This window comes from Pempheris klunzingeri, chromosome 23 (assembly GCF_042242105.1).
Source record: "Pempheris klunzingeri isolate RE-2024b chromosome 23, fPemKlu1.hap1, whole genome shotgun sequence".
In the NCBI taxonomy this organism is placed as follows: Eukaryota; Metazoa; Chordata; class Actinopteri; order Acropomatiformes; family Pempheridae; genus Pempheris; species Pempheris klunzingeri.
Genome location: NC_092034.1, coordinates 5,073,095 through 5,143,920, shown reverse-complemented (window position 1 = coordinate 5,143,920; position 70,826 = coordinate 5,073,095). Strand labels below are relative to the sequence as shown.

General features: G+C 42.4%; 4 protein-coding genes across 6 annotated transcripts in view; 3 read left to right on the top strand and 1 right to left on the bottom strand.

Moving 5' to 3' along the window:
• Nucleotides 1–5,517, bottom strand: part of LOC139222812 (uncharacterized) — a 5,605-nt gene extending 88 nt beyond the window's left edge. Inside the window, exons 1-7 of the mRNA XM_070854681.1 lie at nt 5,323–5,517; nt 4,286–4,387; nt 3,347–3,436; nt 3,019–3,093; nt 1,604–1,674; nt 1,344–1,515; nt 1–484 (exon numbers count right to left, since the gene is read on the bottom strand). The exon at nt 1–484 is cut by the window's left edge and continues 88 nt beyond it. Of these exons, the coding sequence (XP_070710782.1) occupies nt 272–484; nt 1,344–1,515; nt 1,604–1,674; nt 3,019–3,093; nt 3,347–3,436; nt 4,286–4,354 (690 nt within the window). The 5' untranslated portion in view covers nt 4,355–4,387; nt 5,323–5,517 and the 3' untranslated portion in view covers nt 1–271. The remainder of the gene's footprint in view (nt 485–1,343; nt 1,516–1,603; nt 1,675–3,018; nt 3,094–3,346; nt 3,437–4,285; nt 4,388–5,322) is intronic.
• LOC139222810 (FH1/FH2 domain-containing protein 1) lies at nt 1,442–12,379 on the top strand. The gene is made up of 10 exons (XM_070854680.1): nt 1,442–1,542; nt 8,464–9,608; nt 9,748–9,888; nt 10,110–10,292; nt 10,620–10,739; nt 10,829–10,990; nt 11,247–11,500; nt 11,674–11,896; nt 11,984–12,092; nt 12,215–12,379. Exons 2-10 carry the CDS (start codon nt 9,090–9,092, stop codon nt 12,241–12,243), a joined length of 1,740 nt encoding a protein of 579 aa, XP_070710781.1. The 5' UTR covers nt 1,442–1,542; nt 8,464–9,089; the 3' UTR covers nt 12,244–12,379.
• Nucleotides 12,380–13,091: 712 nt separating this feature from the next.
• On the top strand, nt 13,092–23,386 carry LOC139222929 (heterogeneous nuclear ribonucleoprotein C). Of its 3 annotated transcripts, XM_070854837.1 has the most exons (10): nt 13,092–13,182; nt 15,019–15,052; nt 18,358–18,407; nt 19,037–19,308; nt 20,205–20,277; nt 20,431–20,478; nt 20,992–21,152; nt 21,255–21,368; nt 21,980–22,131; nt 22,352–23,386. In XM_070854837.1, exons 3-10 carry the CDS (start codon nt 18,403–18,405, stop codon nt 22,451–22,453), a joined length of 927 nt encoding a protein of 308 aa, XP_070710938.1. In that variant the 5' UTR covers nt 13,092–13,182; nt 15,019–15,052; nt 18,358–18,402; the 3' UTR covers nt 22,454–23,386. The 3 variants fall into 3 exon arrangements, with proteins under 3 accessions (XP_070710938.1, XP_070710937.1, XP_070710939.1); XM_070854836.1 differs by lacking the exon at nt 15,019–15,052; XM_070854838.1 differs by lacking the exons at nt 13,092–13,182; nt 15,019–15,052 and having other exon boundaries at nt 18,292–18,407.
• A 16,802-nt stretch (nt 23,387–40,188) lies between these two features.
• Nucleotides 40,189–70,071, top strand: ndrg2 (NDRG family member 2). The gene is made up of 16 exons (XM_070854478.1): nt 40,189–40,232; nt 59,704–59,786; nt 62,119–62,160; nt 62,822–62,927; nt 63,046–63,166; nt 64,050–64,112; nt 64,475–64,535; nt 64,835–64,921; nt 65,172–65,228; nt 65,318–65,421; nt 65,515–65,553; nt 65,658–65,709; nt 66,037–66,084; nt 66,176–66,211; nt 66,636–66,687; nt 66,883–70,071. Exons 2-16 carry the CDS (start codon nt 59,715–59,717, stop codon nt 67,044–67,046), a joined length of 1,104 nt encoding a protein of 367 aa, XP_070710579.1. The 5' UTR covers nt 40,189–40,232; nt 59,704–59,714; the 3' UTR covers nt 67,047–70,071.
• The last annotated feature ends 755 nt before the right edge of the window (nt 70,072–70,826 follow it).

Below are 70,826 nucleotides of genomic sequence, written 5' to 3'. Positions count from 1 at the left end.
AGGATGTGAACGAAAGACTTAAATATTTGAACCTATGCCGCTCTGGTTTTATGGAAGCCAAAAGGCAGACGGTCCCAAGATGTTTTATGTAGCGTCACATCTATTCAAACACCTTAAAGTTAGTTGTGTAAAGCACCATATTTTTGTTTCGATTCTGTGCTATCTACTACATTGTAGGAGTTGGTCTGATTGTTCTATTTTTATTTATCTTTTTTTTTTTTTTTTTTTTTTTTTTGGAATGAAGCCATTCTCTTAAAACACAAATGTCGGGTCAAGCGCTGGCCCACGGTAGAATGAAAGACACGATAACGATGACGAGGGAGAGGGAGAGGGGCAGGGAGAGGAGGAGGATGAGAGGGAAAGAGAGGGAAGATGGCCACAGTGACATCAGACGTCTGGAGCCTCGGGGAAGTTCGACTGGACTCTTTTGCCCCTCGACGTTCGGCCGGCAGATGACCAGAGGCCTGACCTGTGATATACTCTCCTGGAGGACAAAGAAGATGCAGATGAGACAATTGAGTAAGGACAAAATGTTCAAGTGCACATTTTTAAGTGTAGACTGATAACAACTTACTGAAAAAGCTAAACTACTTTTGCCCCAGTGGTACTTCTTTCCTTAGAAGATGGTGATATGGTAAACTATGGTAAACAGGAACATATGAAACTAAAACCTTTTTTTTTCCTTTTTTGATAACAACAAACGCTAAATTTGAGTGTTGCTGTAAAACCCCCAGGGGCAGAACATTTAATTGCAATTTACTCAGCAGCAAATGACTTATGAAGAGCAGTAAATTATTAAAACACAGTCACACTCCGATATATCGAAGTCGCCTTTTTTGTTTTCACCCACTAGTTTAGTTCTGAGTGAGAATATATCCAACTTCTCTTTTCCAGTAATCCTATTAATAACAGTATCAGACCAATCTCTCTTTGGGTTTCACTGCATTCCCACTTTAGCACAACAGGCACAGTTCCAGTAACAACACTGACGTTGCTACTGCACATTTCCACAGAACAGATGAAGATGAAGATGAAGACGCAATGGAGATAAGTAAATTAACATAATTATAGCATGTGTTTTTTTGTGTTTTACAGTAAAAATCAAAAGAACAGTATTGAATGCGATAATTATCAACTCCTCCTTTATTCTAAAGGATACTAAAAGGACAAGAGGAGATGTATCCAACATGGCTGAATCCATATTGCGCTGCCAAATTAACGTTTTTCTGTTTCATGACTATGTGAAGTTTATTTTAACCAAAAAGGAAACTCTATGGGATCACAATTAACAAGCTAGTACAGCTAGACTAATTAGATTAATTTGACTTTGCTGTTTTTTCTACCTCTAGTATGGTCCTGCTGTGTGCTCTGTCAGGACTGAGCCTGAGGTTCCAGCGGTGTGATCGGTGGCTCCGCCCACCGTCGTCCTCACTCTCTGTGGTGTCTTGCCGCGCTACCCGTGGACGCTTACGCCGCCGTGAGCTGATTCGCTGGAGAGAACCCGGCTCGTGGAGTCTGAACCAATGGGATTAAAGGCACAAGGTCAGAGAACTATAAAGGAAGGACTACAAGCGAGGAGTGAATGTGTTTGTGCACATCAAACCTGCAGTCTGTATCCTCTATATCTGCATCTGCATCACTCTCCCCCTGAGGGTCAGACAATACACACTCCTCCTGCAATACAAAGAATAATCCATTACAAAAATGTCAATCTGCATGAAGACGATGAGAAAAAAGACAAGAAACAAAAAACACATAATGAAATTAAAAAATAAGACAAATATTTCTGTTTGCCATATATAAACGCTACGTCCACATTTACTGCATGGGGGCTTTTATTTTGTAGTTGTTGGATGAAACACCAGCGATCCCCAGTGACTCATCGCCGACTGCCACTATTTGTAAACCAAAAACGACAACACATGACGGCGTTTGTCTGTGTGAACGTTCTCACGCGTCACTTTTTATTTCCATCATTGTTCTTTTGCGTGAATCAGCCAACACCTCGGCACGTGACTAATAAGTAACTCTTCACTCATTCACTGTTCTGGACACTATTGAATCATTATAGCTGTGCATCAGCGACAGGTACGGCTGGACATCAAACCTTAATACTTTTGGGGCACCGACCAAAATACGTTTGTAGATCTAAATATCTAACAGTTGTCAAGTATCGAAAGTTTGCATCAATCATCTTTAAATTTGATTTAAATCACCTGTATTTTGCCAATATACCATATTTTATGTAAGGTTATTTTAGGTCTACTGCTCAAGTCTCAATTAGTTAGTTTGTTTGTATGATTGTGTGACTTTGACGTTTTAAAGGTTTAGTTAAGATCCAACACTGTGCAACACACAATAACGCAAACAAATAAACCAACAGTGGTAGCAGCAGACCAGCCACTCCCATGTTCTGCCAGGTAAAATGACTGTTTTTATCAATGGAGTCTGGTGGGTTTGAAAAACAGCTGGTTCTGCTTAAACAAAAAGGGGATCATTTCCGGATCAATCTGAGCCTGTCAGTGGCAAAAACAAGCACTTGACCAAGCATTTGCTCCGAAGGATCACATTGCATCCATTACAGCCCGTTTTTGGCTGCCAGCTCAGGCAATGTACAAGTTTTCACTCAAAATATGCAAAAAATAGAGCCCATGTTTAAAAACACTGAAGTAGTCCTTCAAGTGTCAAAACAGCTACGTCTCCTGTTATGTTTTTTTGGTGTAATTATTCAGATTTTTTAAGCTACCGAAAATCCACGTGAGACACATCAGCTATCAGCGGCCAGCATCAGTGTCAAAACAGTCGGTTTTGGCCTACATGTAATGAAGCCTGGTATTAGTCATGCACACCTCATATGCTGGTACAAAGGAACAGGCTTACAAAACCACAGCCGCCTGCCAAAATAACGGCAACGCGAATGTCAAACGTTCAGACACCTGCAGGCGACACTCTACAAGTGTCTCTCCGAGAAACACACACACACACACACACACACACAGACTGGATGTCACACATTACCTCTGTGCCGTATCCCTCGGAGTACCTGGTTATCATTACTCTGTTTTTCCCACAGTGTTCACACAACAGCGTGTCCTGAGAACAGAAAGTACAGGGGGAGGGGGGAAGCGTAGACTTGATTAATTTATTAACAACGTGATTGATTTTGAGAAATATGACAGCTGACTGCACCATGTACAGCTCCTTTGAAACATCCAGTGAAAGAGACAGCAGCAGAGAGATGGAGAGGTCGGCAGGAAGTTAAAGGCATGTACTTAGAGCACGATTAGAGATGAAGGAAGAGTGAGCGACGGCCACAGACACTTAAGTGGGAAGCCTGAGCACTCACCGGCGTAGGTGTGTGCGCTTCTGAATAAAGTGTACAGGGGCCGGCCTCGCACAGACACACTACATCTACCTCTCCACAACTCGCCCCCATCTGAGACAGCGAGACAAAAACAGAGAGGATAAACAACTGTGATCTGTTGACTTGTGCGAAGCTTCTCGGCACGTTTATCTTTAGCCAGCAGAATATTAACAAAGGAAGTTAAAGGGAAGGAGAGAAGCTTTGATTGGATGCAGACTTACATAATCCACAGCGGCATCATGTAGAATGAACATGGAGGTATTTATTTGTCACAAAACTTTCATCTCATGCTTCCCTGTCAGCGGCTGAATGAGATTTCTGGCTTTTAACCTTCTCCACCTACTGGTATTTTAAAGTGGAGGATGGTGAACTAGCACTGCCAGACGTTTGAGCCGTGAGAGCTGATAAATCCACGTGATTCAGTCAAAGAAGTAAACCACATCAGAGCTATTATTAAAGACGTGGAGGTGCACTGTATTACCCATTAGCCGCATGTTTCAGCCACGGCTGCAACTGCTGATTATTTGCATCGTCAATCAGTCTGGCGATCATTTTCTCAGCTAATCACTTCGCTTTTTGGTCTATAAAATGCCAGAAAACGGTGAAATGTGTCGATTAATGTCCAATATGACCAAGTATGTCCAAGTTTACTGCCATAGAGGAGTAAAGAAACCAGAAAATATTCACATTCAAGCAGCTGGAATCAGAGAATTTTGTCTTAAAACAAATCCTCATACAGATTAATCAATTATCAAAATAGCTGGCAATTAATTAAAAGGTTGACAACTAATTGATTGATCAATTAATCGCTGCAGCTGTAGTTGCAGTTGGGTACAACATTAGATCACTGTCTCACTGCTCTAACATCACGTGCAGATGCACGAGGTTTTGCAGGTAACAGGTATAAATAAGTGACCTCACCTCGCAGTCATTCTCAGACGTCTCTCTGGAGGAAAAGAGGCCGTGGGAGTCAGATTCCCTCCGCAGCATGACCTCTGACCTGGCTCACACACTCACATAGACCTGCCGGGGCACACACACACACACACACACACACACACACACACACACAGCAGCGGAGGGAGCTCAGGAGCGTTTTTGTGGATGTGAATTCTTCCCTGACATTGAAAATTTTAAGTTTAAGAATGTTTTAGTAAAAACTGTGCAGCGCTATAAAATCATACCAGTTATGAAATACTTTAATCCAGTCAATTGTAATTCATTCTAACATGAACCACTTTATTAAATGGACACTGATCGACAGCAGTGCCATACATTTTCATTAATACTGTGATATTGACCTTTACCATATTGCCTGGCCCTGTTCAGTCCATTCTAGTGAGTCCAAACCATACGCTGAATTAGTCAGTTAATATCATCACTGATTTAAAACTAACTTTTAATTTTTTTATGTGATGTTATGGAATAATAAAAAAAACAAAAAACTAAATATGAGTAAAAATCTTTGGATTATTCTGGTGTCAGTGATACTCAATAAATGAAGTCACATATATAAATGCTTATTCATACAATTCCCATATGACTGAATTTTATTTTTTAATTTGTAGTAATGACCGTGTTTTTTTTTTTTATTATTTTGGTTTAACTTGGTGCCACAGTGGAGTGCAGATGATGCTGTCTTTACGCAAGCAGCGGGGTCGTGCTATGAGAGATTTGTCACCACAGCACCTCACTGTAACATCTGCTCAGCAGTGTCCGCACTCCCATTACGTAATAACCCACGACAGTCAATGTTAGAGCCGGACAACTTTTCGGATAAAGATGCGTGGGGGGTGGGAGTGTGGGGGGGGTGGAGGTGCTGTCATCACTGAGGGGTCATGTTCTCAAACGACAAGCCAAACACTTCAAATTAATTCCGCACAGACATGAACGGGGAAAAAAACGCATTTCATTCTTAATTCTAAGCGATAATAAAAGAGAAGACTAACCCATCTTACCTCACACGCATCCCGTCCAGCAGCGTGAAAAACCCATAAAAAGTGAATGGAGTTCTGCGCTTAAAGGATGAGCAGGAGAAGGCGGCGATGCTCCTCATCGTGGCGCGGGGAAGCCATGAGCTCCAGCCTGTGAGTGTTTGACATTGTAGCTGATCCTCTGTGTGATGTCAGCCCGCGCGATGACAGGCGGCTACAGTCCGGGATGCGCGCGCTCCTCGGGATACCGAATGTTCCCAAAACAACGCGGGAGCGCGGAGAGCTGAGGGAGGAACTTCCGTTTGGGGCTTTCAGAATAAAAGGCAGTGTTAAAGAAATTCAAACGGTGAGTAAAGGCCTGAGTATACTGCATACTGTCATTGTATAGGCCCATGCATGCCTATATTCAGGCATGTTTTCTTTGGATTCATAACAAGCCAAAGCAACAAACTTAAAGATGAGCTGAATTTATATTGAGTTGAATCGCTATTTCTTCTGCTTTCTTTCATATTTTGACAAAAAATGCATTAGACTCTTTTTGGAGTCACGGACAGCTTTGAAACAGCAATGGATCGCCCTCTGACCTGGGATTTTGACCATTCCTGGAGGTCATTCCTAAAACCAGCTGCCTCAACACCACTTCTCGGACCTCTGGGATGAGGAAGGAAGCGCAGAGGACAAGGAAACCGATTCCACCCATGAATCATCAGCTCCAAGTCCCTCCAGCACCACCACCTCCTCTTCCTCCCCCTCCTCTGCTTGCTCCACCGGTGCCCTCGGCCTCCCATAAAGGTGTAACCGTCAAAATGTTGCACCTTGAAGGTCCACTGGAGGGACCTGCAGAGTTTAGCTCCCCTTCCCAGGATGACCCGCTTTGGCACTCAGACAACTGGTCCAGCACTTCAGCAAAAAAAACTGCATTAGACACAATGACACAATGTTCTTTCAGTCAGGGGCGGTAATATTTGGAACAGCATACCCCTTCCCATAAGAGAATGCCCCACATACAACACTTTCAAGACTGAACTTAAAAACTGGCTGAAATCGCATCAGCACTGTCCACACTAGAGCCCTGCAGGTCGTCTCTCATGTCTTCTTCTGTTTTCATGTCTCCTCATTTTGTCGTTTTTTTGTCGTTTTGTTAATATTTTAAAGGTTAATTGTGTCTACTATGTATATGAATGTGAACTGCTGGCATTTTACACCTTGCCCAGGGACAACAGTTGAAAAATAGCTTCCTTATGCTAATACTGGCACATTTACAGAAATGTTCATTAATGTGTACCGTCCCTGTTAAATAAATAAATAAATAAAATGAATATGAGATCACAGCATAGTCATATCCATATATGGCTATGAAGCCAGGGCGATAGCAAAAATGTGCCTTGGGTAAATGACTTGCAGTTGGATATTAACTACAGGTCACACATATTTACCCTTGGCAAACAGCAGCAAAAACGGGAGAATCATACAATTATAGCTGAATTAATCTGTTCAGAGGAGAAACATTCTGAGCTGCTGGGCCTGTATAACCTGCAGTATTTACAGTTTAAAAATCCTAGAGCTCTACCTGGCTCCAGATTAGATTACGACACACGGAGCCGCTTCAGAACAGAGCCTCAGTATCAAGACCTTTATCATGTAACTATTTCAATAACAACTGGTAATCCAGTCTTGCATAACCCACTCTCGGAGAGGCTTAACTTGTTTTTGATATTCTTCAAACTCTGGCTGGGTTCTCACCCCTGGATTGTGATGTGAAAGTGGTTTTGTGAACCATCCGTCATCAGGTCCAAAGGAGGCAGCCTACATACCTCCACTGGTCGCAACCACCACTGCATTGTTGTTGAATGTGTGGTACATAGCAGTGTGGTACACCGATATGTAATTGTCATTCAGGAAGATTAGATGGTGAGTTGCTTAGAGAAAAGTGGTGCACATTCAAAGGTGTGTACTGAGTGGTTTGAAGTGAATTTAAGATCATGGCCAAAGCTTCTCTTTTGCAGTAAAATCAAGAACTTGTTGGGTCGCATGCAGAACTAATGTATCATAATAATGTCCCAGTTAAAAATGACCTTCATATGACAACTTATATCCACAAACACACACAAGGATCATCAAAAGAAATAACCCGGAAATGTCTTTCTGTCTCAGTGACTGCGCTTCATCATCATCAAAATACTGTGCAGCTTGGACAGCTGACATTGTGTGTGGTGAGTGGATGCTGGTCAATTCAGTCTTCATTTTCATTTATTTGAACATATTGATTATCATTAGTCAACACTTCACACTCAAAGAAGCAGAAGCCTGTGGTTGTGTGACCGCTCCCAGGTGTGCCTATTAAGAAATGAGAAGCTGAAAAGGGGCATTTACTTTCCAAATCCTCTTTTGCAGCAGCCTTAAAAAGTCTGTTGATAAATACACGTTTAAAAGAGCTCAAGCTTTCCAAATGGAGCTCATTTTGGCCAAAAACGTCCCAAGGGCCTTACTGCTGCCTGCAGACAGCAGGGCAATTGAACGAGATAAAGTGTAATTACGGGGAGGCCTAATGGCCGAGGGAGGGATCCTCATTACAGCCGCATGTCAACCGTGCAAATGACCCCTGTGAACATAACTGTGCGCTGGATGTTTCAACTGATTCACACTTTGACGCACTTACAATGTGATGTTTTTGCCATTGCTGAACGTCCTTACACTCAATCATCCTCTCTGCTGAGAAAATTAGCTTTTTTAAGGACAAAGTTTCTTCTTAAAATTTGCTAAGTTTTATAAAGTTTTGCATTTACATTGGTGTTAGCATACACATTAAAACTTGGCTCATCGTGACACCTTGACCAGTGTGGTTACGGTGCGCGGATGCGTCATCTACAAGGTCACATTTAATAAGAAAAAAAAAAGGATGCAGGGCAAATTTTTGGTTGCTTTTATGCCCTCAGGGGGGAGAGAGGGGGAGGCAGGGGAGGAAGAAAGTAACAGATCTTCAGTGGCAGATAGAGAGGTTTATGTATACACAAGTGGCAATACAAACAGGAGATGGAGGCTTGATAAGGAAATTAAGGGAAAGGGTGCAACTCAAATAAACCAAGACTACCACACCAACCGACCAGTGCGCCTCTCTCTCTCCTTCTCTCTCTCTCTCTCTGTTTCATTTGCTGTCACTTACAGAAAGAGAAACAGAGAGAGGGAGATGAAAGTCAAGGGAGAGCTACAGAAGCACGTCATTTGGATATTCTGGAGGCGCAGCAGAAAGGCGTTCCTTGGATTTTCTCATCAGAACTGGGCGCAGGATTAAACGCAACCCATCAAAAATCACAAGAATTCTTTCTCCTTGACTGAGGTCACAGGTTTCTGAAGCAAATGAAAGAAAACCAGGAGCATTTGGATCAAAGCACATCAGTCTCTGCTCGTTTTTTTTTTTCAGATTTGAGATACAAATGCTGCACCCAAGGCAATTGCAGGGTGCGAGGCTGCGAGAACACCCAGAGGTGGTTCAAAGATTGTGATTTGGTTGTGTGAGTTATGTGCTCCTGTGGTCGACAAGTGAGGCTGAGCACCCGCACACATTCAGATGCATATACACCGTGTCTGAGGGTTCAGCTGAGAAGTGAGAAGAGGAGACAAGGAAGGGATCAAGTTTAGTTGTTGTGTGAAACATAAGGATGAACGCAAATATGCACCTGATCTGATCCACAAAGGGCTTTTTTTAAATCTAAAATGAGGAGGGAGCAGGCTTTGTGGAGTCACTTTTTCTCAACAACACAACAGAAGTCTTAACCAGGTTTGACAAAGTAATGCTACTGAACATCAACAGAACTTTTTTTGGAGTCACGGACAGCTTTGAAAGAGCAATGAAGGAGTCGGACCAAACCATGGATTGCCCCCTGACCTGGGACTTTGACCAATCCTGGAGTTCATTCCTAAAACCAGCTGCACGTCTCTGCCTCAACACCTTGGACTTCTCAGATCTCTGGGATGAGGAAGGCAGCGCAGAGGACGAGGAAACCGATTCCACCCATGAATCATCAGCGTGTCTCCAAGCCCCTCCAGCACCACCTCCTCTTCCTCCCCCTCCTCCTCTTGCCCCACCGTTGCCCTCGGCCTCCCAGAAAGGTGCAACCGTCAAATGTCGCACTTTGAAGCTCCACTGGAGGGAACTGCAGAGTTTAGCTCCCCTTCCCAGGATGACCCGCTTCGGAACTCAGACTATTTGGGCCGGACTTGAGCCAGTCCATTTGGACACGAACCGACTGGAGTACCTGTTTGAATCGAAGAACAACAGCACCAGTTTTAATGTGGCTTCTGGGAGGCAGGTGAGACCAATGAGACAGGATGATGCCCTGGGAGTATTATAAGATTGTGCTGACAAATGTCTTCTGCAGAAATCTGATTTTCGAATATTTCCTCAGTGGACTAAACATAGCCCTAATCCCTCTCTATATTCCGATACAGAAGCAGCCATCAGTCTCAGTGCTGGGGATGAAGCGGAGTAACATCATAACCATCGCCCTGAGCAGCCTTCCCCCGCCCCGCCTCCTCCCCCCTGCTATCTACAGCATGGACAGCAGCGTGCTGGACAGGGAGGACGTCCAGGTACAGTAAGGTCATGGCCTCCAGAATTTGAGCTTCAGCATTTGCTTAACCTCTAAAGTTTGCATTTGTTGGATAGGCAATTTGTTGCCCTTACAATATGTTTATTATGACAAAAATGAAACCTGAGCACAGTGCAGATACAGATAGACACAGCAAAAAAGTCCCATTAGGATACCTGAATGGGTTAGTTCATCTTTTTTCAACATTCCCCTCTAAAACAGCGACTTCAAGCACTAATCCCAACAGAGGAAGAAGTTTGTCTGATCGAGGAGGCCAAGGCCCAGAACCCCCACTCTTCTCTGGCTCCAGCCGAGCTCTGCCTGCTCACCTTGGGAGAAATCCCACACCTGAGCTCCAGGCTCCAGCTGTGGGCCTTTGCTCTGGACTACGACTCTTTAGAACGGGTAAGTGACGGTGGGATGAACACGCGACGGAATGAGATGGAAAGCGGTTTTGGCATTCAAAATGTATTATTGATCAACAGCATTACGTAAAGATAGGTGGTATGTGACCACCATGGTGCCACCTACACAAGCAACATCCCCCAAAAAATCCACTTTCACAGTATTGTTTGATTGACAAGTGATCCCCATAGGAATGCTGCACATCACCGTGATGAATTCCTATTGCCAAAAAACTCCACCTGACTAAAAATAATCCATGGATTTGATGGCTCACCAGTCTGTATGCATCACTACATTGTCCCCTGAATGTGTCCGTCCTCTTGACAGGAAATTGCTGAGCCTCTATTCCACCTGAAGTTGGCCATGGAACAGCTCGCAGCCAGTGAGACGTTCAGGTGTATTCTAGCAACAGTGTTAGCGATCGGTAACTTTCTCAATGGATGTAAAGTGAGTTGATTTGTGATCCCAATATTTTGTCCATCTTTAATGCCCCTTTGAGTGTTAGTGAGCCTCGCAGTGTATTTTGCTATGCCAAGGCTCGTGGTTTTGAGCTGAGTTACCTGGGGAAGCTGTCCCAGGTGAGGGATACGCACACTCGCCAGCCCCTGCTGCACCACGTCTGTGTGCTTCTGATGCAGCTCTACCCACAGTCGTCTGACCTCTACTCCGACATCACTGCTGTTACTAAAGCTGGCAAGGTGCGTTGTTGCGCCTCTATGTGTGTTTGTCCCGTGGGGGTGTTTGCTATGCTGGATCTGAGTCTGACGGAGGCTGAGTATGATTGATTCAACACATTTTCATAATCAGGTGTAAAGGGAGTCCAAACCAGGTCAAACCTGGGCCTAAAACAAATGTCTTCCTATTTCAAATGGACAACAAACCATGTTAATTCATCTAAAGTTAACCTAAATAACAAAAATGCACCAATTTCCCATTTCTCTCTCGTCTTTACAGTGCGACTACTCCCTAGTCCAGTCCGACCTTACCCAGTTTGAGGCCCTGTGCAAAGCATCGTGGGAGCAGCTAAAGATTTTGGACAAGGCAGGGGACAAGAGGAAAGGAGGGAAGGGGGAGAAGAGGAAAGGAAGAGGAGAAGATGAGGCCTTGGCCCCGGATGGCTCACTCCGTCACAGATTGCCAAAGATTTTGAAAGAGTGCGAGGAGCGGCTGAAGGTCCTGAGAGCCGTCCATCGCCGGGTTATCAACAGGTGCGCTGCAAGTACAATGTTTATCTCATGTTGCTGACAATTTTGGTACCGAGTACTCCTTGATGTGGTGTTTTAAGTAGACATTTGAGTCATACATCATGTGTTGTCTTTGTCTGTCAAAGTTTTAGTTATGGAGTAAAAGTCTGTTTTTCTCTTAATTTCCATCTCTCCAGGTTCCACTCTTTCCTCTTATTTCTAGGCTACTCCAAAGCCATGGTGAGAGACACCACAGCAGAGGACTTCTGTAAAACAATCAGTAACTTTTCTCTGGAGTACAGGACCACACGGCAGGCTATCCTCCTGCAGAGAGAGAGGGAACGACAGAAAAGTGGAGCAGAAAGCCCAGGTCCTAACACTCCGGCAGCCAGGAGAAAACGCCAACAACCTCCAACACAGGTTTTTATTTTACATGCTTTTAAAATAAAGCATCATTCTGGAAAAATGTTTAGAAAGATTGACGGGTTTTGTTTATTGATCCACCAGGAAAATGAGGATCAATGTAAGCTGGAGGAGGTGCTGAGAACCCCTGAGTCCAGCTCAAGACTGGATGTCACTATGCCTCGAAATCGCAGGAGGATGACTGACATTCAAGGTACTTACACATGCTTGAACCAAAACTCCCCCTCCTCCTATTGACCTCTTTTTCCACCTCTCTTTATCCATGAAATGTAACATACTGAACCCATGTTTTATTTTTATTTTTTTACTTCTCAGGTCCATTCTCTCGGAAAATGAAGTGGTGAATTTTGCGCATGAACTTCCAAAAGCCATTTAGTCACTGGTGTGTTAGAGCAAAATTGTTTGTTATTGTTATTTATAACGTTGTTGTTAAATGTCACATATTTGCAACACAGTGTTCTTTATCAGTATGAAAATTGACAAGTGCAAGTTTTAATCATGTTTGAGTTTTAGAGTAAAGATGCATTAAAATCTGTTTTGATGAAAATATATCAAGCATTTATATGTGTATGTGTGTGTGTGTGTGCTTTAGATGAAACACCATGAAACGAACAACAAAAATGGAAAAACTAAATGTGCAAAATCTAAATTAGAATATCAACATATACATATTATAATTAGAATTATAAATTGTAACTTTGTATCATTATTTTTACAGAACATTCTGTCCACTACATTCTATTACATGTTACATTGCATTCTAGAATGCTAACTGCAACCTGGACTTCGTGACATCACAAACTTCACGTGGACATCTCGACATCTCTGCCAGAGGAAACAGCTGCTCACTACAATTGTGTGTCTCTACTTATGTCAAGAGAACAATAAATCTAAAATATCAACTTTCAAAAGCAATAGAAAGAAATAAAAGTAAATAAACGAGTCTGGCTCCCAAAGTGTTGTCACTCTTTAAGTTAACCTATCGATAATAGTTATTGAAATGAAATCGGTTATAGTACACGGATGTCGTCATTCGCGAGCCGGACTGGCAAGCGCATCTGCCAATCCCTGACGAGTATATCCGCAAAGGGAGGCTCGATCATCCAATCAGAAGCTGGGTTGCAGCAGTGGGCGTGACCCTTCTGTAGTGTGTGTGAGTCGACGCCATTTCGTGTCCACTGGTTTCAAGGTGATACAATCAGCCTGCAGAGCCGTAAGCGGATATTTACCCTCTCAAGTAAAAACAGCGTTGAATTTTACTCATTTTTAGTATTAAGCTCCTGGTGAGTATTTTTAACCGAGAGATTTTTCCATATTTTTTTAATTTTTTTTCCTGACTTTGAACCGTCTTTTGGACTTTTTGTTTTTATTTTTAATGCATTTTTCCTGGCTGGTGTTCCTCAGACTGTGTTGGCTTTAGTGGCGTACATTTTGTGATGGCAGTGTGAGCTGCGCAGAAACTAGTTTTAAGTAGCTTTCCACAACAAGATTTTTGCTTTTACTTTTCGAATAAGACATTTGAAAACCTCAATTTTTCAGGGCTGCTGTGTTACCGTATTGTTTATCTGGTTGTGGTCATATTTTCGAGGGAAGAAATATGGAAGATTGTTCCAGTCTTTTCTGGACAGTGTTCAAAACGAGTCGCCCTTTTTCTGGAAATATGTTTTTAAAAGGTTTTTTACTCTCCTCCTGTGTTTTGCCCCCACCTGTAACTTGATTTGCAGTCGTTGGCATTGACTCTTAAGACGTGTTTTTCCCCACTTTCCTTGTGATTTTGGCAGTGCTGAGACAGTATATTTTCTGCATCAAATCTCTCAGGAATGATGTAATTTTTCAGGCAAGATGTTTTTTCCCCCTCAATGACAAGTGGGTGCGTTTTTTAAGGAACATTAACACAATGTGTGTTTTGATGTATTGAGCAGTCGTGGACCTGGGATTTCTTTAGCATCAGTGTGACTTAATTTGTGCATTTGGGGATCCTGATGTAATCATACTTTAAGTTATTCGCAGCCTGAGAAACCAGTCCATTCAGTGACTTAGCAGTTTTTATTCTGAGCTGTGGAGCTGCTTAGACACAGGAGGGAGGCCTTCAGAGGGGCCTGCAATGAGCTGTAATCAGGCCTACACCTCTAAATTGTTCTCTCCCTTTCTCGAATCTATGATCTTCTAGCTTTATGGCCGATCAGTTGCATACATATCTGTGAAAAGGTCTGATCTGATTTGCATTAAAAGCCTTACAGTGCGGGGTAGACTTGCAGTAGACAATGGCCTCCAACGCTGCAAGATCCCTGTTATAACCCCCTACTGTACCCACTACTGTACCCCTTACTGTACCTCTTACTGTACCCAACCCCTCCCCTTCGGCCCCAAGTGTGTCCTCTGGAAGTGTCCTTGAGCAGGGTTCCCTCCAGGCTCCAGGGGCGCTGTTCTGCAGCGGACCCTTTGCCCTGGCCTCCACAAGGAGGGCAGGCACGAGCCAAAAGTGGGGAGCCACCAATTCCCCAAGACTGGTGATGCTCTGATGAGCCTTTCTGCAAAATCTCTGGCTGATAGCTTTTGTCAACACTTTTTTTCCTGCATTTTATTGTTTTAGGATCTGTGATTCACTTGATAATCCTTTTGGATTAAGAATTGAACGAGAAAATTCTACCTAAAATAAAATCTACACATTCCAGGAAACGCTTATCCCAACATTTACATTTCTTTTTTTTAATTTGTTTTAAGTTTGAAATAATTGGGCCAATTTCATTTTTTAAAAGATTCAGTTGTGTTATTAAGTACATTTTTAACATATTTCTTCTGATAAATGTTCATTTTCAGACCATAGCTGAGGATGGAGGTTTAACTGTGTGGATTGTGGTTTTAAAATGAGTGAACATTTAAGTAAATGACAGAGAAACAGAATTAATGTATTTTATCTGAGTTTTAGCAGTGATTTCTGAGAGTTTACACAAATTAAAAATATGCCAGTGGCAATAAGGGCAATATCATTTGGCAAATCTCTCTTTTTTTTAACTTAATTTCCATACTTTGCCCTCCCTTCTAGTGGTAATAATAGGACTAGTTCATTTTTAAAAGGTCCTCATTTCTAATATTACGTTTTTGTTTCCCCTGTTTAGTTTTTGAAGCCACTTTTTTGAACAGCGGCAAATCGTAAGTTGGTCTCAACCTTTTTTTTTGTTTTATTTTTCACCTCAACTTTTGCATCACTTTTTTTTTTTTTTATATTCCACTTTTATTTTCACCCCCTTGTTGATTCAGCCCGTATCTCCCCCTTTTGGGTTTCCTAGAGCAAGTAGCATGTAGTGGATTTTTTTTTTTTTGTGCTGTGAAAGTAGAAATTAAATTTTCAACATGTTTGACGCTAGCGGACTCTGACATGAGCTTCCCACATTTCCCATACCCTCATTTTATGATAATCATATGCATAATGTTCTGTGTTGATTACAACAGGCCCAGTTTGAAGCTAATTGCCAAATAACAGCCCTTTGACTCCCTCCTGCATCCAGTTCTTAAACTGGAACTGACAAAGGCAAAATAAGTCCTGATTTTTACTGCCTTTGCTTTGAAATGTGACTTTTTTTTTCTTTTCTTATTGAGTGTGCATGTCATTTGATGGATTCAAATGTAGTTCCTTACCCACACAAACACAAATACATGCTCTCTAAAGTTACCTTTATCACCCCCAATAGTAAGTTTGTACCCATTAAAATAAGCATGCTCTCTGAATACCATGAATTACTAACTTCTTCTGTAATCACTATTACTAATTGATCAAAAATGGTGATGTTTGTACCCTCTCATCAAATGATTTTAGTAGAAACAGCCTACCGTCCTGAGGCAGTTGTGAGGTTGCTTTTCTCACATCCGTCCTCAGTCACACTGAGCTTTTAAAACCTCATTAAACTCAAAATGTAAAGATCCGTATTCTGATTTGCACATTTCCCTCCCAACTTTCACTGCCTAGATCGATCAAGGACACGCACACAAGCTACATCCAGCTCCATGCGCACCCCTGCAAACTGCAAAGCCGCTCTGTGTGTCATTTTGTGCTGTTTGTCTCCAAGCATGAGTCCTGAGAGCTGCAGTTGCGGTGTCTTTCACAGTTGAAGCACAAACATTAAACCAACACTCACTCACATTACTGATCAGCTGTAATTGGCCCAGTAGACAGACAAAATTAAACTAAAGATCTCCAGTAATCGCCACTGTGACGCCATTACATTACTATTAATAACGCCCAGATGAGGCAGAGGACAGGAAAAAGTTAACACTGCAAATGAATGGGAACTTTAAATATGAAGGGCCTCGGTAAACATTCAGCCTTTAATTGAAGCATTGATAAGTGGCAAGATGGTGAATTTGGAATGATCACACAAAGGGGACCTTACAATATAATGCAATCCAATATAATACCCCTGCACTAAACACCAGCTCTGTCATGCTCATATTTTTCAGTTTAATCAAATATTGATTCAAACAGATGGACTGTTTGGCCTCGCTTCACTTCCAGAAAGTTGACAGAACACTCAGTAGCAAACATGGTGAATGTCAAAGATAAAGCTGATGCCTACTGATAAGTGGTATTGTGCTCGTTGTGCTTTTGATTTACAGGCAGCCGATACAGATGCTGCCATGTTATATTATCTCAAATGGAGAAAAGTCCCAAAAAGTGGACGTCATGTTCAAAACACAGGAAGATAACATGGGCCTGATGGGACTAGTGTTTACAGATAGACACACAACAGGACATGTACTGAACAAATACTGAAGAAGAAGTAACACCTCTAACAGTCTAAACCAAAGCCAAATTCTCAGAGCTTTTACATGTAAGATGCTCCCGTTATTTTGTCCACCCCCGGTGTATAAATATTAGTAAAAGCCAAATTCTCTCACTGCCTGACAATGTGGCCTGATTGGCTGTGTTCAGCATCAATCCCTGTCAGGAAAATCACATGGAGTGCTTGTGCATAAACCCCGGATATTCCCACTTGAACCCCAACATGCCACAAAGAATTAGAAACAGTTGCTAAGCGGGCCGTGATAGTCCGCTTCCCGCTGTCCACCCCTCTCCTGAACACACCCGGTGTTGTCGACACCCTGTCAGCTTGCCAAGCAAAGGAAACATCCCAGCCAAATCATGTAGAGGAGAGCGTTAAGCTTTGGCCAGACAGCCTGCTGCAAACCGTGTAATCCCCTGCTGGTAGCTACTGGGCAGAGAGGGAGAGGCTGCTGCTGGGGGGTTACAGTTTAGCCCAGCTGGCAGCAGTGATGTGTTTTGGCAGGTGAGATGTGGCTTTGTAATGGCTGAAGTGGTTGATAGCAAGATGCTCGCCAGATTGAGGGGGAATTAGCCAAAAAAAAAGAAAGAAATGCACAGAAAAGGCCAACAAGTTAAGCTGCAGTTCACTTGGTGGGTTACCTGCTGAAAGAAAATCCCCCAAAGTTTTGCGAACTAAAAAACAACTGAGGAATATGTTCTTCTACAAGTGGTGGACAAAATAACAGAAACACCTGACAGTAAGACCCAGGAGCAAGTACTGTATTTCTGAGTGGTGAGAGTCTACTAGCTTCCCTCTTTTTGGCGCATACATTCATGAGTCTCTTAGATCCCCCACCCCCCTGCGATGTTACATAACTTTGCAGTATTCAGAACTAAAGCTTCAGCAGCGACAATCCAGCCTCTTAGTACTAACGATAAAGCTGACACACTTAGCGCTGCTGATTGTACAACGCGCTAACGTGACTCGCTGCCTTGTAATTGTGGTTTACAATCGCAAAGGCAGCCTGAGATGCTGGTGCATCACTTGCAAACACCGTGAATGTATGCAGAGCAGCAGAGAGAAGTCTCAGAAACGACAATGATATTTGACAGCAAGCTGTTGTGGTACAAAAGGATTGAGACCAGAGGGGAGGTTTCTGTGTCTTAGTACCTCCTCTTTTTCTTCTTCCAGTAGACTTTCACTAGCACTGATGGGGGATCACCATAACACACACACCCACACACTTTTTTTAACCAACTTAACACATAAGCCTCTGCAAAAATGATAACTGAGTTAAAAGCTGATGAGCATGAGCTTTCGTCAAGTGGTGTTTACTGCAGGGATCCTCAAGTGTTTCTTACATCTGTACGTGGAAGTCATCAGTTCAACCAATACAAATTTAGAAAGTAAAGAAGTCTGTTAAAGGCAGCTTCAATGCAATATCATGTTTTGTCATAACAAACAACCGTTTATCCCACAGGTTTTTTTTTTTATGGCCGCCTTCATTTTTTAAACATTTTATCTGCCGCCTCCTGACCAGCCCCTCTTCCCTTTTTGAGCATTTCTTGGGTTTGCCAAAAATTCAAGAAACAAAAAAAAAAAAAAAGCAAACTTTTTGGAGGTGTAGTAGACGTCTCCCCACAGTCACTGAGTCCATCTCTCATAGTCCCTCGACGACCCTCTTCTCTCCAACAGACTCAGACAGGCAGGCAGACCTCCACCGAGCCGAGTACAGACACAATGGCGTGAGTGCTGGCTGCTTCATGACCTGATCACACTGTCTATTCTGCTGTCTGATTGTGTCCTCTTACAGGCTCCTGTCTCCCTTTTCAAAGTGCAAACACACAGTTAGTGTGTGTGAAATCCACCCGTGTTACAGGAGGTAGAAAGTAGTTTCCATGAGCTTCCATGTTTATATTAATGAGCTTTCGATGCCATTTTGTGTTGATATAAGGATGAGTTAATGTGGTCGGCACGTGTTGATATTAGTAAATGAGCATATAATGATTTTGAAACTGATTATCTGACTGTTGGTCGCATTAAACAAGAAATTTGGCTTTGGCTCTACAAAATTGTGAGGATTTTCTGATATATCGTAGACCAGTGAGTTGAAAAATAATCAACAGTTGCAGCCCTCTGCACATTTTGACCCACTTTAAGTCCACTTTGCTGTTACATTCGTTACATGCTCAGATCTTAGTGTTAAAGCCCCAGTCAAAGAGCTTGAACACTCACAGGGTGAAAGCTCACATTGTCCTTGGTGCAGAGATCATTTTCAAATTATAGTGCAACACCAAAGATTCCTTTTTCTCCCCCTTTTTTTCTCCCTCTCCCTACCCCTCTCCCATGTCCGCCTCCCTTCCCTCCCGTCTAGTTGGTCCTCGTCCTCCTCCTCCAGCCTGATGGCCAGCAGCAACGTGACCAACAAGACAGACCCCCGCTCCCTCAACTCCCGCGTCTTCATTGGCAACCTCAACACCCTGCTGGTCACCAAGGCCGACGTGGAGGCCATCTTCTCCAAGTACGGCAAGATCGTCGGCTGCTCCGTCCACAAGGGCTACGCCTTTGTCCAGTTCTCCAATGAGAGGAACGCCCGGTCGGCCGTGGCCGGCGAGGACGGCCGCATGATAGTGGGACAGGTGCTAGGTGAGGCGGAGGAGGGGGGTTGGAGTTGGGGAGTCCAGTACTCAGTCAGTCTTTGATACTGGGCTAACCAAGAAAGTGTGGTGAATGATTCCTCTGGATATACACACAGGCACATTTCAACAAAAGAAGATTCATAGATTGAATAGTGATTGTGTCATGATGCATGAAGCACTGTGGGTGAGATTTGTCAGGTCCCTCCACAGGCTGCAATTACAGGAAATGTGTTGTTTTGCTTGTTTTTTTTCCAAATTATTTTTCAAACAAAGCTAAACTCAGCTGTTTGAACACTTGTAAAACATGCAGACGATTCAAAGCCCATGCTGCTAAAACTTTCCTCCTATGTCCTGTACCTGCTTGTTTCAGTTCAAGGTCACAGCACTGCACTGCTGGAGCCCATCCCAGCATGCATTGGGCAAAGGACAAGAAAACACCATGAACAGGCCATGAATGTGTCGCTAAGGACGCAAACAGATAAACATGTATTCACTCTCACAGTCACGTCTGTCACGATTTAGTCATCAATTCACCTTCAATCCCGGGAGTCTTTTTCTGTTTTAACTATTCCAACAGCTGAGCCGCTGTGCTGCCCTCTAGTGCCTAAAACCAGGAAGGATTAGTGAGGATTGTTTTGCATTAGTGACACTTAAACACATAAACATAGAGTAAAGGCAGAGAAACAGCTATTTTTGACCTGATTTCTCTGGCGTGTCTGCTGCTTGGCACAGGTTAAAAGAAATGTGAGTAATTATTTGCACCTGATAGGGGTAAAATCAGTCTTATACAATAAAACGCCGTCAGATGGAGGAGTGATAATTTTTGTGATTACATTTTCACACTTTGTGACCACAACATATTTCTTGAACCTCTCCCACTCCTGCTTTTTTTTCCTCCCTCAGACATCAACCTGGCAGGCGAGCCGAAACCTCACAGATCGAAGACAGTGAAGCGCTCTGCAGGAGACATGTACAGGTGCGCGCGCAGCAATTATCCTCGTAACAGTGCAGAAATGCAGTAATTCCACATTCAGACAGGCTTTCACATGCAAAGTCACAAAGGATTACATCATGGCAAACATAAGTGCACTTTGCTGCAGTTCTTATCCCGTCTCCACTCTCTCCACAGTTCATCTATTGATATGGACTATGACTTCCAAAGAGATTACTATGATAGGTAAGCTGTCTGTTCTCTGTATTGTTAAGGATAACTGATCATGTTGTTGTCATCTATGTACCTATTCTGCCCCACAAAGGCAGAAAGCAGTAACTACAGAAACACTGTCAAGTTTTCAGGCTGGGTGGCAAACTGCAAAACAGATGGTAGCTACTGAGAACTACTAAGTTAGCAACATTCAGAAGATGTTTGGATGTTTTCATTTTTCTTCTCCATCATGAATTTATCAAGCTGCTACTTATTTAATTATGTGGAATAACTGAACATCCAAAATCCCCGATCGTCACAATGGATTGTTTATTGCAAATTTAGAGGGCTATCATTATTGTTTTCATGTTACTGTATGTGTAACTAAGCTCTCTTGATTTTGGATTAGCATGTATGATACTATTGGTAAAAATACATGTAACTAAATTGTATATATAGTGTATTTAAAAAGTGACAGTGATAGAAGTGTACCACTCGTGCTTGTCGTCTGGGCACCTTTTATGTGTTTGCATTTCTGTATCTCAGGATGTACTCTTACCAGTCCCGGGTGCCCCCTCCCCCTCCTCCCCTGTCCCGTGCCGTCATTCCCTCCAAGCGTCCGCGGGTCAGTCTGAGCGGAGGAGGGAGCAGACGAACCAAAACCAGCTTCTCCTCCTCCAAGAGCAGCCAGAGGACCTCCCGTACGAGTAGGTGGTCCCACTGTTATGTCACGATCCCAGCTGATCCCAGCCGTCCATGACACCCACTTCAACGTCATAATGACTCCCCTCGTGCTTCTCCTCCCACAGTGAAGGTAGACGACCTGCAGACCATCAAGAGAGAGCTGACGCAGATCAAACACAAGGTGGACTACCTGCTGGAGAGCCTAGAGCGCATGGAAAAGGACCACAGCAAGAAGTCAGGTTGGGCTGAATGAGATGATAGTGACGCAAAGTTCACACCAGAGTGATAACGCACAGAAAATATATATAAAAACAAAGACAAGTGAAATCAGTGCATTAAGAGGTCGAACCTCATGTGGCATCAATAAGCCACATACAGCAGATTTACGTTTACTTACTTTATGTGATGGATTAATACCAAAGGAGGCTAAATGAATCACTACAAATGCCAAATCTATTACAGGTGTTGCATTTTTTGGTTATTTTTCTCGCTCTTCTCAAAAGTCACAAAATATTCTCTGTGAGTCATCCTGCATTAGGATGAGTCATGAAGGGGCGTATGCAAATTTCAGATATAAAATGAACTGTAATCTTTCACTTTAAGGTGATTGAACCAAACCCTCCTGCTATGCAAGATCTCCAGCTCTATCAAGCGAATTAGAATTTAGGGGAGGGGTTAGAGGTTTTTACTTGTGGTCAGTCAAACAAACTCTTCCCTTCTCCATGTCCATTTCATGGTCCTTAATCCCATTGTCTTTCATCCACTCCTCCACCCCTCTCTCTCTCTCTCTCTCTCTCTCTCTCTTTTTGTATTGCATTTGTTTTTCCATCGTCTTCCTCCATTTCCTCAGAGATGAAGAGCTGCAAGCCAGAACCAGGTGAGTTGTCCTCCCTCAACTCCTCTTCCTCCAGCAAGAAAGACGACAGCCTGAAAAGGGAAAGAGAGAGCCAGGAGCTGAACGACTCCGAGGACGAGGGAGACCTGCTGGAGGATGAGGACGAGGTGAGGAGTGGGGATGGCGGTCTGTTGATTACTGTGCAGGTTATTCAGAAAGTCAATAAGTCAATCTAGAAATTCTGGAAAACATTAAATAATAATAAGAGCCTTTGGTGATTTCTCAAATTTGCTTTTTTCTTTTGGTTTGTGATTATTTCCTGATGTGTGTTTTTATTTATCGTAGGTTAATATTTTTTGTTCTGTTTCCGCTTTTCTCTCTGTGCAGATGAAAAGTCGGCGAGAGGACGATGACGACGATGAGGAGGAGGAGGGCGAGCAGGAGGAGGGAGAGGACGACGGGGATAGCGCCAACGGAGACGACTCCTAAACACTAGACAGGCAGACAGACACACACACACACACACGTACACTAAACCAACTGTGTATGATTGCATCTCCACGCCAGACTTGTACACAGTGGTCACATGCTCATATCTGCTGATCTGACTGGACATTTATATACGGTGTATTGTAGATATTACTCTCTCTCACACACATTCATATATATGTCAAGTACTTGTTTCTGGATTTTCCAATTTCAAGTTGGTAGTTTGATGCTCCTCTAATTTTTTTCTGACTTTTTTTAATTATTTGACTTTTTTGGACATGCATTTCTGCCATTTGATAAATGCAGACTCTGATGTGTTACATTTAGACAAAATGCAAGTTCAGTTGAGGACAAATGTAACATTGTATGTACTTTAGTACAAACAATTGAAAGATAAAAAAGCTTGTTTTTTAGATGACCGTGTCGACCTGATGCCAAAAAATTAACGAATTACCACCTCTCAGTAGCTGATATCGAAACAAATCCAGTATAAAATATGCTTAAGTGCAAGAAGTCTTGAAACAAAATACCAGACATGGTACTGCATCCCTTGAAGATGTCTAAAAATGTATTCGTGATCCAGCTGCTGTACAGCTGCCTCCTAACCAGCAGGTGGCAGCGTATCACAGCAACTGGCAACACAAAAGACAACAAGGACTTACTTCTGTTGATCACAGAAAACCTTCACCTTCTGCTTGTCAGACAACAAAACGTGCATGTAAAAAAAAAAAAAAGAAGCACGTCACGTCAGGCGGCACAAATGCTGAGACAGAACGCTCATTGCTCTGAAAATAGTTTGTTTATTGCAGAAGTGTTGTGACCTTAACTGACCTTGACTTGTGTAATGCAGTGCTACTCCATGTTGGTCTGTTTCTGTTGACGTTCTGTTCGTCTTTCAACTGTACTGATAAAAGCTAATAAACACGTTTTCCAAGTCGGAACCTGTGCGAGCTTTTGGTGGGCCGCAATCCACACGGATGCACTCGGGTGCAGCGTGAGGCCGTGGGGTCGTATGCATGACGTTAAGGTCGTGCTTTCCGAATGGTGGGTTATCGTGGGGAAAAGAATGGAGAGTGTGATTGAAATATATGTTGGGTGAATGAGCCTGATGTGTTTGTGTTTCTATGTCAAAAACTCTGTAGCCAGCCATGCACGTAGTATTGCTTTTATTTGCCCATGTGTTGCTAAAATCTTTGTAAGTCTGTGTCAAAACATGGACGAGTCAGATCTCCATGGCTAAATACCACTTCCGGTAAAGGAGATTTGTTTTGTGATTTTGGCTGATCTGACCCTTTAAGTAAGCTAATCAGAAAACACTTTTCATACCCGTAAACTTTGTGAAGAATGAACAGAAGAATTAAAATAAATCCAGACTAATTGAAGCAAACAAGCTTGTTTGTCCACAACTTCGTTACCAATGACCAAACCGCATCAATACACTGCTTCCTCATTAATAAACATTATCCTGCTGGGGAGTCTGCGGATGTCTTGGAGGTCAGTAATGAAGGCGACAGCAAAGATCTAGCAGGAATAAAAGGGCTGCAAAGAGGAAAGATGGATAACTAATCAATAAGCGGCAGTCTTCTGGGTGAACTGTGATTAACGAGGGGACAACAGACAGACAGAGGGGGGGGCCTGGATAATGGGAGTATAGCCTAGATGATGGGTGGATGGATGGATGGATGGATGAACAAGCAGCAGAAGACTGGAGGCAGATGGAGAAGAGTGGCTGACAGATGGAGAAATGACAGGAAGAGCGGAAAAGATTTTGTGGCATGTGCTGGGGGTGATGCAGGATGTGGAAATAGCACGTATCAGTTAAAGTGAGTGATTGCAGAGCAGTGCTTTTAGTTAGAACATGCACAGCACTGGTTGTTCTTTGATAGAAAATGTTTCATTGCTCGTTTTATTCAGTTTATCAAAAAACTGCATGCATAGGCCTTCATTTAGATGATCAGCTGAACACTTCATGTCAGCATTTACAAAAAAAAAACATAAAACTCTCTGCAGCAGTCGAGGCACTAAGTCACCTCTTCATGTTTGATCATACAGGCTAGACCATACGATGTAAATGCGTGCATGACTGTGGCTAAATGAGTATTAATTGAATTAAGGTGCATACAGTGCAGTGGGAGGGTGACGTGTGACCATGGTGTGATCACTGTTACATGGGGGACATTCAGTGGCTCAGTTGTTCAGCAGAGCTCTCTCTCTCATGCATACACATGCACACTATGTAACTCTTTTAAATTGTATCAATGTCTAAGCACATATGTGGTAATAAGTTGTGGAAACCATGTCATTTTTATTATTTAATGGGTTCGTAGCATTTCTTCTGTGTCTTAAGCTAAATAAACCATATAAAACATTATTTAACTGCAGAGTCACAAAGCCAAAAACCAAAAATTGACATACGTGGTTTTCACATGACAGAGATCCCATCACTCAGGTAATTTTTTCTAGCACGTGTTAGCGGACACAGAGTCTTGTTGTTAAGGAGAGTGGCGAGGAAATTTAGAGGTCACAGGTTTGATTCCATCAGACTTGTGTCCACAGACAGCTGTCCTTACAGTTAAGTGTCCTATACAGCGAGATAGGTGACAAAACCATCCATGTGTCCCTGGTAGATTATCTGCTTTTCAACAGTATGTAGTTGTGTGGCATCATCTTGAAAGAAACATATTTTTAAAATAGCATGTTTGTTTTAAACTACCAGACAGTATTTCTATGTTTCTGTAAGGAGTTAACAAGACTGTGAACGGATAAAAATCATTCAACGAAACAGCAGGTACCGAGCAGATCTTTTCCACTGTGGTTATTTTGTTATAACAGTCAAAGCTTTAATTACATTACTAATGGCTGCATTCCATTTAGGTTTGCCAGCTGAGCCCTCTGCGTGCACGTTAGTTCAGGTGGCATAACTAAATGTAGCTGAGCCATTAATATTGTTATTAGTTACACCTGTGTGACAAATACACACATTCTCATTATGGGTTTTTCTGCTTTGACAAGTCCAAACACGAGACCATCCATTTTTATCCAGCTCCAGATATTTGATGTTTTCCAAAATGCCAAACTATTCTCTCTATCATAAACTAATCCACTGAGTACTGACGGGGTGATTTATAGGTAAGAGGATTTCAATAAATCACCTTAAAACAGGGCTTTTGTAAGTGTCAAGTTTATGTATAACAATTTATTCAGCAGCATATAAATGAAACAGGTAAATAACATTACTATGTTCAAATAGAGATGAAAAAATCTTGGAACACTGGCTAGTCTAGAGACTATGAGTCATTCATTTTGACATAAACTAGCTACTGTATCCCATAATCTTTTTGCAATGGTCTTTTTCTTCTCCACTCTTAGGAATAGTTAAAATTTTTTGTTTTTTGGGTTGCGTGAGGTTCTTATCCATCATCAGTGTGTGACCTACAATAGATTGTGGTCAGCACACTTCCAGTTTAGAGAAGCAGGCAGGAGTCCTGGCACAGACGCTAATCTACCGCTGTGGACGAGGGCAGCAGCAAAACATACTTCTTTGCCACCGAAAAAAAAAAAAAAAGGCCCACTTTAATCAACATTTAAGTGTACGCTATATTTAGAATGTTTTCGCTGCCATACGTTGCCGTCAGACAGCCCTTTCTGCAGGAAACTGAACCCATTCTTACTTTCTCTTTGCTTTACCTTGCAGAACTCAGGAGTTTGCTAAATAACACGTTAGTTCAGATAACTAACAAACCTAACTAACCATTTAAAACAGCAAAGCCGCACCTCTCAGTGTAGATCCTCTGAATGTAGATATACATTTAAACTGATGAAGATTTTGTTTTCAGTAATAACATTACATTGCTTAGCATCTGATTTGACCTCTTACAACCCCACTTTAAATAACCCAAACTATCCCCTTTACATAATCATCATAGTCTGTCTAGTTTTGCTCTGTATTGAAGCCCTTGTAGGGTAATGAGGGTTTTTTTTGCTTGAAAAACAGCAGATATGGAAATAAAAATGAATAGAAGTGAATGATATACCAGGTGAGTCAGTGAATCAGGTGGGTGAAGATCAAGCTGAAGGAGGGAGGGGAGATAAAAGAGGTCACGGCCGAGACGAGGAGAGTGGAAGAAGGGAGCGAGTGATGAGAAGGATGCGAAGGAGGAGAGGAGGAAGGAGATGAAAGGGGAAGAGAATTATAGGGCTGCTGAGAGGTCGCGAGGCAGGGAGGGGAAGGTGATGAGGAAAGATAGAGGGATGGAGCTGTAAGCCCTCCAGGGTGATTTATCAGTGTCAGTTGGAGCTCTTTGTGCAAGTGTGTGTGGGTGTGTGTGTGTGTGTGTGTGTGTGTGTGTGTGCGCAGGAGAGAGAGACAGTGGAAAAAACGAGGAGCGAACGTCAAAAGAGCCCCATGGAAGTAACCGAGCTAATGTGAGTGTGTCAGAAGAATCTACGAGTGTGTTCATGTGTGTGTGTGAGAGAGAGAGAGAGGGCTTGGAAAACACTCTGAAATATGAGTTAAACATAAGAGGAAACTTGGCCGCCTGCGGGTGTGTTTCAGTAGGGTTTGAAACAAACCAGCCAACTGTACAACAGTGACCTGCTTCTCTTCAACTCTTCGTTTCTCAATAGTTTTTTTCAGTTGTGGTTTTGTGTTAAAATGACCTCTTTAAGGTTAGGGGACCTTTGTTGTCGTAGTTACAATAATAGATGGTCGAGGATAGGGAACAATCATGGTCGTGCTTAAAGAAATGTTGTCTGTCGGTAGGAAAAGTAGGAAAATATAATTATTTTATTACATTGATAATTTTAGATTTCTACTGAAATGTGACATCTATGATCATTTTTCTTTATTTGCACCAAGTAGGTCTTTTAGTTTGAAATTTCTAATGAATTTCAAAGTAAAAGTTGCTGTAATTACTGACCACCTGTATTAAAAGCCCCACGTCACAGAGGACATGACCTCAGTGTGGCTGCAGAGCATCTCTCTCTGATGGCCGCAAAGAGTTAGCTTGTTTTTTGTGCTGCTAACGTGAAATTCAGCACAATTTAGCTGCACTGTCCGTGTTGGTGCACAGACATGACAAGTGTTAAATCAGGTCAGGGCTATAACTCCAACCTATTGGTTTATTTTTCATCAACGATTTATCTCTCAGTATTTTTTTCAATTGTTGCATTTACTATTTACAGTATTAGAATTACTTCGTTTCTTTTAGCAGTGTGAACTGTATGAGGGAGCTGTGGGACACCAAAAAGACAATTCATTTAACACAAGCATGTTTGAGTTGATGAAAGAAGTTTCCTCTTTTTTGGATTCAGTCTGTTGTGGCTACACGCAGTTGCACTTAATTTAGCCTTACAAAGACGAGCCCGACTGTAACTATGTGTGTGTGTGTGTGTGTGTGTTTTTTGAATAGTTCTGTGCAGTGGTTGCCCTGTGACTAGCCCCATAGCTGGTGTGAATATAAATGAGAGAAAAAGAGGGTTTCCACCGGACACAAAAGGGGATGAAGAGAAGAAGAAGAGGAGGAGGACGAGAGGAGGAATTGTTGCCGTCGGCTGTTTTGCCTCCTGCCTCTTTTTCTCCCTTTGGTCATGTTCACCAAAGGGAGAAAAAAGTTAGATTATTTCTCTCCCTCTCTTTTCTCTCTCATTATGCCTCTCTCTCTGTTTCCCTTTATCTTTTTTTAATCAGTGCAACCTCCGAACTTCTCTTCTCTTTTTACTACTCTCCCTCTGTTTCTCTGTTTGTTATGCTCTTGCCCTACATCCCTCCGTCATTCTCACTATTTCTCCCTGTGCCCCTCCATTCTTCCCTTTACACCACACTTCATTGCTTTTTCCACATCTCTTTGGATCTCTTTCCCTCTGTCTACCTCCTCCGCACCACTCTTTCTTTAACCATTAAACACTATCCCTCCCCTTTCCCTCCATCCGTGCCTCTCTGCCTCTGGAGCGATTGTTGTCTGATCTGACTGGAGCCTCAGATTAGAGCTGACCCCGCGGGTGTAATCAGCCCTCAGCGTCCCTGCTCCTCACAGATAATCTGCTTGCGTTTGGGCACACAAAAATCTGCCGGTACATCTGTTTTCCACCGTAATACATTTATACATGTACACCACACTGCTGCTGCCGCCGGTGAATGGGAGCACTGTGCGGAAAACACATCAGTGGTGCTCAAGTGAAAGCAGCAGTGTCATAAAAAATGCAAATCCTGCATTTAAAATGTCACTTAAATAGTTTGACACTTTGGGAAATAGGCTTATTAGCTTTCCCGCTAGGAATTAAATGAAAAGATTGATACCACTTAAGGTCTATACTGTAAATATGAAGCTACAGCTGGACTTTTTCTTGGCTGGGACCAGTAACTTTTAGGAGTCTGCACTTGTTGCCTGGCAACAAGAAATAGTCTGACACGTAACACCTCATAAATTGGTGTAATGTTGTTTTAACACATCCATTTTTGCACAAATTAAACAAACGTTTGGACAGAGCCAGGCGAGATGCTCCCTCCTGTTTCAGGGTTTATGCTAAGCTAAGCTAACCCTGCTGCTGACTGTATAATATGAATATTACAGATTGGTCAAAGTGGAGATAGTATTTTCTTCTTTATGTACTATTTCACTCTTTAACCTCCAGCAATGCATCATAGTTTATAAAGTGATCACATTTAGCAACTAAACCTGTCAAATAAATGTAGTAAAATTAAAATATTGTATCTGAAATGTAGTGAAGGCAATGAGGCAGTATAAGTAAATACAGTTGATTATTATTTACCCTCAGCTAACAGTGATGTAACTGTAAGAGGACTGGATTCAGGACTGTGCATGTTTGAGATGTGAGAAACTGCAAATAGTTTTTATTCCCCCCACTGACGTTAAAGCTCCTTGGCTTTATTCTTCTTCTTAATTGTTTTAGTTAGCTCTATGTGCTTGATTGGTGCGTCTTTGTCTGACTGCAGCTGTTTTCATTCCCTGCTCTTGATTATGTGACTAGATTAAGTTACTAAATATAACCATTATTTCTCCGGCGTTTAGAAGACCTGGTGCACGTTTCACAAATGATTATCTATCACAAATTGCAGAGTTCTACAGATGTGCAATATGCAGATGTGGTTATTTGTTTGGATTAGTCAAACGTGTCTAACTAAACGTGGAGGAATATCGCAAATTGCAGCTTTTGCATGTTGTAAATTTAGTGAAGTGTGCAAGAGTGTTCTTTTCACGTCAAAAGCGCATCTACAAAAAAAATCAACCACATTTAGTCCAGTTTTACACTTGGCTTTGGAACTCCAAGTCACCAAATCAGTGCTTAAAGGGGCCAATAATCACCCTGCCCTCAATTTTTTCATGGTTTGATGAAATATCTGTTTTCTTAAGTCAGTGTTTGAGTTTGTATACAAGCATAGCCATAAAGATACATCATAGACTGATAGATACAGGAGGAGTCAATGCATTGGACTGTATTAGTAACTTTAGTGATTTTTGAGTGATATATCCCAGGATTGTGTTTACATGTTGTAATTTCTTGCTCACTTGTGTGAAATCACCACTATATATCTACAAACACAGGGTTGTGTGTGCTTGCAAAAAAAACCATCAAGATCAGCACTAAATCTCTCTTTTTTTTGGTCCCATGGAGCCTTTCTGCCCATATGGTTGAAGCTTGCCTGTCCGTTTTGTCATGTTGTCTGGGCCAGTGCTGCTTTCCAACACATTAATATTCATCAATGTAGCTTTAATCTGTAAAAAATTGGGTTATTGGCAACGGTAGATGAATCTGCCTCTCTGCTCTCTTCCCTCTCTCTCTGTCCCTCTCTCTCCCGTTCGACTCTATTTCAGTGTGTTCGCTTCTGTACAATGGGGAAAAAAAGAAGAGAAGGAGAAGATGAATGCCCAAAAAGATTTTTTTTAAAAAAAGGGATTGGGAGAAGAAGGGGAGGGAAGCAAGTAAAACAAAAAGAGACAGAAAGAAAGGAGCTGTGTAAGAGGGAGGAAGGGGATAGATAAAAAGAGAGACAGAGCAAAAGAGACAGCAGTGACGTCACGGCCTCTTTAAGTAGGTCAGGTACGAAGTTGTGATGTCACTTACTCCGGAATCGGCCCATTGGGCCAATCACATGCAGGGACACACCCCCCATTTTCCACTGCCACAACAACATAACAACCCCCCCACCCCCCAATTCTGCAGCTGTCTCAGATCACAGACACACATGCACCAACTCAGTCACATTTGCATACATTCCTGCTGTTACAAAGACTGACAGTAACAGTACACTACTATAATCCCTGAGGAGACGCAGTAACTTTTACTTGATTCCCCGTCTTCTCTCTCCCCCCCCCCCCCCTCCCTGCTTCCTCTCACAAACGCCCACTCAGATGGCGCTAAAGAGGACGTCTGCGCCGCGCACTACAGTGGAGCTATTTCTGATGTTCTTTTGATTCTCAGCATCAAACAAATCCACTTATGTTTCATCAGGACTTGATAGCGATGCATTCAAGTCTGAGACTGTGTATAAGTGTGTGTGTGTGTGTGTGTGTGTGTGTGTGTTTGTTGCTGGCAGATTTATAAAGATCCTGAGGCTGAAGTGAAGGGGTAGTAATATGAGGCTGATGAGTGTGCTCAGAAGATTACAGTGGTAAGGGGCAGAGAAAGGCGCCAAAACATAAAAAAAAAGAAAATAACAGAAACATTTTACTGCACTATGAGTACTTTTACTTCTGAATACTTTAAACACATTTTACTGATAATGCTTTTTCAGTGCAAGAATTTTACTTGTAGTGGAGAATTTTAAGTGTCTTGCTAGTACTTTTACTTCTGAATACTTATTCCACTAAAGTATTTCTCAAATTCAAATTCCCCACAGACACATCCAGTACCTACTGTACTTGGCCAAGTCTAGACCAGGGTCAGTTTACAAGACAATGACCAGAGTGAAGAGCACAGCGAGGGGCAGATGTTGGTTCCCAGTGGTGGATACAGATTATCAAATTCGCATACAGTACAGTATAATCACAGATCCAGGCCGACACACACAGTGGAATAAACATAGATTAAAATGTTGTTTTTAGAGCAAGTTGAGGGCCTCATATGTAACTTGGTTGGATCCCAAAGAGCAGACAAATGGTGACTGGCTCAAGTCACTTATTTCTATTTTAACATCCTTAATAAAGTTAAATTAGGCACTTACAAGACATCATTTACTCTACAAGATCAAATGCTTCTATGGACGTACACACAAAAACACACCACTCGAAATATTAAGGTCAAATGAGTAATGCACTGCAAATTCACCCCGTTACATAAGGGTGCAAGGAAAGTATTTGTAGCATACCTATTTATTTATTTTCATTTGCATTCATGAAATCCACTTTTGCTTTCACGTGTGCACAAATGCTGCATCTTTCCTGCTGCACCATTTTATTTCTTTTGCATCAGATAAAGCACAGGGGAGAGACGATGAGACCAGATGGTGTGTTAAACATTCTAGTGCGATAACGCAGTGAGAGAAGCCTGTAGCCTCGGCCAGTGCCGGTGCTGTACGATGTGTCCCCGTTATTACTATCAGGTCACAAGATCAATCAGAGAACAGAACAAGGTGTCCAGCTGAGGAGCATGAGCCAAGCCAAAGAGTCCTTGAGCAACAGACTGATTATCTTCCCTCTCAATTTCAGTGTCTTTGTCTAGTTCCAGTTCAGTCACAAGGTGAGTACATGATTCTGCATAGTAACACTTCCCTAATAATACGTTTTATATCAGAACACACTATACAAATTCTGATTGGTCCATTAAAACACAAAGGAATCTAGTTCTAGTTATTTTTTTGTCTTTGTTTTTTCTATTGAGTTTTGAACAAGACAGAGTTTTGGGGTTTCTCTTGGACTGCAGATACTCTTGGAATCACTCTAAGCTAAAATAAATCACCAAAATCTGAGTTGCGAGGTTTTTGCCCGACCGCAATAATATGTTACTGCAATTACACTCACTCTGGCTAAGAGCATAATCTGACCGCCATAATCAGAATATGGTGAGTACTGGTGCGGCGTCTCTTACATGTGGATCTGCAAATGTGGACGCTGTTAATCACTCTTGGTAAGTGTGTCAACTCAGCGCCTGAAAAGCAAATGTTGTGTTGTAACGTGTCTGAATTAGGGGATTGTGGCGTGACAGCGATGTGCAGCTTAAGGGTACGGTGCGGTTGTGACATGATAGAGCGTCATAAACAGGATCCAGTGCACATAAAGGATTACAGATGATTAAAAACATACAGTGACACTTTAAAGTTGTGCATCTGTTTTAACTCAATACAAACGTATGAGGCTGCTTTAAAACTAACTAACTAACTAATAAGGTGACTTTTGGACAAATTCAAGGTTTTTTCATTTCCTCAAGAAATTAAAAGAAACGTGCTCCATAAGCTCACAAATTTTAAAATGTACAGCAAATTGTGTACTCATGTTTACAGATCTTTTTTCCAGATCTATTTCTGTCCTCTGTGGAACACATTAGACATGGTCTGGCCATTTGTAAGCTGTTATTTGCCCTTAGAGGGAGTTAACTCCCACTTTGGGAAACAGAAAGAAAGCCAGACTGGTTTTCAATCATTAGGCTTTTTTTCCACTCTTATTTTCTTCGCCTTCAATCAGCATTAACAGTGGTGGACTGCAGCCAGCAGGAGGTCGCTGGTGGAGGGGTGTGTGTGTCTGTGCAAGAGGGCAGACGGGGTCTCCAGGTCAACTGCAGTGATTAAAAGGAGCCGATCAAGGCCGCCAGTCACCAACTGGAGCAGCGGCACATTATCCAGTCTGACTTCAAGACTGGAGAGAAGAGGGAGAGACGGAGAGCATGCAGGCAGATAAAAAAAAAGAAACTTTATTTACAAAGTTTTCTGCAAAACAAGGGGAACAGAAGAGCTGACCTGAGGAGATGGAGGTGGAAGAGATGAAAGTTTAGAACTCCAGGCCTCATAGGCCTCAAGCTGGACAAGAGGATGCAGAGGAGCTGATGATAATGATGATGAAGGTGAGCGTCACCCTCAGGCCGAGGATGCAACAAGGAGTCATTACTTCTATAGCTTTGTGTGAGTGTGGTTCCAAATTTAAACGAGAGACACAGCTTCAACAACATGGATTACTTTTAAATACGGAACACCTGTACATATTTGGAAAGCGCTGCTCCAGATCTTTGGCTTGTTAATTGGATGAAAATGTGGAGGCACATGCAGGACCAATCTCATCCATCCATGTCCGTGTTGACAAAGAAACATCTTTGCAACAGCTGCATCCTGAAGGAGAGACATAGCAGATACGTGGCAGTGTCTACCATCATGGATTTGGAGGTCACGTGATCAGGAATGTTTCAGAGGGTGTGTTGGTGTTAACAAACCTAAGAGAAGATATTATATTATACAACGGCACACAAATGTCCTTTTCTGGCTGACTCAGGTGGAAGCTTTGAAACAGCATGTATCATCATATTGGGAGAGAAAATGTGCACAGTGCATAAGTTATAGCTGTAGATTTAGTAGATTTTCAGAATTCCAAAGCCCATTTTTGATACTATTTCCTTTTTTTTCCTCTTTTGCAATAGTCATTCAGTGTATTTACATTTAGTGATAACATCTCAATAGAGCAGTTTTCATTGTTAGTGGCAGGGTCCGCCATTCCTGACCACAGTATCTACTAAAGCTGATATAATCAATATTTTTGTACTGAAAAAATTTATTAAAAAACCAAATGGAAGGTGCAGGTTATCATCCACAGAATTATCAGCGGACTCTGCACGTCCTCTTAGCACTTTCAGCTAACTGTTTGGTTTTCTGGCCCTCAGCCACGCTGCTCTCAACAGCATTATTTTCAGACACAGCTGTTTTGGGATGAAAAAAATCGCTGTACACTACCCACATTAACACCAAAAGTCAACAGACAAAGTATGCAACTAGCTGGTAAACATTGTGGAGCATCTAGTAGCTTAAGAACCACCTGTTTTTCTCAGGAGTTGGTGGAGACCAAAAACAGAGCTAAAAGGAGAGTAGCGATAGCCAGAACAACGCCACATCAACTTAAAATGTGAGAGTATTTATGTTGTGTTTACAGCTTATCTCCACTGTCCCGAGGTAGCAAGAGAGCTTTAAACTAAATTTGTAAAAAAAAAAAAAATAACTAAATACATTTTTATGTCTTAATGGATGGATTTCTCTGGACCTGAGTATTTCTGAAAATCCTCGGTTGGGAGCAAAGAGGATCTCATGACAGCGACTGAACCGTAAATGAGGTGATGAAAGTGTTCAAGCTTGGAATTCATTCAATACACCCACTGCTAGATTTGTGCTGAAATCAGACAGGTGACTGATACTTTTCCCTGCCCTGTCGTTGATTACTTGACCGTCTATCTGATCGTCCCATGGCTCTGTCCCCGAGGTTCAATTTTGATTAAGCTCAAATCTCATCATTTTAATAGCACTATATTGAATTACATCACAGAGGCTGGTATTTGATTGACACAGTGGGTGAACTTGATTATAATGGAAGGGTGGGCGGCATCAGCATCCTGCATAATCAAGCATCCAAATGATATAAACTGTTTTTCAGGAAAAAAAAAAAGCAAAACCTACTCAGAATACAAAATTATAAAGTTGCGTGACTCAGATGCAACTGGGCCCTCTGTGATTTTAAATGTTGGCTTTTGTTTGAATATAAGATTGCACGCAATTCCATTTAAGTGCTCTGTAAGGTCACATCCTATTCAACATGTAGCCTTTGGCTGGTCTCTGTTGCTCAGCAGCCGGTATGCTATCGGAAAACAAACAGAAGCATTTCCAGGCTGATTGTTCTGTGTGTGTCATGTGATTCATTGTGTTTCCAACATTTTGTTGTTGTGTGGTATTACAATACATGACCATATTTTACTCTTCTTGCTAACCGTTTCATTGGCAGCACTACAAAACAAAGTCCTCTGAACCTCTAAGTGACATATTTACACTTGAAGGTATTTATTGGTTCGTTCCAGAGTTGACTGACTCAATGCATGCCAAAATCCCCACAGACCACACACACATTATATTTTCAGGACTAGTGGATATAATAGAGGAGGGGAAAACTTTTCATCAACCGTTCGACCTGACATGACTCCACCAGTGCACATATTGTTTGATAGAGCACAGGTGCTCTATCACTGCCTCCTGCTGCTTACACAGTAGCTTCAGCCAGGGACTGATTTAAAGACTGAGGTCCTTTCAGGCCACACAGAGGTCAACTCTCACATATCCTGTCAAATGAATCTCAGCTGTCCAGCCACGGCAGCACGGCCCTTTGTGGTTTTAAGAATTACGGCTGAACCTGACTGCTGATGGAGCTGAAGATATACAGTACATTAGGAATTTGAATTTGTCATCACTTTAAGTTTTGTTACAGTCAGACCTCAACTTTGTATTTACTCAGCTCTATTTAAAATCACAATAAAAACATATCTAAAGTACTCTACGTCCTTGTATTCCTTTGAAATTCTACAATGTTTAACCCTTGTATGGTGTTCGGGTTTGTGGACACGATTTCATCCGTTTTCATGTTCTTTATCAAAAGAAAAATGATACGATTAATAATTTTTTCAAACTCAGACTCAGGGGGGGGGGGGGGGGGGGGGTAATTTGCTGGACTATTTCTTGGCTGGAAGCATTTTCCAGATGACAAAAAGACTCAAAAAAGTTATCGTCCCCCGGTGAATTGTCGTTTTTGAACAGATTAAACAAACAACATATAGCACTTGTGTTTTATATGTATTTATAGTCTGTTTTTTGGCTCACTGAGATGTTGCACAGGCATTGACTATTTCTATTTTTTCAGCAGCAGAGTAGCTCCTCCGTGGTCCAATTTTCATTGGCCCGTAGGAAATCCTAAAAATGTATTGGAATGCGGCCCACACATGGAACCTGCGCTGGACTGTGTTGTACTTCTTAGTCTCACCGCTAGGGGGAGTAACTGTCTTTGAACGAGGCAGCTTCTCTATAAAATCAGTAATAGAAGAAGAAATTTGCTACAGGTGACTCAAAATGGCAGAATTAAGGAAACGTAAGAGAACGTGTGTAGAAAGTTTCAGACGCGGTGTGCGATGAGCGCACAGCTAATAACTAATAATGAAGATCACTTTTGCATTATGGAGGAGCTGCTTGATGTTAGCAGTGTAAAGAGCACCATGATGGATGAGGATGTTTTTGAAGCTGTGCCAGGTGCAGCTGGCATGATGGGACTTAAATGGGAGGCGCTGTGTGGAGGTACGACGAGGGGGCTCCAGCTGGGACAGGCGAGTGCAAAGGAATGGCCTCTACGGTGTCCGCCGAGGGCCAAGAAAGGGGAGGTAAGACTGTTGATTCGAGCACCAGGGCTCTAGCACAGACTAGACTAGTGGATCAAAGTTAGCAATATAGCTCACTTCTAGTGAGTGGCCCAGCCCTTTGTATGTTTTTCTGTATATGGCCCTCAGTGAAAAAAGTTTGGACACCCCTGCTCTAGAGTAACTGATCTCTAAACATCAGTGGTATTTAATTGCCTTCTCTGGTTGAACGTTTCAGTCTGTGTCCCCTGAAACAACTCCCAACAATGATGTCACCGTGTACTGACAAACTTTGGAGTATATTTCTACATCACTGGTTGTGCTAAATTGCTCTTTAAAGTCTCTGTTTAAATTTGAGTCTTTGCTGAATTTGGACACACTGCAGTTTGCTGTTTTGGTCGCTAGCTAAACCTACAATATATTGATTAGTAACTTTATAAGGGGTAAGAAAAACATTAAGATTGATATAAACATCTTGGAGATTCCTAGACATAAAATACTGTGATTATACTGTATGAGGAGCTAGCTAACATGCAGCGAGTGCTTAAATGCACTAATATATCTTTTGTTTCAAGTCGAAATTGTCAGAGCAATCAACCACATCTGCAGAATTTGATGAGTCATGTCTCGTCTACAACAGCAATCAGACATTCAAAACTTAAGTTAGACCTCCAATATGGCCGCCAGAGGGTATGTTACGTCACCTGGAAGCCCTGTAATCCAGCCAAGGCCGCACAGCTGGTGGGCCAAGATAAGCAATGACCAGTGATTTGTAACTGTGACTGTAGAAGCAGTTGCTGCAGTGCATGTCTGCACATACAATTCCTGCTTAATGGAGTAGATAATGTAACAAACCACAGTAACTGGAGGCAGCTGCACAAAAAGAGCTGCTTTTTTAAACCACTCATCTCATTCTTTCTTCTAAAAAGTTTAAGAATATGTTAAACGTCTGCTTTTAATTCAGTGATGTGTGAGGGCATTCGCACATTCATAATGTCTTGATTTGCACTGACACAGTAACTTGTTAAATGTGCGTCAGTGTACTCGGGTGGAACAGATAAATGGCGTACAGCAACAGCATGACAGGGGCACGGGCTGGGGGATCATTATGTAAGGTGTTTAATTTAGGGCCGAGGAGAGATTATAAATCCCCAGCTATGATGCAGATAACATATTGAGTGAGTTTTATTCCAAATCCAACCAGCCAAAAACTGGATTCTTTTCCAAAGAAAATTTGTAGCATTTAGACGACTTTCCTGCAAAATCCTGATATTTCAAAAATAGCAGTGTAATATTTGGTCGGATTAAATGCCTAGAATCACTGCTGACAACACAAGATTCATTATGAATTCACATTGTTGTCTTTTTCCATTCTAAATGGAGCCGGGAAGCACATACAGGCGGTGATGCGGTCATCCGATGGCAATACGAATGGGAGCCTATGTGTGTCACTTGGGGAAACCATGACCTGACTTACATAACCACAGAGCTGAGTGATGTTCTGGTTCTCAGCAGCTCTGCTCTGGGTTTGGAGTACAGTACAGTACAGTTTCAGCTGGGATTACGTGTTTATTTTCCCTTCTGCTCGAGTATGAAAGAGCTCATTATGTAGTGGAAGATCATCAAAGCCTGAGAGGACCGAGGAAGAGAATGAAAAGAAGAGAAGAGGAATGTCTATAGAGAATTATTATAAATGCTAAATTCTTATACGTAGCACATATACTGTTATACATTATTACATTACATCGCATAAACCTTTTTATCCTAACTGTGAATCCACACATGAGAAAGCACTAAGACTGTGGAAGTATCCAGGCTCAATCTATTTCTTTAAGCTTTAGCTGAAGTTGCACATCAAACTCATATCCACAACTTGAATATGATTCATTGGATGGTTGTTTATGTGTGTTGAATACATCAAATGTCCATCACATATATTAATTTTAACAATATAGGAGAAAAGTCCCAGATTCCCAGTGCTTTTTTTGATGATTTGATGTTAATTTATTTGGGAATCTGCCCCACTAAAGTATGATGTAAACTAAGACGTATCCAGCATTATTGCCTATTAATGGGACTGAGAGATCTAACATCATTTTAGTTTATATTGTGCTCACATGCTGCATATATCTAAATAAAGTTGTGTTTAGTCAACTCACCACAAACTAAAACCATGAGGTTGAATTATTTCAGCACGGGTGCATTTTTAGCTTGCAGGGTCTCTGGATGTACAACAAAGCTGCCATGTGTGATCTGCTGTTTCCACTGAACTTAATGGGAATTTATAGTATATTTATGATGCACAGAGAGCGGGAGTTTAGGGGGGAGGGGGGGTGTCAACAGGGGTTCAATTGCAAATTTTTGCCACAGGATCCCCTAACTGGTAAATCCGGCCATGCTGACATTAATTATTATAATTATTAAATACTCTTTTCACAGGCAGTAGTCAGCTTGCAGCATCTTTTATCACATTTTCTTTGTGTTCTTTTTCTTCTTATTATACAGATTTGATTCCATATTATCGTCTCGCTTTTTCCACCTGCTTTCCCCACTTCAACATAAAAAAAAAAAGATCTTACAGGATGTATGTGAGGGGCTAAAAGGCCTTTTACAAGCATGTCTCAGTTACTTGGCCAAAAAAAAACTTGGCAAACAACAGCTACTGACTGATGGTGAACTAAAACCCTCATTCCTTCAGAGGACAAGGGGACCTGAGACCCCCCTCCCCTCCCCTCCCAGCGGTGACCCTGTGAAGGAGACTCGGAGCTCAGGTTTGCAGCACCAGACCTCTCCAGGATGGGGGGGTCTCTTTCTCGGACGCCTTGTCCCCCTCCTGACCGCCGTCACTCTCCAGGTGTGTTTGTTTACCTGCTGGCTGCAGCCCGGGCGGGAACACTCGCTGAGTCCCACAGGCTCAACAAGGTTGGACTGTACCAACGTGAATCCCAAACTGGAGGGGGGGCCACGAAGAGAAACGTGCTATATACTCCTGATATTGCTCCAGCGTTGAGTCAGGTCCAGACCGGAGCTGTCACAACATGTATTTAATATAATTCCTCTCTTACTCGCGTTAGAACAAATCAGTTTACACGCATTTATTGTCGATTTATCGGCAGGTAACTTCCCACCACCCCTAAAACCTCCATCGCTCCATCTTGCCTTTTGATTGACCGCTCCATATTTTTTTTTTTCCTCCCTGTGCTGAATTTTCCTCCTGCTGGAGAAAGGAGAAAAAAACAACAGTGGGGGAAACTGGGAGGAAGAAGGCACAGCGGAAAATAAAGGAGGTGGAGGAAAAAGTGAAATAACGGGAGATTAGCGGGAAGATCGGAGGAACAGGTTGGACGGAGAGCAAGGAGACATTGTGCAAGTGGAGAGCCAGACTTGCCATATATTTTTCAGAAGTCCCTGTTTGTGTGTGAAGATTTTTTTGTGTTTCCCATCTGCGGATTAAAAGGTGAGTTTATCCTGTTGTTATTCTAGTAGCATGATTGGACTGGATTTTTATGATTTTCTCAAGTGTTTTAGCTCTTTATGTCCTGGAGAAAGTCAGGGAGTAGCCTCTGATTTGTCATTGTTCACTCAACAGTCGTGCAACAAGGCAATAAAACGAGAAAAAGAGAAAGGAATTTTTTTTTTTTTTCCCCCCACTGGGAGTTATGTGCGAGAAATGTGCAGAGATGCAAGCTGGACCCTCCTGGTTAATATTGCAAACCGATGTCAAAGTAATCAGTGCCCCCCCCCCGCCCCGTGTTTTCCTCCCTGATTGAATCCAGAAACACGCTGCTCGGTCCGCCTATCAACAAAAAAAAAAAAAAAAAACCCATCCAACTCTGCAGGATATTCAGATCTCTGTTTGCGAGCACCTATTGGAAAAACGCACTATTTAAATGACCTTTTGCATGCATGCATGTGAGCCCGATGAAAGTGCATGTGTGCTGGGGGAGAGTGCGTGTTATTGACGCGCACATGTGGCACAGCCAGTGGGTCTTTGTTCCTCCCCGCCCCTCCGTGCAACTCAGACCCGGGCATGACAGCTCAGTGGCACGGCTCAAACGTCCACACGCTGAATATAGGCCAATATTGATATTCTCGTGCCGCGTGAACTCGGATCATACATGACCCCCTCCATCCCCCCTCCTCCTCCTCCCCCTCCATCTCCCCACTGTCTTCTCTTACAGCCAACAAGCGCATCGTTGCTCATCCTTTGTGGTGTTAAAAGCGTCACTACAGAGATGCGGCAGTGGCATTTTCATGGTTAAATACCTTCTCTTTCTTTTTTTTTTCTTCTTCTTCTTCTTAATTTTCATGGTAGAAATGGTTTTCCAAGAGCAGGGGGGAGTTAGTTAGGGGCGGCTCGGGGAGGAAGGGGGGGGGGGGTTGTTGTGGCTCTTGGCGCGCCAGGCGTGGGTATGTAATGTGTGTCAATGTCAAATGGAGGTGCGTCCCCCTGCGCGTGCGTTCAGTGGCCCCGTGCGAGCTGGCTGGAATAAAACCTGACAGAAAACAAAGAAAAGAAATTAAAAAAAAAAAATCACGCAGCACAAAAAAACACGCGTTTCATAAGAGTCTCCCCTTATGGATCATCCTAAAGGCTGGCGCGAGGGGGAATGTTTTGCTTCAGTGTGTCGTGCCAGACCAAGGACACACACACACACACACACACACACACACACACACACACACACACACACACACACACACACACACCTCTGTCTGCACACTGCTCCACAGACAGGTTTTCACTGTGGCGCAAGCTGCACGCACTCAAGCGACGCACGCACTCACTCAAGCAAGCCCGCGCGCACATTCTGTGAGTCATACCGCATTTGGAGACTCGCGGCCCCCACTGCTCTTTGAGTGGAGTGGAGCCCCTGCTGATAACACACACGCGCGCGCGCGCGCACGCACGCACGCACGCAGACTTTCGCGCGAGCGCAGAAGAGGCTCCTCTGAAGTAGACATTGTTCCAGGCTTGTGCGTTTGGATGCTCTCACGCAGGCGCACGAGGACGCACGGGCCCTCCACGAGCTTTGTTAGAAATTTAAGGCTGTGCTGAGGCATAGAAATGCAGCCACGTGCGCGCGCACACACACACACACACACGTTGGGCAACTGTTTGTGCTTCCTGGTTGGACTTGCTGGTGGGTGTGGTGTTACCAGCATTCCTGCATCCAGAATTTTGCGGCTGTGTATTTCAAGTGAATTTACCTGAATAAGTGACCACACACACTGATAAACACACTGTTTTTAGTGGGATATTAAAGGGTCAGTTCACCCAAATTTCATCACACCCTCAGACACATTTTGTAGTTTTATCTGCTAAGGTTTTGAGATATTCACTAAACCACAAAAAAAAAATTATATTTGAAAATCTCATTAGCAGTGTGTCTTTTCAGGTGCTGCTATGTTTGCTCACTGTGGCCAGCGTTCTCTGATTTCGAGACAGAAGTTCCTGTATTTACAATATAATTTTTTCACACCAGTATCACAGTGTCACTTTTCGGTGCTCTGTGCAGCACGAACAAAACTCCGTTCACCTGCATTGTGTCGGGGACGGAGGCAGAAATCTCAGACGCAGATAAAACCACAGTCATCCACACGGCTCTGCCACCATGCATGAGTACGAAAATGTGCTTTTATTAGCATTAAAACCCTGCTTACACCCAACAAATCAATACTTTGACACTCTAAACAAACCCTTTAGCCGTGCATTTTTCTGTATTAGAAAAAATAACTTGACTTAATTACTTTAAATAGATATTTAGACAGCACTGTGGTGCTCCTGTTACTTAATTAGGATTATTTGAATTCTCTCCTCCCACTTGTTAACACTGAGCGACATGCCTGACAGTGACAGGACGTGTAGGTCTTTACAGTGTGTGTGTTATCTCAGCGTAAGTGAGCTGATCGTGTCAGTGGGAGGACATGTTGGTAGATTTCAGAGTCTGTCCCTCTAACTTGTTCCAGCATCAGAAATTCCAAATCCTGAGGTATTAATAGACGTCACAAGAACAAACTGTTCTGCTGTGCTTTTTTCCCCTCTTTTTTTTGATTTGATTAGGTTCCACGGATGTTCAGCTGCAGGACCAATCAAGTGTAACACTGACTCACCAGTAAAGCCTGTTCTTCATATGGAGTCAGTGATGTCTGCATAGAGAAAATATCAGAATGAATGACTGAATCAGTCAAAAAACATCCTAACAAGCAGAAGATCCAAACAGCTGCTAGAATTAATGTTCGGGCTGATGGATGATGTCTACACCAACTGTGTGGCAGCCAAAGGTCGCTAATTATGATAATCGTCCAGCCCACCCAGGTTGTACAGTAGCGAGGACGGTGTTGCCGGCCTGTCGGGGTGTCACAGCAGTGATTTGTGGAGTTTTCCTGCAGTTGTGTCATTCGCATTTGTCAGGGCCTAAAATAAACTCTTCAGCTGGAACAGTTGCCCTTTGGTCTGATGCTCCATCCCACAGTGTTTGTGTTCTGGCCAGACTTAATAATCCAAGCAGATCAACTTGTTGACATCATTAAACTGTGGCGGTCGGTAGCCGTTTGCTTCAGAGTCCTCTGATGGAACCTGCAGACATTGCTGATAAAACATCTGTAAACGATGACTAAATATCTAAAGTTTTGTTTTCATTATTTGCATTTCACTTCTTTGTCACTTGTCAGTTTGTCATTGTTAAAACTTCAGATGATAATGGCCCTGTTTGCTGTTTCATTGCCGCTCCACCACTGACCTTGGTGCTGTGGTGGCTATTGACCAATGTGACCTGGTTACAGACTAGTTGTACCATCACTGGGCATCGCCCCAGTTCATTCGGATCATCAGTGACAGTTTGACCTTAAGCACTGCAGGCAGATTCAACTCAATGGACCACATGGTCCCCAACGTTTGTTGGTTCTGTGACTCATCTTGAACACAATGCACAATTTCAAACATTGCTCAATGTTTATGTTGAAATTTTAGCCTATCTTACTGTTAACTATTAATATTAAAACAAAACTTTTGAGATTTTGCTGCTTTCAGTCGTACTTAATCTGGTATTTTGACTATTAAAGGGTGAGGTTAACTAATGTTAGCACACTTACACCAACTGCCTGCTATCTTTCTTTTTTTCTTTTTTTTCTGGTAAAGCACTTTGTGTTGATAAAAGTCCAAAATGACAAAAGTTTATTATTATAATAATTATTTCCAATTTCTATTTTTAGAGGTGTTGAACAAGAGTTTAACACACTGTACCTCAGCGGTATCATTTCCAAAAAGTACAAAGAGTGAGGCAGATAGAAAAGTAAAGAGTGAAGAAAACAGAAACTATGTGGTTAAAAGGAGGAGAACTTATACCAGAGGTGGCGTAATATTAAGCATTAACGTTGCATAGGCATATTTGTTCCATTTGGAAAAGCACAAATGCACTTCCTCAGTTACTGGTGTGTTCGGGGAGCTTACTCGAGCGTATTCAGCCTGTCACCTTGCCTGTTGACTCTACCAATATTAACATTTACTCCCGCTGTGTTTGCTAATCCATCAGCGTTGACTGTAGGGAAAGACGATATGCTTGAGCACCTAAAGTGGACACAGCAGTACAGTGGTGAAGTATTAAAATTCAAATCATGTTCAGTGTTGGAGAAAGTGGATTTACATCTGGAGATTTTGTTCAAAAATGGTCACGTCTTACCTAATGATCATAGATGTTTTTATTGTTCAAGTTATGAGTCATTACTTCTGAAACAATTCTGCTTTATTTTGTAAAAAATAATGAATAATGGAGTCGATTCCCTGATTTTAAATGAGCTACAATAATAAAGTAACCAGTTATTCTGCATGTCATATCAGCTGTGATTGCATGGCATGACGGTCTAATAGCTGCTATAAAAGAGAAGACACTGATGATACTGTTGAAAGGTAGATGAATGAGTGGATATGCAGCAAACTAGGCCAGCAAACAGCTATAATTGGACTCCGAGTATTGCTTCAGAGGTGGTTTCAGGTCCTAGAATATCAGGGAATTAAATGCTGTTGTTATCTTGACCGTGTGGAAATATTCTTTGTCCTTATGTCGAGGTGTTGGCTTCGGCGAAATGATCTCCGCTCTAAGTGCTCACCAGCTGTTGGGTTTATACAGCCCTGTCAGTGTTGTGACACATAGACGGCTTTTCAGTGTAGCTGCGACGCCAAAGTACTGATTAAATGAGAGGGATTGTTGTAGTAAGTGGACTGTGTTATGGTGTCTGATGGTGTTTCGTTGCTGATGGCGTTACGGAGCTGATGTTCATGTCTGTGGGTGTAATTGCCTCTTCAGAGTTAAAGGTTTGCTCACTGCTCAGTTTGAATTTCCTGCTCATTTGAAGCCGAGGTGCTTAAAAGTGTTGGAGGGCTAATAGCTGGTTTAATTAGTGTGCAACTGGAACAAACACCAACATGTATGATTTGAAACAGATTAAAGAATAGAGAACACTCTTGAAGCTGGACTAATCAATATTTTCATATTAATAAAATACATTAAGCTTTAATATCTTTTAGCTTGTTGTTTTGATACATTCTCAGGCCCACAAACTCTAATCAATCGTGCGTCCTGCTTCAGCAGGCAGCTGATTTCAGTGAAAAAATCTCAGATGAACCCACTACATGTTTCCTATCCAGGATTAAATAGCAGATAGACAATTTTAGCAACTAACCACTGTAAAAACAGTGAAACATTTATCAGCCAAGCCACATATTTTTCTCAGGAGTTGGTAGGGACCAAAACGGAGCTAAAAGGAAATGAATGTTGCAATGCATTTGATGGATGTGTAAAAAGTCAACTGTTTGTTAACATGTTCAGCATAACTGCTTAAGTGGCCTCTATGAATGCAGCAAATCTTACTGCAGCACCATCTTTTTATTATTCTATTCAGTCTTGTATAACTCCACAGTTACACAAACACATCACTGTGTATCGTCGTACCATCTGTCCAAACAGCAGTCACAATGCTGTAATCAGCTCTGATAAATGTGTCCTCCCATAGGACTTTTAATGATATTGTTGTTATACGCTTGTAGGAATCTCATGTTTGAAGTGGACCTGAACATCAGGTGATGGCCACTCAGCCAGTATAGTTGTGTTTTTGTAGAATATTCACTGGTTCAAGCTTTTCAAAAGTGACTATTTGCTGCTTTCTTTGTCATATATAATAGTAAACTGAATATTTTTGAGTTTCAGACCTTGGACTTTTGGAAACTGTGATTGCCATTTTTCACGATTTGCGACATTTTTTTTAACATTTAATATAAATTTTTAGTTTGTAGCCTAATCTAGAATTGGATTGATGTATCCATGAAATACATTGATGTATAGAGGCAGAAAAATGCCTCCTGTCCTTTATTTACACGCTCCAGTTGTATCCTGTACGGCCCATCTGAGTGCAGCTACTGTAACTAACGTTGTGCAATGTTGCACTTCTCTCTGTTGGCACCAACAGAAACATTGATTCTTCTCTGTTGACAGTAGATTCAGCTCAGTGTGTTAAAACCCGGCCAACGTGACACAAGAGACCGCTGAAAATGCAAAACAAACACGGAAATTTGTGCTCACGGGCTACTAAAAATGAATCGCTTGGATGGAAACCAAAGCACAGGGAACACGGCTAAAATGTTTTTCCCACTCAGAGAATTTTGTTGTAGGAAAGTCTAATCTGGATTCATTTTGTCATTACCCATACATTTAAATGGATTCCTACAAACTGTGAAATTCATTGTCAGTTTTAATATTAAACATGGGGACATGAAAGCGTTTGTCTTTAAACATCGCTTGTGTAACTGAAGATAGGTCACTTATTTTGACACGACTACTGTTATTTCATTGGCAGCGATATGCACGAGTACGGGTTTTTGTAACATGAGCACTGGTGTATTTTTACTGTCTGTACAGTGAAGAAGAACACACTAGCTGATGACTGAGACAGTGTGGCACAGCACTGTGTAGGCGTCTGAGATCAGTCTAGTCTGAATAAATTCTGACTATGTGAGTAATATTTCTGTGTGAATTATAGGAATTGTTATCATCATAGTCTTGGCCAGTGGTAGTGTCTAGTGCATATTAGTCTGGGTGTTCATAAAAATGTGGATTTTTATTTCTTATACTTTGTGTAGGTGTACTAGAGCATAAGAGTCCCAGCATCTGGCTCCGTGCGTATGTATTTTAAACTGTGTAGGTGTATGAGATTACAGCAGTCTTCATACGCTAGCATCTAGGACAGTGTGTGTGTGTGGGGTGACTACTCAGTCCTTTGCCTGATGGCTAGAGGCCAGATACAGATAGGCCAAGCAGCACAATGCCCTGTCTGTTCCCACAAGTCCAAACAGCCCTTCACAACACCCTATTTATAGACAAACGCTCCGCCCAAACTCCATTCATATTTCTCAGGTTGGATTTGTGGGGTACAATGTGCAGATGTGTCTGAACTGCGTGGTGCAAATTATACACTCCGTCGGTGTAATTTTGAATCGAGGCGAATGTGTGATGCAAATGTGCATCCAGTCTGGTGCTGTCAGAGGCGATGGTTCACACAATGAGTGTGTTTGGTTCACCAAGTGAGCATTCCTCAGCGCACAGTTACATAATCAGGAGTGTTTGTCAATAGATCCACAGGCAGAGGAAGAGCTGAGCGGGGCAGAAAATAAACAGCAAAAGCGTGTTCGCAGGGGCAACGTTCGTCCCCTGCTGGTACGCACAATATCCGTGCAAAGTTATTTATACAGAGAGGAGTGTCTGTGGTTGTGTCGCAGATATCTTAGCAACACGGGCCGCTGCCATGATGGCGATACTCTGAAAAACACGACTGTAGGTTTGTGATGTGCAATTACACAGGAAGGCGGATGCCTGAAACCTTGACTGTCCGCCCAAGAAATACTAAAGGTCCAGTCGTGGCAGCGAATGTCCAAGAACGACACACTTGCGCTCAAGTGAGAAGAATTATGATGTAGTGTGGGACCTTTTTTATGAGGGTAACTTTATGTGCACATCAGACTTTAAACACTGGACTCAACTGTTGGCTTGCTGTTTCCTCCCAGCAGTCAACAATGGTTTATTTTAACGGTCGTTCCATGATGATGAACGTCCCCTAGCCTTAAAGTAGCAGTTATTTTAGGACATATCGCCATGTTCCCCAAGTCCCAAGTACTTATTTTAGCCCAAACTGTTATTATTATTCTGGCTGAGTCACTAGAGGACGTAAAGAAACTTTTCAGTGCGTGACTCGTTCGACCTTTTGTCCAACTGTGTGAAACCTTTTAGCACCGTCACCAGACACAGACTGGTCTAAAACTAAATCAATGATTGATCCTAAAACGGAACATTTGAGTCCTAAACAGGATGAGTGGAGCTCAGAATATTGACAGGACTTTAATTAATGATATTTCCTGTTTTGGTTGCACTTCAAACCAACGTGAAGCTGGTGTCAGCGCAGCTATAATAGAACCTGTTTTGAACCTGGATTTAAGCAGAAATGTGAGCCAAGACATCTTATCTATTATTCATTTATGCATATTTAATTTACCTGCTTAATCGACCACCGACACATTAATCCCCTCATTAGCTGTTCATATTTGAGCCCATAAACACAACTGTTTCACATCATTCAGTCATGTTTCAGCAACAGCTTCTGCAATAACATAGTAACTGTTTTATGAAGCAGGATCACATTTTCCTCTTCATAAACATCAGCAGGAAGTTTATCTTAACAAGGGTATCTTTTTGTTATCTGGCTTCATTAACCCAGCCGACTAACAGCTGCAGTCACGCCAAGTAGTTACACGACGACGGTTACCAACTCGGTGTCCTGGCAGAGTCATAAACAACGCTGTGCGCATTTGTGCACTACACACAATCGGTCAGGATCTAATGTTTTCAATTTTAGCATTGATTGATCAGTAGGGGTGCTTTTATAATGCTGTATCTACATTATCTTAAACACAGCCTGCTTCAGAGCTGTTGTCGGGGTTAAACCTGAAGTTACCCCTCTAACCCCAACTCCTGCTCCACAGTCCGGGCCTCCGCTCTTACCAGTTTAATTATAGAGACGGATAGAGCATAAACAAAAAGAGGATGTGTATTACATTTTCAGGGAGTACCAGTGATACTTAATGCTGCAGCAGCAGCAGCAGCAGCAGGCGGCCATCTTCACTGGTTCATTCAACGCACAATCCACTGGATCAGTGTGGCTCATAGTTAGAAGATAATGTACAGATGCTTGAAGTAGTTTTGTGTCTATTTCTGAGTTTAGACGAAGGAAGATCTTAATGCTGCAATATATAATGATATTTTAGTGCTCTTCCGACTTTATGGTTTCTTGTTTCAACATGTCAAACCCCACCATCCACAAAGCCAAGTCCAGAGGGAAATGCTTTTCCTCTAACTGGCCTGCACAGTGCCCTGACCTCAACCCCATCCACCACCTTTGGACTGAACTGGAACACCAGCTGTGAGTCAGGCCTCATTGCCATCAGTGGCGGACCTCACTGATACTGAGCAAATCCCTGCAGCCAGTTTTCAAAATGTCAGGGAAGGCCTTCCCAAGAAGAGTGCTGACCATAAATCTATCACAGTTTGGACAAAATAGGACATTTTATTTGACTAAATTAAACAAAGTGGCTAAATGACACATTTGTACGTAGAAGTGAAGTAAGCACCCTTGAATGAGTCTCCAGCTGCTCCTGTCGTCTTGCTCAGTGGCCAAAAGTGCAAGATTAAGGGATTAAGCTGCTGAGTATATGTGTCACCGAAACCTTTCTAAATACAGTTGAGAGAGTGCAGATGATGGTCGCTAAATGTAACTTTATGTGCTGCACATGTGTAACTGAAACCACTGGAAGTAGTTTTCTACAATCTGGATGCTGTGCGGAGATAAACGCCGAGCATTTTGGGAGTTTCTGCCTTAAGAAAGCCTGTTTTATGTTTGGTTGCGGCAGCAATCAGCTCACCGCCACAGAGCGGTTTATCTCTACCAGGCAATGGCTCCAACATGTAAATGTAACCTAGCTTGAAGGTCAGTCAGTATATGTGTGTGTGGTTGTGTGTGTGTGTGTGTGTGCAAGCGATTGCATAGATCTTTGTGTCTGTGATCATGTGCTCGTCTGTCAGTCTATGACCTGAATCAAAACGATCGATTCATCCGTCTGCGTCTCTTTCAGGTCTTTTTTTAATGCAGCTGCATAACCTCTGGCAGGTCTGACCTGAACAAATGGAACCGCTGCTCTTTGTACATTTACATAATTAGTCAAGGTAATGACTTCATGCTTCACTCTCATACGTCCTCACAGCTATTAAGCGAGTGTGAACAAACTGAACGTCTATATCCGTCACTGAAGGAGAGAGAATTTGAATTCCAGAGATAAAAGAGAGAACAAGGCAGGACATTAGAAACACATGCTGGTTCTGTATCATCCAGACCATTTGTCTTTTTGTTCTATGCACTAGACTCTTTGGAAGTTGGTGTTTGCATTTGGCATGATTGCCATTAGATAATGTAAGAAATGAGTGCCTATTAGAATTAGAATTCACATTACAGTGATTAAACAAAATGTTTGGTGTTTTTTGGTGAGCCTTGCTAACGCTGATTCCCACAAGATGTTACTTTTGGTTAAGTAAATACCTGCTAAGCTATCAACAGCTGCCACACAGTCAGCGTTTTGTTCATGAGGCATTATAGAAGGAAGGAGGTCTGGCTAACATTATCTGTTTCTCTCTCGTGGGTCAGATTTGCTTTTGGCTAAAGACCAGGCCGTGAAAACTCACAGAAACAGTTAATTCTGTGAGCTCAGCACTCTGTACGCTTCCCCCCTCTTGTCTGGAGTGATGTATCGATCTGTTTGCTAATTTCATAGCATTTAATAATCTTAATTTCAGTTTAACTTTCATTTATGACCTGAGCAATGAATTAATTTATTTTCTAATCATCAAAAACGAGGAAGAAATGCAAATAACCTTTGTCAAAGAGTGTTCTCACCTTTCAAGACAGACAGAGGGGAAGAGGACAGAGAGACTGGGTGTCTGAGTGGAGGTGAGATCATGACGGAGGGAATAATAGGCGACCTGAAAATGAAAAGAAGAACTGAGCTGAGCCGCTGAGTGATGGGCAACTGAGGATTTGTGGAGACAAGAGGCCAAAGCGATGTGCTGAGAGACAGAGAGAGAAAACAGGCTTCACTAAGCCGCTCTTTCATTTGTGTGTGTGTGTGTTTGTGTGTGTTTTGGAGAGCCAAGGTGATCCACGGACGCCCATCCAACGCCGTGGGAAGCAGCACGGGAGATTTGAAGGGGATGGGGGCTGGGGAGTGAGCAAAGGCTTGGCTCAGAGCGGAGGAGACGAGGGGGAGCTTTGGCTCCTCTCTGGGTCTCCATGGAGGCTGCTGTTGTGCCTCCTTTCTCCCCAGACGTTTGCGGCTAATTTTTCTCCCTCTTTTCCTGCTCTTGGACTGTGTTTTGTCCAGTGGACCCAGCAACAGCCAGCCCAAAAATCCCTCAGTGTTCAAACTGACGGCAGGTCGGTAGCAGTTGTTGATGGGAGCTGCGGTTTGGTTTATGAGTGAGGTTTGTTTCTTGTTAAACCACAAATAAACCACAAATTTAATTTGCCTCACTTAACACTTAACACTCATAAAACCTTTTACCACCTCCTGTAAAGCCGCTGGCAGTCACATACAGAATCCCTTTAAAACATCGATCAGTTGTACTATGTCTTATAACATGAGATGAATCTCTATTAAAACCTGTTAACCAAACTGACAGAGCAGCATCATCTTCATGCTTCCTCATTATCACATTATGCCAGGCCGTCTTGGGTAACATATCTGAATAATGAGCTCTTTGGAGAGCCATTAAATGGGGCGTAGGGGGCATCACTTTCACTTAACTCTTTCGTTAAGTGAAGAAATTTCAGCTTAAAACTTCACAGCGACAGCAAGACTCCAGAGAGTCACCGCCAAGAAATAGTTCAACTATTTCAACTTGTAGTTTGTACACTTTTTGTATGAAACAAGATATAACAGTTTGCTTTAGACGGGCAGTCAGCCGTTTCCTCCTGTTTCCAGTCTTTGTGCTTAACAAAGCTAAACACCTTCTGGCTGTAGTTTTATATTCAGTGGACACAGATATGACAGTGGTGTTGATCTTCTTGTCTTCTTGTCTTAAGCAAGTCAGCATATTTAAAAAAAAAAAAATGTAGAACTCATAGTTTAACTATCCAATCTTGAACTAAAGCTGCTTTTTTTTACAGTGTGGGAACATGTTTGCATTTCCGCCACACCTCAAAAATCTTGAAAGAATAATACGACTGAATAAGAAGCTTGTTTCACGTTCATTTTTGCCCCCGGGGGAAGACCACAATATGGAGTTACCACAGTGTGATTTGTCATTTGCCGCACGATGACGACAGCCATCAAAAGCAAACGCTGCTGCAAATTAAATTGTATTGCATCGATGTCGAAGGCACATAAATCTCAATCTGTCACAGCGCGTTCCTCCTAACTTCTAGCGACTTACGAGAGAACGCGACTCCCCAATTATCATTTGTGACGAGCACAGGTGCCGTAGTGCTTTATCTCAAGATCTGTGTGCAATGAAAAGCCAGACTTCCTGTGACACCTGTTTATTGCCTTGTCTACAGCATCCATTCAGCCACACTGCTGAGTTGTAAAAAGAAAATTCTGCTTCAGCAGTCTGAATACAGACCTTGGGCTGAGCTCACTGTGCTGTGCATATAAAACTGACACAGCGGTACCCAGGTGTGACAGCGGTGAAGTACCGCAGACTGAACGTGATTTGCTTCAGGACAGAGAACAGATTAGGCCCTGAGAGTGTTTATGTCGTCAACACCTGGTCTCTACTGTGTCTATATATGTATGTGTGTGAGTGTGTGTCAGTCAGCGGGGTGATAAATGTGTGTGACAGAGGTGTTTGCACATTTCACCATTGTCAAATGAAAACCATGAATCTCCTGTGACTTCTTTTCAAGCATTTCAGAGCGAGAGAGAGTCGGCTGATCAGGCCTGGGTGTCGAACCTCATTACCCTTTGACACGAAATGTATCCAGTCCACCAAGCATCGAACACTCAGCATTAAATGCTTGTTCAGATTTTCGGTTCAGACCCATTGCTTTTTAAGCTGAAAAGCATCTGTACACTTCAGCACCTCTGCTACTACCAATCTCCATGTGGATCAATTATATATTTATTTGAAAATTTGACTTGTCAGCTGAACAAACTATGTAATGGTGACACTATTTAGCTCAAATAGCTCAAACCTAGTTTGACATTTCTGTGCTGCAGTTTCTTATTACTTATATATGCTAGTGTATCTGCACTGGGCTAATAATAGCCAATATATCAGCCTGGTTGATTTATTGGTGTCGCTGTCAGTTTTATAAGGTGATGATATGTCAATGCTGTATTAATCCACACGGCTAAAATCTTAATTATTGTAGTTTTACATGAAAAAAGAGGGTTTTGAAACTAAAGTATCATATTGGAACATTTCAAGTAACACCAGATTTGTTGAGAGCAGTAATACAGTCAGAAATGTCAAACAGAATCCTTTGTTTTTTTCAATTTGCTTGGAATTAGTTGTGCTGGCAGGACTCTGGGTCAGGTTGTAACCCGGGACATGACATCTGCGTGACACACACTGTGGCCCGCTGTGCCCCAAACAACTGTCTTTTTGCACTGATGTCATGGACTTTGAAGAGGATTAAACAACCAAGAAGGGATGAAATTACGCCTGATGTTATGCAGCCTTGAGCTCCTCGACTGCAACGCCTTCACATGTTGATGAAGCCGCGCATTCTCCTCCGAATGCCACAGGTTTAACCTTTCAGCATTTCAGCCTTCTGCCTACATTCTCGATATTGGTGACCTTAATGCTCAGTGCCCTACTTTAGCACACTGTTTATGTGTCTGGATGTGTGTATCTGAGTGTCTGGGCGCGCCTCTTTGTTCAGAGCTGCAAATGCTGGTGGCAGCAGAGAGAGAGAGAGAGAGAGAGAGAGAGAGAGAGAGCAAATGAAAGAACGGAGTCTGCCAGCAAAACTGTTTGCCCATTTTTTTGAGTGGAGAAAGAGGGAAGAGGGAGAGACAGAAAGAGGGTGGTAGAAACGAGACAAAGACTCCTAGTGAGAAAGAAAATGAGGAGCGATGACTGGCAGAAATGGAGAAAGACGCGAATGAAAAGTCAGCAGCGTGACAAAAGATGGATGGATGGATGGGGACAGCGCAGAGCTGTGAGAAAGAGATTAAAATAAAGAGGAAGAGGGCAGACGGAGACGGAGAGGGAGAAAGTTTTCCTTTCACACCAGTTTGTTGTATCAGCTCTGTGAACAACAATCTAGTGGTGGATTAAAGAAAAATACAGGTGTGATTTTGAAGTTGAAACCCTCTTTTTCTTGTAATTTTCCACCCTGTGAGATTTCTTTCTTTTTACTGTACAAGAAAGCATTGCAACAAATGGCTCTTTCTGATGGCAGGAAAACAACTTTACTGGCACAGGTTGAAGATGCTAGTTTCCTCTGGCAGTGCTGGAGCATCTCAGATAGTACTGTATAGAAATGCCTCGCCGTTGCCTGACATATCCCCATAACAGCCTTTTCAGCTCTGAGCAGTCTGATCCTGCTGAAGCTTCTTTTAGCAACACACTGAGCACCTATTTTTGTTTGCTCATATCTTTCTGCAGGAGGGTCAACGCGATCGAAGCGTACAGCAGAAAAGCTGCAGGCCTAATTTGACTATTTGCAACAAACTCCAGCTGCAGTTATCGCAGCCATGCATTCATTCCCCGCAGACCTTCTGATAATATGTATTCTGTTAAGTTAGCACTGTGCTCCAAACGGTATCTTCGGTATTCTTGGCATACAGGTGGCAGCTTGGCATGTGCAGGCAGTGCAGACTGCAGCTGGTATTGTCAGAGTTTGCAGAATGATCTCAGCAGCAGAACACGGTTATAATAAGCTTTGGGACGTACCCATCAGCTGTGAGAGCAGTGTTTAAAACAACCTTCATTCATTGGAGAAAACAAGGAATCATCCGTCCAGGGCTCTTTTTTTTTTTTACATATGATGTGTTTTTTTTTTGCATAAAAAGCAATAAGGCTCAATTTCTAAGAGATGGCTGACCTACAATCTAATTCTAATTATTAGAAAAGTGGTGCCATTCGTTGATTGATCAAGTCTGGCTCAGTAAAGAACCAAGACTCTCACTTATAACTTTTATTGTTCATCACTGCGAACATCAGCTTGAGTCAAACATTTGAGCATCAACATCCAGCAGCAGCCATTCCTGCTCTGGCTTTTCAGTGAAACATCACCAGACCTGCCGCTCACAGCTTCTGGAGAGTTCAGAGCGGCTGTTGGCAGAGTCGCTGTGTGGTGACATTGCGTTGCATCAAGGGATGTAGAGATGGAGTCAGCGTGACGGAGGAGGAGGAGGAGGAGGAGGAAGAAGAGGGAGGGGAGGAGGAAGAATGACAGGAAGGATTGACGAAAACAGATTGTGACATGTTGGAATGAGACGCCCTGCTAACAGTGGACGGCTGAAATGCCATCGCTCTGCATCGATATGAATGTGCATGAAACAAGCTTGGATTAATTCAGCTGGAGCAATTATCCGACGCAGCCTGAGATCCGAGACTGGGAACCTGTTCGGTGCAACAGATGAACCGAACAACTGTTGTCTGACAGCTGAAATGTGGAAGCACATTTTTTTTCCTCCTTTTCTCAGCTAGCCACCGCTTCCCCTCCCCGGTTTTCAGCCCCCCTCCCTTCTTACTCTCCATGCAAATCTGTCCTCTTCTCTCCATCTCTATGTTCCTCTGTTCAATGGTGACAGACGGTGCCTCCTGTGCAGTAAACTGTTATTACATGCTCTAAAACACACGGACTCAGAAGGCGGCCAAGGCAGAGAGAAAGAAAGATGGATGATGGAGGGAGTTAGGCCGATTAAAGTGTGTGTATATATATATATATATATATATGAGGGGGAGATGAGATTAAGTATTATGGGTAAGTTACGTGGGATCTGTTTGAATGCAGATCTTGGTCATGTGACTGCCTTTTTCTACCACATTGTCAGTCTGCAGATAATAAAGCTGCTCGTATCATTGACTGCTCTGATGTTTTCATCATTATTCAGTCTAAGTGGCGTTCATGTCTATAATACTGAATAAATGATCGTCAAGTGCCCCCACAGCGCTCTTTAATGTATAGACTGATTTAATTACTGAGCTCTGGTAAATTATAGAATTTCCCAAGTCCATAATAATGCTTTTTTAAGTGTCTGAAACATTTTCAAACTGAAGTTTCTCTTTCTGACTTTTTCCACTTCAAACCATCTCACGGTCATCTGGTCATCTGTGGATGGAGTTTGCTCTGTTGTCATGGAGACGGCCAAGTTGTCATCACGCACGTTCGATCACGTGATAATGTCCTAAACCTAGTCTATACTAGTGCTAAACCAAATAGTCAATTGATTGAATAGATCATTTGTTGGCAGTGATTTTGATAAGTAATTGATTATTTAAAGTGGCTCTAATTAGTAGTTTTTTGAAAACAAGACGGCAAACTAATGCTAACAGATTGGCGTCATTTCTTCTGCACAAATGCTGAATATCCACCAGTAGCTGCAACTCAAATGTGAGGATCTGTTGTTTTCTCTGCTTTTTATCATTAGAATAAATTGAACATCCCTGTGTTTTGGGCAAAACAAGGCTTCCGATGTGGCACACGAAGCTACAGTACCAGAGCAGGTTTCAGGCGTTGTGTGTATATGTTAATAATGCCAAGTGAAAAGGTGTCAGTCGATACACAGTTGTGTGTCCATGTGTCTGATCCGGTGCAAGTGCTTGCATGCGTGTTTGCACGTGGTGCATGTGTGAATGTGCTGAAAGCATATTAACTGCACTGGAGCCGCCAAAGTCCCTGGCAAAGCCACTGTCCAGAAACGGGCTCGATAAGCCCGCTGGTCACAGAGGAGGTGGGAGGAGGGGAGGGGAGGCAAAGACAACATCAAAAGATGTAGTTTTCGTCTCATTTTCGTTGTCGATTGTGGTGTGGATTATCAGTGTTAGATTTGTCAAAGATCCTGAAGTGTTTCAGGGGTTTATATAATCACTGGGGCTGCAACCAATCATTATTTTCAGAATTAATTAATTATTATATTATAATTATAATTATAATTATAATTATATGCTTCTTTGAAACAAGCTTGACACAACATTTTATAAACACGAATATATGACTGGACAATAAACAGAATATGTGACCAAGGCCGCTTCCTGCCTGAGCTACAGCCAGGCTCCATTCAGTGGATTAATTGATAATGAAAATAATAGTTAGTTGCAGCTCTAGAATGGATTTGGCCAGATATCTGTTGGACCAAACATCAGTTGATTAAATTTTGGGTGTAATCTGGCTGCAGGATTTCCGCCATTAGACGATTAATTTTGTTTTTTCGCCCAAACTATTACAGTGCTCTCCGCTAGTGGGAAGGTCCAACACTGAACAATAAAACTGAACTCCCTTCTGCGAGTGTCACTTTGTCATTGAGTGAGATAAAGGTAGAGAGAGACGGCGGCAAAGCTAAAGAAATAAAATAAGATGGATAAGATGATGGAGTCAAATGACTGAAAGAGACACATGCAATGTAGACGGATGGAAAGAGATTTAGATGGCCAACAATGGAAGCAGTGTGTCTATATGTGTGTGTGTGTGTGTGTGTGTGTGTGTGTGTGTGTCAGTGGGAATGGGGGTTGCTTGTGTGACTAATCATTTCCGTTGTAGACCCAGAGAGACACGAGCCCCCTCGGGCAGCAGTTCATTTTCTGACGAGCACACACACACACACACACACACACACACACACACACACACACACACACACACACACACATACACACTGACTCGCCTTGATATAAAGGCGATGTCTGAGAAGACAGTCATCTGTTTACGAGGGCATGAATTGTGCACGGGCTCACACACACACACACACACAACAAGTGATGTCCAAACGTCCCCCCATGCAGCTCTAAATGTCACATCGGGCATAATGCTGTCAACCGGACGCAACGACAACCTGTGCTTGTTTGCTTACTTTTAATATTCCCCCTTTTTGGCTTTAAGAATATCAGAAAACAAAACTTGTTGTCACATGTCAGCGCTGGAGATTTTACATAAATAACACATGGATGCAGATGTCGTGCTTCTTTCTTGGGCAATGAAACCACGACATAAATACAAGAATAATCGCACCGTAAAAGACACGCAGTATTTAGAAAATAGGACAATGTGGCAACATGAAGTAGCAGTGGAGAATATAGGATGAATGACAATGATTTTTTCATGTAATGTTGTTTTTACCGTCAACAGATATGAGCAGACTTTAGTAATTCACAAGTCAATGCAGCAGTGAATCAGGCATAAAAAATAAAAAAATGGCTCCGTAAGTCATGTAGGTGTTTCAGATGATACAGTATTAATAGTTTTGACTTGGTTTCTAAGGAACAGTTTATCTATCCAGCTGATACTGCAGGCATTAAGGATGACTATGTCGTCTAGCCTCCATTGGTTTTCTGTTTTAATTTGATTTTGCAGTCATATTATGTCATATTATGAGGAAATAAATTAGGACGTGGTTTCATCTTTCCTGCAAGCCGTAACTCAAAGTGCCTGAGCTTCTTAGAGCTACAGCATCTGGCTCAGGATTTCCTATTTGAATGACATTGCTACCTTGAAGGTAAAGGGGAACTTCAACAATTTTGCATAGCAAAGTCTATTTACAGGTCCTGGGGAGCACTAATGTGAAAATAATCATCTAAAGCCTTCAGCGGGAGCAAAAATCTAATAGAAAATGTTCAAAATGAAAAAAAAAATCTGAGGGTGTGGGGTTAAAGCTTACCAGACCTCTGTAGATGCTCCTTATCTCTGCTTTAGGCTACTGTTTTGATGAATAATTTCAGATGGAGGATCTGCAAAGTAATAAATGTCTGATTCCATATTCAGCTTTGAGAGACGCGCTGCGCAAAAGCAAACACTACAGTTGGTGTGAAGCTGCACCAGTTCTTCGTCCGTAATAATCACTAAATGTGCAGGAGAGGTTCAGGGCAGAGGTGGAGCAGCACTTGTGGCACCTCTGCAGTCAAAGCTGTTTAAAGGTTTTCATTCCCAGAGATCAATGTGGCAACGTCAATGAAATGAACTCCCCTCTGCTTCTCTGAACGACCACCTTTGTGACGCCCTCGGGTGCAGCATTTGACTCCCAGCTGCTCGCGGTGTCACACGGTAACAAACACTGTGGCTGTGAAGGCCGGCACACCAGACTAACCTTCCTCAGATAAAAGACATGCAATACAAAGATGTTTTTTCCCTTTGCTTCGTCCTTATCAGCCACTTAATTGTCACAGTCGGTCTTCCCTTCATTTTTCACAATAATGCCTCTCACCTTCATCACCCACCTTCATCACCGAGCCTCTTCATCTCTCACTCTTAAGTGTAATATTTGACTTTATAATTTGTAACATATTCTGAAAGCTCTGTCTGTATTTTTTTATACGTCTGATGTGTGTTTTAAACAAAATGTGTCCGTCTGCTGATCTTCTCTTCTGGCTCTGTCTTTTTCTGTCCCACAATCCTTTTCTGCTCCTCTCTGCTGGCACTAATTACTAATTAACTTTCATAAGGTCCCTCAGCCCAAACAAGTCCCAAAGGAAAACTGCTCCTTACAGTATTTAATCACTTGGTGTGTGCATGCATACATCCAGGGGTGTCCGCCTGTGGGTGTCAGTGTGTGTGTGTGTGTGTGTGTGTGGGGCACGTCTCAGTGTCAGTTGTTTGAGCAAAGATGGCTGTAAAAATAAGATGTATTCAGTCAACAGATTTTCACGCTCTGGTCTGTTCTACCTGTACAGGAAGTGACACCATGACAACAGAAATGCAGGAGATCGCCATTACAGAGGACAAGCCTTTACTCACGGGTCAGGCTGATGCCAAGGTCAGAGATGATGCCACACACACACACACACACACACACACACACACACACACACACGTGTATAAATACTTTATGTACACACACAAGTTTCCACGCAGGCTGCATGCAAATACACACATAGATGCTGACCTTAATGTTATCTAAGCATGGAGAAACGGACACACATAAGTACATTAGTCGCATGATAGTCTGTGTGTAACATACATAATCTGAAACCACAGATAAATGTGTGTGCGCAGAGTGTGTGAGTATGTGTGTAGCCACATGTGTGTGTCCCAGGAGACAGAAAAACAAGGGCTGGTTTGTGTGTGTCCTTGCTGTGCGTGTGCGCGTGAATGCGAGTGTGCGTTTCTGAGTCTGAACAAAGCTTACATGTGACAAAATGTGTTTGAACACATGTGTGCATGATCTTACGTGTGTGTGTGTGTAGTGTGTGTGTGTCTGTGTGTGTGTGTGCAGCTGCAGTGCTGGCTCGGATCTGGCGGCTGACGTCAAAGGCCTGAGGGAGCAGCTCCTCTGCTCTGCTGCTCTGGTGTTGTGGTGCAGCTGCAGCGCTGCAGAGCAGAGGAGCTGTTTGTTTCTCACTGCTGACACCTGCTGGGCACACGAGGAAGTACAGCACTGAGACAAAAACAACCCAGCTACAGATTTACAAAGAGACAAAAGCACAGGACTCAAAAACAGTATTACGTTCTTAGTGATAACCTTTTGTTTTTAATCTTATCCATTGATTAGGGTTTAGGATTTCCTGAAAGATTCCCAACAGTCCAGTGATTTCCTGTGGTGGGAGGGGGATACGGATAAGCTCCTGTATCATTATAACATTATTTGAACCGGAGTAAAATGTGCATTTGTTGGGAATTATTTTTAGCTGTAGATTAGTACGTATTTATATAGTATAAGCGACAGACTCCAAATGAACTACAGTGCAGAGAAGAAACTGATGTGTTTATAAGAGCTTCTGGGAAAAAACGGAGGAATGAGATATATCAGCCACACAGACAGCAGTCTATGTATGTGCACACACATTGACCCTCCATCCTCTGGTGCTCTGGACTAAACTGGCGATGTCTTGATAATCCAGCCGTCTTTCCAGTCAGCAAACCTCCAGGACTCTCCATTTCCTCCTCAGTGAGGATGCCCGTCTGCACACGCCCACCTCCACTTCAGCCTCCCAGACTGCTAATCTCCTAAGAGCTTGTGATGCTAGTAATTCATTAGTGGGGTAAATGGATCTAAGGTTGCAAATGAGCATCCCATTAAAAACCTCCATATGATCCTCAGCCACCTTAACACCTGCTCCTGAATGGGAGTGTAATGCCGCCCATGTTGCCTGTGTAGGTGTTAGAGGCACAGTGCGTCCTAAGAGTCGTAGCTGTTAGTTTGCCAACCCCTGACAACGAGCCAAAAAGTCTGTCATTTGTAGTTTCACCCTCCAACAGCTTTGTCCACCGCTCCATAAAGCCAGCAGCAAACTGCCCGGCTGCCAGGCCGTCCATCCCTGGGACCTGAATGCAGCACGCCAGCTGGATTATGGAGGAACTCTGGTGTTCTGGAGCTTCACTAAGATTATGTTTCAGTTGCAAGAAGCATCACTTGGTTTTGTTTCTGTGTTCGATCTCAAACTGAGTATTTTTGAGCTACGCCTACAAAGACCCTGTTTATGTGTAGTAGTAGCATTTAGCTATAGGTTATTATTTACTTCTAATTCTGCTTTAACATGAACGGACCATAGAGAACAAAAAGCTGAGAATGTCCTCTCATATGTGCTTTTTGCTTTTATTTATACACAATAACAAGACAAAAAGAGGAGAAGATAAAAATCATTATTTAATCATTTCCCTTTTCAGATACTTGACATGAAAGTGACTCAGATTACAAAATTAGAACAATTTGTGAAGATTTTCACGGGTTACAAATAATGGTTGTTAATTGGAGTCCTACATTGAAGTTGTCATCTGCTGTCATTTCAACTTAATTGTTTAATCAATTGATGGAATTTCTGAAAAGTGGCGACGGTTGAATGGGATGTTTTCAGGCTCACAAATGTGACAAGTCGCTGCTGGTCCTTGTTTTACATCATAATAAACTGATTATATTTGGGCTTTGGACTGTCAGTCTGACAGAACATGAAATCTGAAGTTATTATTTTGGACTCTGGATGTTTTATACACCAAACAATTAGAGAAAATAACCAACAGATTAATCAGTAATGAAAATAGTCTTTAGTTGCAGCACTAATTGTCAACTCTCACTTTTTCCAAACTAAAAGTGAAGTGACATTAAAAGCACACCTTGTCCTAATAAGACTTCACTCCTTCGTTTCCCACAGGATGCTGAACTGGCTGCCAGGATACTCCTGGACCAAGGACAGGTGAGACCGCTTCCTCTCAGACTCCGACCATACACTCATAACAGACCAATGGGACGGGATGGTTGTCATTCCAAGGACTGCAGAACCTCTGGTTCCTATCCAAGCCTTTATATATCATCCAGTGTCCTAAATCTACTCCATACATGTCATCTTAAACTTTAGATGAATTGTTTACTTTCCATTTTGGACAGTGACTTCATGGTCTGCAGTACCGTGAGCTTTTATTTTAAAGGAACACACATCTCTGGGACAGAGTTTTATTTGCTGGCATTGTATTGAGGATTATTTGATAGTGAACTTAAATAGGTTTGTGATGGTAGCAGTGAATTTAACCATATTTAGGTGAAACTATGGCCTCGGACAGAGGAGAAGTTGGAGGAGAAGTTTCTATGGATTTTTTTAATCCTACAAACATTTTACAGCCACGTTTGAAGCCTGTGGCGAAATAAGTGTTTGTAACTCAAAGATGTGATGGATTTTAGGTGGAGTATCATTTTTATCTTGCTGGTGCTTGTTGGAAAGGTCTGGCTCTGGTTGCAGCAGTGTGAATGCTGTTCTGGGGGGATTTTTCCTAAAATATCTGCAACCTTAATCCAGAGATATCAGTGTCACCCTCCTTTTGAATTTCTCGGCCAAACTTTTGTTCTCTGGTTCTCTTCAGGAGCACAGTATTGAGACCCCACACGGTGTTCTGCACGTGACCCTCCACGGCACGCGGACCACCCGCAGGCCTGCTATCCTCACCTTCCATGATGTGGGTCTGGACAGTGAGTAGCTCTCTCTCTCTCTCTCTCTCTCTCTCAGCCTTTTTGTTCCTCCAGTCGCACAGTTTTCTCACCTCACGTACCTGATTCCTCTCTCTCTCTCTCTCTCTCTCTCTGGCAGGTAAGAGCTGCTTCTCCCACCTGTTCAAGTTCGAGGAGATGCAGGAGATTGTCAAGAACTTCACCCTGATTCACGTCGATGCTCCGGGCCAGGAGGAGGGGGCCGCTGCCTACCCCACAGGGTACGACAGTCACTGTGTGTAATCATATGTGTACTGACATGCTGGCATTCCTTCATCGTCCTGCAGTAACCTTGCTTTTTTTTTTGTAAGTAAACTTCTTAGAAATGGAAACAATCCTCTGTGGTAGGCTTAAACCTAATCTCTTCCAAAAATACTTAACATTCCCATCTCTCATATCTCCCTCCCCTCCGGTCTCTAATACGCTCTTGTCAGAGGTTTAAAGAAAATCCGTCCTTTTCTCTCTCTCTTTACGCGCTTCTTATTTCTTCCCCTTGCACTTCTCTATCACTTCTCCTCTTTGCGTGATTATTTTAGGGGCTCAGGAGGATTTTGTTGCATGTATTGTCACGGCGTCCCGGCTGTGACCCTTAACTCCTGCTGGTGATTCTAGAAATTGAAGCTTATTCTGCTTTTGATCTCCTTTTAAATCCCCGTGGATAAAAGTGCCAGCCACTGGATGTGCTTAAGACGAGGGCTCCCCTTATTCACATTTTGGCAAAATTTTATGGTGTAAACGAGTAAGATGCCTAGATAGATAGATAGATAGATAGATAGATAGATAGATAGATAGATAGATAGATAGGTAGATAGATAGATAGATGTAGCCTTTCGTTAAGATATTCCTTTATTAGTCCCATGACGGAGAAATTTACTCGACTGGCGGCCGATAGAGAGAAGTAGTCTGACTAGAACAGGAAGAGGTGAGCATCATGTAGTGCTCCCTGGGTAATGCTGTTTATTCAGGTAAATTATGAATCGGACAGAAAAGAATAATGGCAGCACAAGAAAAAGTCACTGTATGTCACGTTTTTGCACTCAAGAAATTGTATGTTTGTGTTTTGACGCTCCGTCATACTGAGATCATTTGTGTTTCCTGTTGTAGTTACCAGTATCCCTCCATGGAGACCGTAGCAGAGATGATTCCTGCCGTCCTGCAGTTTTTCAAGTGAGTTAACAGTGTTTATTTCAGTGTAAACACAAGCAGAACTTCATTTGGCGCTGACACAGAAGGTGATATCGTATCTACATCTATTCAGAATCACGAGACCCCTGAAGTATTTAATGATGCAGTTGGGTCAATGGTAACTTTCATTCTTGCCAAATCACATCAAATCCAAGAGTTTGGTGTGTGCACTGGTATTTATCAGTAACATCTACAGTAATGTTTGGGAAAATGAACTTGACTTTTAGAAATATAGCCCTGCATACCTCTCCATGCAGCTACATACACTTAATTTAAATGTATGTATGTTTGAATGCATATGTACATTCTGTAAGTGTTATTAACTTCTTCCTTCCTCCTGTCAGCTTCCGTACTGTAATCGGAGTGGGTGTCGGAGCGGGAGCGTACATCCTCTCCAAGTTCTCAGTGAGTGTCGTCTTTAGTTTAAGCTCTCGTGATCTGACAGCTGCTAAAAACACCACACGCTGTTTTTGTTGTTCCATCAGCAGAAAAACTTGGTAGTAAAAGGAGCGGTAATCTTTATATTTGGGACTTCCTGCTCCCTTTAAGTGCTGTGTACTGATCTTAGCTGATCCTAACGTCCTCCACAGTGTTATTCATGCAGATTTCTGTCCATAACTGACTACAGAAATAATCCAGATGTGAAAACATTCCCTCCTGTGATGCTCTTCTTTTTTTGTCTTCTCTGTTGCTTCTCTCTTCAGCTTGCAAACCCAGATTCAGTGGAAGGTCTGGTTCTGGTCAACATCGACACTAACGCCCGAGGATGGATAGACTGGGCTGCTCAGAAGGTACGTTTTATTTTATTCATTCCTTTCTTCCTTCCGAGTCAGGTCTGCACTGTCTGGTATGCACAAACATGTGGTATTTTAATGTGGTTAGTCCTACTGTCGGTGCTCTATCAATTTAGGTTTAGCTGTGGATATGAAATTATGTGACCGTACGCATGGCCTGTGCTTCTGAGGACTATTGATTATGTCATTGTTTATCATATTAAGCTTGCTAAATGATGAACAGTGCTATTGATTTCTCCCTCTCCAGCTCAGCTCAGTGACATCCTCCCTCACGGAGCAGATCCTATCCCACCTTTTCAGTCAGGTAGCAAAAAACACATTTGGTTACCTGGTCACTCTGTGTTTTTGGTTTGCAGTTGAGAAGAAAATGTCTGACATGAGACTTTCTTGTAGGAGGAGCTGTCATCAAACACAGATCTAGTGCAGTCTCACAGAGACCGGATCTCCAAAGCTTCAAATCTGGTGAACATAGAGCTCTTCTGGAAGGCTTACAACAGGTGAGCACATCCACAGACGTCGCCGCACGAACGCAAATGTACTCCACAGCAAACAGCGACCAATGTTAATCCTCTCTTTTCATTTCCCTCCAGTCGCAGAGACTTGAACATTGACCGCAACAGCACCTTCAAGTAAATCCTCTAAACGTTCATCTGCATACTTTATTTCTTGTTTTAAATACACGCCACTAAAATCTCTAAACGTCACCCTCCTAATCTACTTCTGTCAACCCCAGATGTCCAGTAATGTTGGTGGTGGGAGATCAGGCTCCATATGAGGACGCTGCTGTAAGTTCCAGCTTCTCTCTTCACCTCTAAAATATCTCTTGAGTGAGTGATTGTGTGACCGTGACCGACTGGTTTGTGGACTGCTGTTTTGAAGCCACGAGTTTGGCTTCACGGGCGTTGTCTCGGTTTCATGTTCGCTGCTATTTTGGTGTTTTTGGAGCCAGAAGTGACGTTCATTCCATAAAGACAGCCTGTCTCTATGTGGTTGGACCGTAATTTGCTTAATGAACATCATGCTGTGTTGAAGAAGACTTGAAACTAGTGACTGAGGCCATAAATTATATAGCAGATAGCAGAGGTTTACTTGTTTCCTTCTATGACCTCTAGGTGGAGTGCAACAGCAAAATGGACCCAACAACAACCTCATTCCTTAAGGTAGCTAACCCACATGTCTTCTTTTGTTGAGTCTGCAGTCATTCTCTCCCTTTACTCACGCCTCTACACTTCCTCCCTCCCTCCTCTGCAGATGGCCGACGCAGGCGGACTCCCTCAGCTGACCCAGGTAACGACAAATTTACAGAGAACAAGCAGGTTTGTCGCGTTAAATCTGCCGTCACAAGGTCGGCCTTCGGGAGAGAAAAACATCCTATCACTCTAACTTGTGACAACTTATCGCCTTAATGCATTAATAATTATTTGTTCAAGTGAACTGATGCGTTTAACATAAAGAAATACAAAATATGATCTGAAAGAGCAGCGACCACGCAAAGAATGACATCTTGAGCTGTTTTCAGTGTCCTATCTCCAAAAACACTCTGCAAAGTGCACATTTTCCAGATTTTCCAGTGTTGAAGTCCTTTAAATTAGCGCTGCTTCTCTTGGCTGCCACATGCACTCATCAAATTGCACTATTACATAGATCAGGTATTAATTACTGGCTGCACTGGTAGAACGTAAATCACAGTTTCTTTTCTTTGTGTTTGCAGCCTGCTAAACTGACTGAGGCTTTCAAGTATTTCATCCAAGGAATGGGCTACAGTAAGTTCACTTCACCTGATAAAGTTAACAGTTTACATAGTGATACATAAGGGAATAATTGTCAAGTGTCGTAGACAAGGAAGGAACAGACCAACACACTGCTACTGTATTTTTGGAGTTTTCATAGGATTTGCTAAAATTGTTAATTAGGATATTTCTGAGAAGTTTCATTTCTGTCTGTCTGCTTCTCCACAGTGGCTTCATCTTGCATGACCCGCCTGTCCCGCTCCCGCACCACCTCCCTCTCCTCCTCCTACTCCATGGATGGGTCCCGCTCTCGCTCCCGCACCCTGTCCCAGGGCTCGCAGGGGGGCCAGATGCCGCCCAGCCCCTCCCAAACGATGGAGGTGTCTTGCTGAAGAAAAAATGAAGGATGTTAGAGAGAAAAAGAGAGCGAGAGAGAGAGCGAGAGCGAGATAGAGAAGAGGGCGAAGGAGAGAGGAAGGGAAAGATGAAGCATGACAATAATGCAGGAACAAGACGAATGGGTCACTTACTTGTCACTAAACAGCTCCCATCATTCCCCACAAGTGCAGAATAGGAATAGAGACAGGGAGAGGGAGGAAGAGAGAGTAATTTCAGAGGAAGATGAAAAACTATCCTCCATAATTTTGCACCACATTAACGCCCAGTCCTTCTCCTTACACCCCCCTTCCAGCTGAAAACAAAGTGGATGGGGCTGTGCCACAATGAATATAAGACATATAGGCTAGAAGAGATTAATAAAAAAGGGGGGAGGTGGGGAAAGAATGGCAACCTGTCCTTTCTCCCTCCCTCTATTGGACCCTCTGTCAGCCAGTAGAGCCCTTTAATTTAGAAAATGAGGCCCATAGAGACCACACACCTTGCGTTAACCAATAGTAATAATTCTGAGAACGGTATTGTTATTGATGCTGATGATTATGTTGTTGATGATGATATTGAAGCTAATGATGGTGAAAAAAAGTAACACTTTTCTCTTTATTACGCAAAAGTGACATAGATTAAAAAAAAAAAAAAGAACATAATATAGCAGAGATACTTATAACAATGTGTGTCTACTACTTTTTAAGCTAGTTTTTATTGTGTTATTTTTATTTCTTTAATCGGATTTTATTTTCTTATTTGTAACCGGCCTCAGAAAGAGGCTGAAACTACTGATTGGTTGACCCGTCACGTGGTAACAGCCAATGAGAGCCATTTTAGTGATTACTTCCTGCTTGATGTCACCAGGTTGTTTATGTCTTCCATTATCCCCGTCTATAAGTGACTGTTTTGTTTTCCCATTGGATTTGAAGAGTTGGGCGGGAAGCTTTGCTCTGTTTTTTTTTGTTTGTTTGTTTGCTTTTCTTCTTCTGGACTGTTTGGAAGTTGCATGCCTGATATCAGCCCATGTGTATACTGACTGGATGATATTTTTTCTTTTATATTCTGCCAATAGGTTGTATGGATTTGGGTGCGTGGATGTGTGCTGTTTTGTTTGCTTGGAGTTGTTCAGCGAACGTGACGGTCTGAAGGAAAGCATAGGCGAGACTGAGGGTGCGCTTTAGCTAGCTAGCACCCTATCGCCAACGCTAGTCGCACAATAAATAGTGCTTCCAATATTTCTGGCAGTCTCACACTGCGTGTCCAAATATCTGTGCTTGTGTTCTACTTAACTGGGAGCATCACATCACTTAGTAGCACGCCAGGATGGACATTGCGCTTCAGTGTTAGTCGTGGCCAGAAGGTGTCACTGTGTTTATCATCTGGGTTGTAAAGATCTTAGCCTTGCCCGCGCATGGATACCTCCTAACAAACCCAGCTAGCATACTTGAGTTTCTGTGCGATGTGAGGTCAACTGAACGCGCGATCCTCTCTAGCAACAAGCGGCTTTATTGAAGCAACATGGTCAAGAGGATTCTGTTGGCACAAGATTGTTGCGATATGTGTGTGTCAGAGGAAGTTGATGTGAGTGATGCGTATGGGAGCGCTTGTATCCTGTAAGCACAATTAATGCAGCAGAGAGGGTCCTTTGGAAAAGTTTAGCAATCAGTTCTGAGACCAATAAAACCCCCTGTGACTTATCGATGACAATGTACCAGCCCCTACACTGCCAACACACTCGGGGAAAAAAAAAATAAAAAAGGTATACAAATGTTACCACTAGGGCTACACCTTTTAGTACAGCCTCAGTCTTACGAGTGAAAAATGATCAGCCGATATCTGCACCATGAAACAACCAATCTGGAACTGCAGCTAAAAAGCAATCCCACTGCCAAAACTAAGAGCGACAAAATATGGGGTATTTTTTGTCCAAATTCTGCCATCAGAAATGCTGTGAGCTAAATCTGCGTCTTTTAGCATCATTTATATTCTCACTAAAGCTAAATTCCTTCTAAATATTAGATATTTCATCAGCAGATCAACACAAAGCTTGTCACTGCCCTGTGATGTTTAGCCATTGGACTTCTTTTAAAGGATCCGTATTTCGACCCACTCCGATATCCTCGGGGTGCGTTCACATTTGTAAGCGCGCCACCTGTGTGCACGTTGTGTTCGGATGTTATGATGCATCTTTTTTCTTTGATAAGCAGTATCACTTTTATGAGTCAGCTGAAGGTCGCCCGTTTCTTCCACATGCTGTCTAGTGCTCCTTTCCCACGTCTGTTTCGATGAAGTACAGCTGGAATGAATCAATGAAAGTCAATGGAGGGCCTCAGATGTGAGCTTGGAATTGAGTGGTACTTGGGAGATATGAATATTGAGGACAATGATGTGTTCAAAGTCACTTCCCCTCTGGTCCATCACATAGTGGAATTCAGAAGCAGCCTTTGAACCACTAACAAATAAAAATCTTGATGTTTAGCTTTGATTTTTGCTGGAGGGTGTAAATTCAAAAACGTGAACCAGGATGCTGCCATGTTTTAGGCACTTGAGTCGTTGTCCAGAGGGCTGAAGTGTAGAATGTAAATGTTTGGCTCCTCGCGGACTGAAAGTTAAACTCAAACAACCAGGGATGGGAATGTCTATCAAAAAAGGGATAATAAAATTGCCAAATAAGGAAAAGAGTGGTATTTACTTGTGGAGAGTTGAGCAGGGCTGTGTGATTGTAAGTGCTTATCCATTTTGTCTTTTATTTGTCTCTTAATTTTTACGTCACATTTTTCTTTCCCCTCAATATTTTGGAATTTTATTTTACTTTTTGTTTTTATCTCTGTGAAGTGTTAGTTTACCGTCCCGATGTGCTCACAAGTTAGTTAACCGTGTGATAGTTCTTGTGTAACTTTTTTAGCATTAGCACTGATAAGGGAGAATAATATAATTAACAATAATAAAAAAAAAAACATTAAAGCTAAAGAGAATACAATCAAATTTACTTGTGTGGCTAATTTCTCTGTGTAAAACAATGGACATCCTAAAAAAAAAAAGCAAACTTAAATATTAATAAAAGCTTAAGAGAAATATTCTGTCTCCTGTGTTGCATTTTTCAAGGTTGATGTAAAGAAAACTGTGTATGTTGTGTACATTTGTACCTTCACAGTATTTTTGCTGATTTGCTCACTTTGTTGCCAATAAATGCATCCACGTTCCCACACAATAAGCCCTTTTTTGTACTGATCACAGACAGTTGCAGTATAGCTGTCAGCCACTGGTGGCAGCACTGAGCACGGTGATATTGAGCAGCACTCCAATCGATGAGAGAGAAAGAAATGATGCGTCATCCCGGGAGGCAGGTAATCAGGAAGTGGAGAGCACCTGTGCTCCCATGAGGTAAAAGTATGATGTATGTTTTTCCTTTATTTTCTAAACTGCTGATAGGATTGTGGGTTTATTTCCCAACATTATTATATGTATTATATATGTCAATTGTCCAAACTGTGAGGACGCACTATTTGACGCACTGTGGTAAGCAAAATAAGGGCTAGATATGGCGAGGTTGTACTTAATCTTGATGTTGGCTACAGTACTGGCAAAACAAACTTTTTTTTAGCCCACAACTCATGATGGAAATGTATCAACTTCTTGAGCCAGGTTGAAAAATATATAGAATCAGTTACATTTAGGCTCACATTTAAAATCCTAAATGCACAATCACTGTGATTACCTTTAATTCCACCTGTTTTGGAGTACAGGTCCAAGAGTTGTTGTTTAACCAAGTCTTTGCCCAGTTTATGTTT

Coding starts and splice junctions, on each gene's coding strand:
- LOC139222810 (XM_070854680.1), top strand. CDS start 9,090: ATGCTACTGAACATCAACAGAACTTTTTTTGGAGTCACGGACAGCTTT. Junction 9,609..9,747: donor ATGTGGCTTCTGGGAGGCAG/GTGAGACCAATG, acceptor ATTCCGATACAG/AAGCAGCCATCAGTCTCAGT. Junction 10,991..11,246: donor CTGTTACTAAAGCTGGCAAG/GTGCGTTGTTGC, acceptor TCGTCTTTACAG/TGCGACTACTCCCTAGTCCA.
- LOC139222929 (XM_070854836.1), top strand. Junction 19,309..20,204: donor GATAGTGGGACAGGTGCTAG/GTGAGGCGGAGG, acceptor TTCCTCCCTCAG/ACATCAACCTGGCAGGCGAG. Junction 22,132..22,351: donor TGCTGGAGGATGAGGACGAG/GTGAGGAGTGGG, acceptor CTCTCTGTGCAG/ATGAAAAGTCGGCGAGAGGA.
- ndrg2 (XM_070854478.1), top strand. CDS start 59,715: ATGACAACAGAAATGCAGGAGATCGCCATTACAGAGGACAAGCCTTTA. Junction 62,161..62,821: donor TACTCCTGGACCAAGGACAG/GTGAGACCGCTT, acceptor GGTTCTCTTCAG/GAGCACAGTATTGAGACCCC. Junction 64,536..64,834: donor ACATCCTCTCCAAGTTCTCA/GTGAGTGTCGTC, acceptor TTCTCTCTTCAG/CTTGCAAACCCAGATTCAGT.